The following is a 72,089-nucleotide window of genomic DNA, read 5'->3' as shown; positions in this document are numbered from 1 at the left end:
GAAAAAACCTGAAAAGGTTGCTTGGAAACTAAAGCCAGCTTCCCTCCACATCCATATCCCTGAGTCAGTTGCTCTGAATCATTAAGTGAAAACAAGCCATTTGCCATCTGGTAATTACCTTTGGGGCTGAGGTGTAAATCCCTGTTCCTTAATCTTGCCGCCTTAAAGAAAACACTTCCTCATAGGTGGTCCAGATGGTGGGAAAGCCTTTACACAATGAATAGAAGAGACCAGAGAGCTCTGCTTCCCCAGTAGCAAATGTACCAGAGAATGGCTTTCCAAGCTCCTTGTTCAACAACTGCTATGGAGGGCTGCAAAGCTGTGAAAGTGAGAGTAAAACCCAGAAAGCATCCAAAAGGAAGTGCACTAGGGTTGCCAGGTCTAAGAGCTTGGACCTTACTTGACTCCTCATTTTCAGCTTGAGTGAAGGAGGAGGAAAAATCACAGGTCAAGAACACTGCATTGAAAAGGATTTTATATATACAGAATGGCCCCAAATCCAAGAGACTGGTATCCATAGTTTGATTTATCTAACTCCAACAAAATTTGTCCTCTAGACATTTGCTAGGTCTTCCAGCACTACTGTATGGTATTCTTGTGCTAGGCACCCTTCATTTCAATAAGGTTTGTTATTTTATTGCTAGCATCACCAGGGTCTGCTTCCTATGTCATCATGAAAGATCATCTCTAGGTATCAGGTTTTGGCCCTGAAATTTCAGGGCCTGCCATAATTTTAACCTGGAAACTTTAGGTAAAGGATAGGTCTTGTCAAGATTAAGCTACACAAAGGAATCTGGGCTAGATCTAAGTGTTAGTCTCAAGTTGAAATGACCTACTGATTCAACAAGAATTTGGACCAAGTTCTTAAAATTCCATTAGCATAATTATATTATGCTATAATGGAAATATATAGAAATATATGCTAATGGAATTAGAGTGAATCCAGTTCATGGAACCTAATGCATGACAGATGTGAACAGAACACACTAATGTGCTGCACAATGCTCAATTTTTGCCACATCCAACCAGTGAAATGTGAATTTCCCTTGTGTGGTTCTCCAGCATAGAATCATAAAGTTGGAAGAGACTACAAGAGCCATCTTGTCCAGCCATGCAATTAAAGCTTTCCCAACAGATGACCATCCAGCCTCCGTTTAAAAACCTCCAGAGGAGACCACCTTGCTCCAAGGCAGCATATGCTGCTGTTTAACAGCTCTGACCAACAAGAAATTCTTCCTAATGTTTAGGTAGAATCTCTTTCCCTTCAATTTCAATCAATTTCTTTGTGTCCTAGACTCCAGAGTAGCAGAAAGCAAGCTTGCCTTCCCCTCAAACAGCCATCCTTCAAATACAGTATTTAAACATTGCTATCATGTCCCCTCTCAAGTTGCTGGCTTCTTTAATAATATTTATTGTAAACTATGATTCTTGGTTTGTATATAATGGTAAGCCAGGAACTGGAATATTTTATTCCATCACTTAGATCAGAGAGAGTTCTCTGCATGTCTCCAATTTCACTATATTTTCTTACGCATTTTTTTTTCGTGTCAGGAGCAACTTGAGAAACTGCAAGTCGCTTCTGGTATGAGAGAATTGGCCGTCTGCAAAGACATTACCCAGGGGATGCCCGGATGGTTTGATGTTTTTATCATCCTTGTGAAAAGCTTCTCTCATTTCCCTGCATGGGGAGCTGGAGCTGACAAAGGGAGCTCATCCATGCTCTCCCCAGTTTGGATTCAAACCGGCAACCTTCAGGTCAGCAACCCAACCTTCAAGTCAGCAGTCCTGCCGGCACAAAGGTTTAACCCAATGAGCCACCGGAAGCTCCCTATCTTAAGCAATGACAGTACAGCAATAGTCCAACATATCTGAATTCTCATGTTGGTCACAACATTACTGAGCAATGGCGTATATTCAAAGAAAATAATATGTACAAGGAACGGAATTCACGAGTTCAAAACAACATAGAGCTCCCCTTGACATTTCAAAAGTTTTGATAAATCTGGAGGTTTTGTGTTTCTGGAGTTCACATCTTATAATAGTTATTTCCCCTTCCGCAATTAGTCATGACTTCACTATATCAGACTTGGGCCTTGGTTATTGCTGGTTCAAGTATACCACTGCCTCCAATTTGCACTTTTTTTAACTGATCTTTTCTCCCACTTGACATGTGGTTAAACTGTGGTGTGGATAGGGTTTCCATCCATCCTCCCATCACCCCCTTCGTGACCTCAGCCTTAATCCCCATGCTTTCTCCCAGTATCCCCTTTTTCTATTTCATACATTACTTTTTAAAAACTTTTTGTTTTAGTATTTATAGCTATTTTCTATGACTGTGAAAGAAAGGGGGGAAGAAACCTTCAGTTGGAAATATAACAAAGGGAAAAAAAGGTTAATAAAAAAGCTCAGTGGCATTTGCAGTCTGGTTATGTTGTATTATGGATATGGTTTCCTTTCTTTCTCTTTATGAACTCCATGAGTCCAAGTTTTGAGGAAATAGTTGGATGTAAATAAAGTGATTGATAGATATGTGAATTCAATACCTCCCCCATACTCTCCCCCATATCCACATTCCATAGCTTGTAATTTTTAAAAAAAGTTATATAGTGCTCTAGACTATGTCTCATTGTGCCAACTTAAGGAGAACCTTTCTGGAGCTGAGAGTGTGTGCCATCCAAGTTCACTTGGTGGGTTTCCATGGCTAAGCGGGGAACTGAACCCTGGTCCAGAGTCATAGTCCAACACTCAAACTACTACACCATGCTGGCTCTCATATGCCACTATAGCACCACAGTTCTAGAAATTAAGGCCAAGGTCCAATGTTATAACCTATGTTTTATAACTTTATGAATATATAGCTGTATTGCAAAAATGTGCTGAAACTCTGTTATTGAATTGTGAAGATCCACATCTGGGCAAGAGTGCTCTGATGCCCAAGAGGACACTTCCAATGAATTGGGGAGCAGGCACCCCAGTTTGGCTCCAGCAATTCTTAACCATGTGTATGAGAGAGCATTCCCAATAGGCATTGGTGTCTTTTGGTCATTGTGCTTCACTTACTTCTTTGGCTTCTAAAGTGTAATGGGCACCCATATATAGTGACATCATGATAACCCCTAGGTGAAAATACATATTATAAAGCTACTCAGTTCAAGTTCCTATATGTATAAGTCCCACTTACAAAGACCTACTTCCCCTTCAAGCCCAGTAGAAAGAGTTGTTGTTGTTGTTGTTGTTGTTCAGTCTGGTAACTAGAAATGTAATTAATGAATAAATGTAATGAATGGGTGTCCTCGAGGAGATAGGGTGGAATACAAATACAGCATTATTATTATTATTATTATTATTATTATTATTATTATTATTATTATTATTATTATTATTATTATTATAGAAGCCTCAGAGAAACCTCTGTAGCAAAGCTCACACATCTCTATTCAAAGTGCCATCATTACGATTCCCAAAAGAATAGAAGGAAGACCCAGGACAAAGCATAAAAACACATGGCATTTAGCCCATACAGCACTGGAAACAGCAAGAATAAACCTTACATCCTGCAACAAATTTAAAATTTCACTTCTAATACCAGAAAATTGCAAGAAAAATACCAAGACAGGAAGAACATTGTATGAATAACAGAAGAAACAACCATAATAACTACAACAAATCCTGAGGCTTTTGGCTAGTCTGGAGGAACCCATAGTTGGCAACACTTCAATTCCTTGTGTAGCTTATTTTACTGATTACAGATAACAAGAAAATGTGAGGTACTGGACAAACAGTTCTGATCCAAAGGACTTGAAAGCAAATCTTGCAAGACCTTAGATCTGAGATATTTAGCATGCTGGGAGGTGGGAACTCTTTCTTTAATATATTTAAAAGCAGCCACACTGCCTGCCCATGACAAAGCAGAGGTTATATGTGATCATATGGGTCAGTTATAAGAGCGATGAATGATAAGAAGATTGATTTCAACTACAGCTCCAGCATCAAAGCAATGTTCAGTGGAAGCCCATCAAACAGCTGATGAACAATAAACTCAACTGTTTCTGGCAAACTTGTTAACTAAGCAAACTTCAGATATTTTAGTGCCTCTTCTTCTTTAGGATTTGGTATGTGATGTTAACAAAAATATTTTAAAATGAACCCAAATCCTATATTGCTGTCCAGCAGATCATGAGTAGAACATTTATATTGAAAACTCAGCAATATAAACACCACTGCAACTTACTTTTTGGGCTCATTACAGAGATTGGAATCCTATAATTCCCATAAGTAACAACTGCTGTACTTGGAACAAAAAAGTAGCCTAAATCTTGTTGTAAGTTGTGACTAGAGAAGATCTTTTAAATCAATTTGTCCATGTGTTGAATCAGCTCTCAACAATGTATGGAATGAGCCTACTCAAATTGGGATTAATTTAAAGGCTGTTCACCCATTTTAGTAGAAATATATGTTACTCCCTCCCTTGTGAATGCGATAGTAGATTTAATTTGTCATTTAGTCTGAATCGTAATCCCAAAATACTTTCAGCACCTTGGATAACACCTTTGATGTTCTGAGTGAAATCCAAAGCAGATTCACCACCCTTCGGCCACGAATGCCATTAGCTACCATTAAAGTGGACACAATTCACTGTTGGGAATCCACAGCTGAATTTCTGTCACCTTCCTATATGCAACCACAAAGCTATAATGTTTGAATCATGCTTAGGTCAGAGTTTGGGAAAGTTACCTTTGGCACAATTGCTCCCAGAATGCTGGGTGGTGTAGTCCCAAAGATAACCTCCCCAAGCTTTGCCATAGGTTAAACCAGTCAATGCCACTGAGAGAAGGATTGTTTCAAAACCGTCCCAGGCCCATTAACGTGAACCATACGCAGCTGTGTAGCTCGATGTTTGATGAAAAACAGTACCCCTGTTGTCTGAGGAGCCCTGCTCCTGCCCCCTTCCTTTTTTAAAATGCAATCTTTTTTATCAAAGTCGCATGTGTTTTCAATAAAAAGTCAGATGTGGCTGCAGTTTAGCCCAGGAAACTGATTCACAAGTACTTTTGAGGCTTTCCTATCTTTCAAGCCCACCTCATGTTTCCTTCAAGTAAGAGGACGGAGGGAAATAATCAGTCGGGTTTGCTCGCCCCTAATGCTACTTCCACGATCTGAATCATAAATGTGGCATTGTTCAAAGGAGCAGCTGGTACCAAATTGAAAACTTTTAAGTATCCCTTCTGAATGGGAGGCAGGGAGGGGTGCACCGTACAATCTGTTAGTCATCACATCCCCCAGGTACTGCCTTGAGGCTACGGTTGGGTCTATTGCTACTCCGGCTTTTAAAAATATCTCTCTATATAAAGATTAGCTGTTTCGGTTTTTGGAAGGGAGCATTTCCATACACAAGGAAACTTTGGAAACTTACAAATGCTTCTTTCTTGTTTTCTGATCCTCATAGTTATTGGGAGGATTCATCTTTTTTAAAACACACATACACACACATGGGCAATCACACTTCAAACAGCAACAATGAAGCATTGAAGAACAACTTTTAGCAACCGTGGATTTCCTGAGCTGCCTTTTGACCTCAGGGGTCTTGATTTACATCAAGGGCTCCGAAGACCCCCTTACTGTAAAACTGCCCCCCTTTCACTCACCTTCCCTCGTCCCCCCTTCATCCCAATCTCTGCAACAAGAGACACATGTAGCAAGTGGACTCTATTTATAGGGGTATTCTGGGACAGCAGGAAGCGGAGACCAGATTTATAAAGCCAGCTCAATATGAATTTGGCTTTTTAATTTCCATTTTTCCCATTTTACTGCCCTTAAGACAACCTCTTAACGAGCGTCAGGAAATTGGTGGGAGTTGAGAACAGTGAGCCCCCTGTTCCCAAGATCAGCAACTTCTTAGAAGTCCATGAATCCACTTTTAAGGCCTAGTAACTATGTGTCACAGAGGACAGCATGTCTCCTCTGTGGATTTCCACAGCAATGTCTAGTAAAAGAAAATTCTTGTTGTTATTTGCCATTAAGTTGTCTTCAACTTGTGATGACCCAATGAATAAGAGACCTACAGGATCGCCAGTCATCAGCTGCCATGATCAGGTCTTGCAGACTCAGGTCTAAGGTTTCCTTAATTCAATCAATCCACCTGTAGAGGATGAATCTGCCTAGAGCAGTCTTAGTGTTTCTCTGGGACAGTTCAAGGAAGAGGAATATTGTTGACTGGAACCAGCAAACAGTCCCTATAGTGAACCACAAGTAAGATATAGTAAGATGGGTGGCATTGGTTTAGTAACAAAGAGGTAAACTGGAAGAGATTTCCATCACATTTATGGTTATACATTGAATAAGAGGAGAGCTAGTCAAACCGGTGGCGAAGTGTGTTAAAGCACTGAGCTGCTGAACTTGCAGACCAAAAGATCCCAGGTTCAAATCCCGGGAGCGGAGTGAGTGCCCACTGTTAGCTCCAGCTTCTGCCAACCTAGCAGTTTGAAAACATGCAAATGTGAGTAGATCAATAGGTACCGCTCTGGTGGGAAGGTAACGGTGCTCCATGCAGTCACACTGACCACATGACCTTGGAGGTGTCTACGGACAACGCCGGCTCTTCAGCTTAGAAATTGAGATGAGCACCAACCCCCAGAGTCAGACATGACTGGACTTAACGTCAGGGGAAACCTTTACATTTACCTTAGTCAGTTTCATCTGACAAAAGTTCTTAAATTTGGAAACATACTGAGGCACAAAAGAGGAGATCAGGCCTATTCAAGTTTAATGTCATTATGTCAACTTCCAAAACATTTTAGGGGGCAGTGTTGAGCTATAGCGTGATATCATAGGTAATCACTCGTGGCCAAGTATGATTGTCTTCTAAAAGTAGATTCTTGGCAATAGGTCTGTAAATGACTGTGAAGGTTTGTTCTGGATCCACATAGTCTTTCACATTGAAAACATAGATTTCCAGTTGGAGGGTGGTCACAAAAAGGGTTTACTTGGCACACCTTCCTTTTGGCAGGTTTCTTTCTTTTGCCCTGTATTCACGCCTCTTCAAAATCCATAACACTGTTGGTAACAATTGACTTCCAGTTACAATGCTTGAGTGCCAGGGCTTGCCAGGTCTTGGTGTTTATACAACATTTTTAGGTCAACTTTAAGCCTGTCTTTTGTTTTTCATCAACATTCCATTTTCCATTCTTGTATTGAGAGTAAAGTAACTGCTTTGGGAGATAGTGATCAGACATTCAGACAACATGGCCAGTCCAGAAAAGTTAGTGATGGAGAATCATTGCGCCAGAACATTGACATTTGTCCACCTGCCTTCTGATGAGATTTACAGGATTTTCAAAGGCAACGCTGATCAAATCTTTCCAGAAATCGAGAGTGGCGTTTGTAGATGGTCCATGTTTCGCAGCCATACAATAGAGTTGGCAGGACAATAGCTTTATTATAGCATAATATAGGCATTTGTTCATTTGGTTTCCAGTCCTGCCTCTGATTTTGTCCTCTCATTCTGTATCAAACAGAAATCAAATGCAACAAGAAATCTGCAAACACTTGGAAAAGTTAAGCTTTCCAAGCTTGGCGTTTGATGCGGTCATACACATATACACAAGAAAATTGACAGTGTTTGGAATATCTTTCACCTCCCATAGTTTGCCAAGTGTAGACAACAAATGAGCTCACAGCATTTAGAGTACAGATGGTAAGAACTCAGTTACTGCTAAAAAGCCTTCATCAGTCAGGGAAAGTTGGCATGGGCTCGGTGCCTGTTGCCTATGAAAGAACAGCCCATGTTGCAACGATCAAACATTACAACTAGCTACACCACATAGCAGCAGTGAATAGTTATTAAACCTTTGGTCTCTTACTTGCCTGCCAGATGTCCATATGGAAGTGTGTGAAGAAGCCTGGTTTTGCACCTGCTGTTGTTCTGCTTTGCAGGAAATTGAAATTCTGTATCCAGGAAAATAGACAGCGATGAAACAGGTTACCAGTGATAAAGGATAGACCCATTGCTCTCAATCTAAAAGGGATGGAGTGAGTAGTGGACTATTACGAGCATGCCTTAAGATTGCTGAATAGTATAATCCAAGAAATTGTGCTGTGCAACATAAGCAGATGGAGCAAATTATGGCACAAAGTTCTACCATACAGGTTTTTTTTAATGTCTGGAGTGACTTGAGAAATCGCACATTGCTTCTGGTGTGAGAGAATTGGCTGCCTGCAAGGACGTTGCCCAGGGGACGTGTCAATGTTTTACCATCCTGTGGGAGGCTTCTCTCATGTCTCTGCATAAGAAGCTGAAGCTGACAGATGGGAGCTCACCCTGCTCCCCAGATTTGAACCACCAACCTTTCAGACAGCAGTCCTGCCGGCACAAAAGTTTGATCCATTCTGTCATAGGGAACTCCAGGTGAGCAAAGTGGAGGCCTCCAGATGCTGAACATTTTTCACCATTGGTTATGCGGATTAGGGCAGAGGGAAGCTGCAGTTCACCAGAAACTGGAGGTCAACAGGGTTCCATGGTTGGACTTTCTGGATAACAGAGAATAAGCCATAAATCCATTGATGTAAGGGCTTTATTGCATGAGGCGGGCAAACCAGAATTGCAGCGGTGTGCATTCCACTGTTGGTCTATCTCCTCCCTGTGATTCTCCCATCCCTAGCTATTGATGGGTAAAACATGTCATGGTTTGCAAAAGCACTGTGCTGTGTGTGTTAACTGGAAAATGAAGTACATGAAGCCAATTGGCTAAGCCTGCAAAAGGCTTGGGGATTGATTTTGATACTGTTTCTGTTCTGCTGCTGCAGAACCAGTTTGGACAAGTTTTTCAGTGCTGACTGAGTACTGCTGGTAAAGAAAGCTGTGTACTCAGAGAGGTCTTGCTATTTTGAGGCCTGTTTGCTGATGAGAAAAGAGGGAGAAGAACCAGGACTTTATTCTTCTCCGAAACAGATTTGTGGACTGAAAAAGGATTGTTTATGACTGTGGACTTCTGTAAGTGATCAGAGGGACCATTGTAAATACTACTGTTTTTTTGATCTCTTGAAATCAGTAAAGTTCCTGTATTTTTGTTCTACAAACCTGAGTGGCACTTTATTGTTCTTCAGGTGACTCTGGATCGCGGGGGGAAAGGAAGAGCTTCCATTTATCATCATCAATCCATAATAAAACACAGTGAGTTATAGATGGTAAAACCCATCCACAGCTCCCAATCCTGCAACATTCTTGTCCTCTGCTTTGATGAGATAGATCCTTTCCACTTCTTTGTCAACATGCAGGCAATAAAGTGATGGCAGGAACCCAGGATTCTCTTCCTCATTCCCCTTGCTATTTACAAGCTGCTCATTTTCCTTTTATTTTATGCTTTATAGTTAAGTTTCCCTTTTTGTTTTTAAAAACTGGAATTGCTCTATTGCAGTAAAAATAAAAATATTAATAAAAAATTAAGGAAGAGCAGCAATGCAGGAAGGTGGGGTTACAAAGGTGTGCAGCAGAAGTATGATTGTGGGACTATGAATTTGTGCAATTGCTCAACTGAAGAGAGGTGCAATGTTGAAGATGACAAAGCAGTATGTATCTGCTACCAATGATAACACAACTGTAGTGAAATAGCAGCTTTGTGTGATAAAGTCCTAAGTCACATAGAAAGCATCATTTACAAGGTTGAAGGTGGGTTTTCCTTCCAGGTATTGTTCCATTCCCGTTGGCTTTAGACAACAATGGCGAGATGTAAATATGTATCTGCCTCTGAAGAACCAAGAATTCCCCACCCCACTAAATCAGTTTACCAAACTGTAAAAGTAAAGGTAAAGGTTTTCCCTGATGTTAAGTCCAGTCATGTCTGACTGTGGGGGTTGGTGCTCATCTCCATTTCTAAGCCGAAGAGCCGTCGTTGTCCATAGACACCTCCAAGGTCATGTGGCCAGCATGGCTGCATGGAACGCCGTTACCTTCCCACCAGAGCGGTACCTATTGATCTACTCACATTTGCATGTTTTCGAACTGCTAGGTTGGCAGAAGCTGGAGCTAACAGCGGGCACTCACTCTGCTCCCCGGGTTTGAACCTGGAACCTTTCGGTCTGCAAGTTCAGCAGCTCAGCGCTTTAACACACTGAGCCACCGGAGGCAGTAATTAATTGGGAAAGGGGCAAATGCAAATCCCAAAATCTCTCTACTTTCTGGTATTAAATGGATGAATTCTCAGGATGGAAATGCATCTTGACTTTAATTCTCTGTAATTCTGACTTTACTCTCTTCTTACTAGGTTGTAACAGTCTATTGTGGTATGTTTTCTGACTATGAGGCCTCTCCAAGATTTACCCTCTCCTTTGAATATATATATATGAGTTACTGGCTCAGGCTATAGAGTTTTGATGGCACCTGGGGTGTAGAGGGGAGTTGTGAATTGGCCCCGCATCTGGCAGTGAGTGTTTATATGTTGGAAGAACACATGCTACATTTCTGTAAAACAGAAAGCTTTCAATAGCAGCGGTATAAGCGGAAACCGTCCATATGACTGAAAAGACCTGCACTATTCTCCCTGGGAGCCTAGCTAGTGAACTCCCAGCTTGAGCAGCTTTTAAAATGTACACAAACGTGTTTCTGATTTGGTTGGTCTTATTTGCAGCGGGGATGCCTTCTGAAGTCGGGGAAGGTAAAAGGATCAGCATGAAACCTGAGAACTGTGTGCTTTGCTTCTTGGGACCAACGTCAACAGACTGTTTCTAGGGAGCTAATTACATACTTTTTCCTCTTGTGTTCCCCCACTACCCTCTCTGCGTTTTGGAAAACGAAAGATTCACCTCCCCACCTTTCTGCCTGAAATAAATTTGCAATTTTAATTGCGCATTAGCTTTATAAATTGCCTTGATTATATCATCAAAACATCACTTTGGAGTAGTTGTGACAAGTTCATCAAGATCAGCAGTAGGATTACTGGAGAAAAAATGTTGGAAAAAGACACAATGTACAACAGTTATCTTTGTTTTCCTTTTAAGATCCTTCAGCAATGCAACTCCAACCACACCATCCCATAAACCGGAATCTCTTATATCTGTTATGCGGACAGGCAAAGGAACCAGGATGGGGTCAATCGTCATCCCACACACATCCAGCAGGCCATAATGTGCATTTTCAGCAATCAAAAGTGATATCATATGACTTCTCATTTCAGTTTGGATTGAAATCTAGCCCTTTTTTCTCCAGGAACTCAGAAGATCATGAATGTGGAAGAAGAACAATAATCATGGTTCCTGGAGGTTTGAGGTCATTCAAGAATGTTTCTGAAGAAATATCACCTTGAAAATAATTTTTGAAGTTGTGGGGATCGAGGAGATTGGGATGCTTGGCAAGTTACAAAAATGTTGTTGGGAACATCCACATCACAGACTGGACTTCTTCTATCACTATGGTAGGAGATCATGCCAGTTACCAAAACTGTATGCAGTGTGCCTTCAGTATCTACTGAGGTTTGGCTGCAGACTCCCACCCACCCCCCATGGAGATCCAAGCCCATAGAAGCTCAAGTCCCATTATATATAATGGCATTGTATAATTGTTATGTGATTTCAGCTCCACCAAAATTGCAGGTTGGGGGCCCAGAGTGCCAAGCTTCCAAAGGACCAGATAAGATACAGATGAACTGAAGGCAAAATCAGATGCTTTATTTTCAATTGCCAGAGAGGATATCAGCAGAAACAACACTCCAAAGAACTAACATACCACAACTGTGAATACATAGGCATATTTATTGCTAACGAATATCACACCAGCTCCAGATTGATTTAGAATACTGGTTCCCAAACTTTGGTCCTCTGGTTGTTTTCAGATTCAACTCCCAGAAATGCCAGTCAGCTTGCCAGCTGTTAGGAATTGTGAGAGCTAAAGTCCAAAATACCTGGAGGACCAAAGAATGGGAAACACTGGTTTAGAAAGGGTTTGGCTACGATCCGCTCCCTGATTGGTTCAGAGTTTCATCTGACATCATCTTTGTTTGGGAAACTTTAATAAACTGTCATTGAATTACAGTAGAGTCTCATTTATCCAACACTCGCTTATCCAACATTCTGGATTATCCAACGCATTTTTGTAGTCAATGTTTTCAATATATCGTGATATTTTGGTGCTAAATTTGTAAATACAGTAATTACAACATAACATTACTGCGTATTGAACTACTTTTTCTGTTAAATTTGTTGTATAACATGATGTTTTGGTGCTTAATTTGTAAAATCATAACTTAATTTTATGTTTAATAGGCTTTTCCTTAATCCCTCCTTATTATCCAACATATTCGCCTATCCAACATTCTGCCGGCCCGTTTATGTTGGATAAGTGAGACTCTACTGTATTTTGAAGACTATGTCTGTTTATTGATCCTCCTATGGGAGGGGTGTGATCAGAAAGTAATGCTGTGGAGCAGTTGAGAATAAGCTGAAATGAGTCTTGATATTCCAGCTCAGGTTAATACAATGGGTGCCAGCTGAGTTAAACAAAAGAGTGCTTAAAGTGATGGCCATTTCAATAGGTGTCCCCAGGGTGTGTCTGGTTTGGGATCATAGAAGAAGATGCATACCCAGAGATAATCCAAATCAGGTCAGGTTAAACAGAAAAAAGAACCCAGGGGTTCTTGCGCAAACCCCATTGTGTGTCTCCCAGAGTCTCCCAGTGTATTGTGAAGAGATTATTATTATGATAATATGGGAATCATTTCCTGAAATCTAAGGCATGGTGAGGCAACATTCCAAGGAAATTCATGAAAGATTTTTACAGGACAAAATGGAAACGGCAAAGCAGGTATGCTGCTTGACCCAGTGGAGCCACCTCTCATAATTCCTAATTTGGGGGTCTAATTTTCAGTAACATAATGGCATTCCCTTTTATAAAAAAGCAAACAACTCAAACAAGTGCCAGAGACTGCTGAGCATCTGAGAAGTGGCAGAAGGCTACAACGAATTATGTCTATACAACAATGTACTACTCAGCATGTGGCAAAATCAAGGTTTCCTTTTGGAAAGTTTTATGAAATACTTTTCAAATTGTTGGTTGAATCCATGGATGCAGAACCCATGGATACAGAGGACTGACTGTACCTTCTAACCCCTCATTTGGTCTAGTCAGATTCATCCAAAGCTTTCAGAACTTGGTTTGATAGCGAATATCAAAACCATCAGGCTCATTAGAATTGTCAAAAGAAATTAGTCACATAAGCCAGCCACATAAGAGCTTGAGCCCAATACAAGGCATATTGAAAAGAGAGAAAAGGCTGCATTTATAAGACAGAAAAGGAGGAAGGTATAAAGGGATAAGTAAACATTTTGGAATCCTTTAGGTTTCTAAAGTTTCTAGAAGCCCAAAAATCACATGGTAACAGGTGTGAATTTGGATCACCATGTCATTTTATGTGGCCCTCCAGATGCTGGACTACAACTCCTGTATTTCTCATCATTAGACATCATCACGACTAGAGCTGATGGGAGTTGTGAAACAGTAATCTCTGGAAGGCTGCTGTTTCTTTTGTTTAGTCAGGATCGTGGGGTTTGAATGTAGATACAAGGCTTATGGGTATGATGGCTGACTTTAGAACATTATTTGACCTTTACCCAACCGCTGAGCCACGGGTGCTATTGGATTGCAATTCCCATTATACTGCATGGTGGATAATCAAAAGTGATGGGAGGTGTCATTCAATAACATCTGGAGACCCCAATTAGATAAAAACTAAAGAACACAGATCACTATGTAAAAAAATTGTAATTATTCTCCATCTATGGATTCAGTTGCTCTTTGAAGGCAACTATAAAGCTGATTTGGCCCTTAATGAAAATCAGTTTGACACCCCTGATCTACATTGAAGAATGAATACAGTTTGATACCAGCTCAACTGCCATGGCTCAATGCTATGGGATTCTAGGAGTTATAGTTCAGTGAGGCACCAGCACTCCTTGGCAGACAATTACAATGATTCCATGGCATTGAGCCATGTCTAATAAAGTAGTGTCAAACTGTACTAATTCATTGGGGTAGATGCTGCAAACTTTGTTTGTGTTTTTCATTTTGTTTTGGTGTTTGTGTAAAAAAATGAAAACAGAAAAAAAGGTTACAATATCTCATGACTCTCTGAAAGTGATTCATGGGAAAAGGTAATTTTGACAGTAATACCCTAAAAGAAAACCCCAGGAACCAAATACCAACACAAAGATACGGAATAGGATTTTTATCCCAGATAATGTATCTACATGGTAGAATTAATGCAGTTTGGCACCACTTTAACTGCCATGGTTCAATGTTATGAAATCCTGGGAATTATAGTTCGGTGAGGTGCTAACACTTTTGGCAGAAAAGGCTAAAGCCCTTACAAAACTACAGCTCCCATGATGCCATAGCATTGAAATCGTAAACCACATTAATTCTACAATATAGATGAACCCAGAGTATAGAAATAACTCTGCTGAACCAAAAAGACTGTGACCCTGCCAACACGGATTCAATGGCAATTTTTATGGAACTTAATGGAACTTTCACTGCAGTTATTTATTCAGTCATTCATTTATTTTATACTCCACCTTTCACCAGGCATTGGAAGGAATTCAAGCACATTTAGTATCAGGGTATAAAAACAGTATGCAAATTGTAAGAATAAAATGCCACGGGGGATCATTTTTCACAAGGTTGTGCATCATAATTAGGGATATGCTTTATAGAAAGATTACGATGTGTTTGGACATGATTGCATGGCAACTAAATCTTTCTCCAGATCCATGAAGGAGCCAGGAAAACTACTTTAAAAAGGAGTAAAAAAATCTGAAGTGAGAATCAATGTGTTTAGGAATACTCGGGTAAAATAATTTATTTGGTCTTTTCTTCAAAAGATAATAAAGGCATTGCTGAATACAAGGAGCAATCATTCAGCTAAAATCTTGTATATATATCATTTACACATACATACAGATAGATGGTAGGTAGGTAGAAGATAGATAGATAGATAGATAGATAGATAGATGATAGATAGATAGATAGATAGATGATAGATAGATAGATAGATAGATAGATAGATAGATAGATAGATAGATAGATAGATAGATAGATAGATAGATAGATAGATGATAGGGATATGGAAGAATTAGAAGACTGTTCTTGCAAAGGAGGGATTTTAGCAGCGAAGTTCTTCGAGATTCTGAGGCATAAGTTTGTAGTCAGTCTATGTGGTTTTCTTACAGCAGCTGAGGATATGATCAATGGTTTCGTGAGCTTCCTTGTACAGTCTGCATTTTGGGTCATCAGCTGATTTTTCGATCTTGGCCTTAATTGCATTTGTTCTGATGGCTTGCTCCTGGGCTGCAAGGATCAGGCCTTCTGTCTCCTTCTTCAGGGTCCCATTCGTGAGCCAGAGCCAGGTCTTCTCCTTATCAGCTTTTCCTTCAGTTTTGTCAAGGAACTTTCCATGCAGTGTTTTGTTGTGCCAGCTGTCAGCTCTAGTTTGTAGTGCGGTTTCTTGTACTGATTCTTTGTCTGCTGTGCTTTGAGGAGTTTCTGATTTTTGACTTCAATCAAAGCAGGTTCTTCACTTTGCTTTACATATTCTGCCAGGGCATGTTCTTCTTTGTCTGTTTGTTTTACTTGTAAGAGTCCTCTGCCACCTGATCTTCTAGGCAGGTATTATTATTATTATTATTATTATTATTATTATTATTATTATTATCATCATCATCATCATCATCATCATCACCATCACCATCATTTGCCTACATTCGGTTGCTGATACATTTTCCTTTCTTATCATCCCCTCTTTTGGCAACAACAAATCTCTCAAGTTTTCCAGCAATTCTAAAAGCAACCTTCCAAGCTCTGAAAGAGGAAGAGGAGAAGGAGTAAAAGTAATGGCAGTCAGGTTCTTCAGGTTCATAGTAAAATAAGCAATGGGTGTTGAAAAGCAAGAGATTTCCAGAAATAATTGATGTTCCGCTGAAGACACTTGTATCATCAGGAGCTTCAAATACAAACTGCACTAGTGTTTCTGCAGAAATTTAAAATAAAAAATAGCCCTGTAGTCAGATATCATTTTTAAGGCCAGATTGCCCCTGGTGGCACAGTGTGTTAAAGCGCTGAGCTGCTGAACTTGCGAACCGAAAGGTGCCAGGTTCAAATCCCGGGAGCGGAATGAGCGCCCGCTGTTAGCCCCAGCTCCTGCCAACCTAGCAGTTCGAAAACATGAAAATGTGAGTAGATCAATAGGTATCGCTCTGGCGGGAAGGTAACGGCGCTCCATGCAGTCATGCTGGCCACATGACCTTGGAGGTGTCTATGGACAACTCTGGCTTTTTGGCTTAGAAATGGAGATGAGCACCAACCCCCAGAGTTTTAGCCCCAAAACCTGCCACTTATACATGTGATCGATTTATACATCAGTGTACACGTATAAATGAGCTGTATTAACAGATCTGCAAGGCTAGAATTCTATGCTACTGGCTACTTTTTGACCTTGTAATGTGGGAGGAAGGCTGAGCAAAGGAAGATAGATGCTTTCAAACTGTGATGCTGGAGGAAAATTCTGAGAGTGCCTTTGACCACAAGAAGATCCAACCAGTCCATACTCCAGGAAATAAAGACCGGCTGCCCACTGGAGGGAAGGATATTAGAGGCAAAGATGGCCGCATAATGAGAAGACAGGAAAGCTTGGAGAAGAGAATGATGCTGGGGGAAATGGAAAGAAAAAGGAAGAGGGGTTGACCATGGGAGAGATGGATGGATGTTATCCTTGAAGTGACTGGCTTGACCTTGAAGGAGCTGGGGTGGCGACATCCAATAAGGATGGACCATGAGGTCACGAAGAGTCAGAAGCGACTGAACAAATAAACAACAACAATGTGTAAGTGCTCCAGACAGAACTGTCACAATTATCCACAAATCACCTAGTTTCATCTGGGAGCATGAAATTCTTTGGCATTTTAGCTTCAATATTGAAGTATGATCAGGGATGAGAGGAAGTGCATTCAAGGGACACCATGACACTGAATGACACCAATCTTATATCCTTATCTCAAAATGGACGTTTCCATGCTGTTTCCCAGCCTCCATGCCGAAACGGCAGGAATAAGCCCGTGTTGGGGTGAGAACCCGACAATTAAAAATAAAATATAGCCCCTGCTCGTTGCTGATCTAAGCAACCCGAAAGATAGTTGCATCTATCAAGTAGGAAATTTAGATACCACTTATATGTGGGGAGGCTAATTTACGACACCATAAAAATCATCCAGCCGTCATTGAAATGAGGAAGTTTCCATCACAGTGGATGATGAAGCAGCTGCTCCCCCTGTGGCTGGAATCAAGCATACCCTCAGGAAGCTGGAAGCTGAAGAAGGTTTAAATTGCCTCTGTCTGTCTCTGTCTCTGTTCTATGTTATATGGCATTGAATGTTTGCCTCCACCCTATGCCTGGAGGCTCTGTCAAACTGGCTACGTGCTAGTAGACTGAAGGTGAACCCGGCGAAGACTGAGATTCTCTGACATGGCCGCTCGATTGGTTTGACCCATTTGCTACCCACCTTCGATGGTGCTGCCCTATCTCCTTCGCCTACCGTTAAGAGCCTGGGTGTCGTTTTGGATTCGCAGCTGACAATGGAAGCTCAGGTCGCTGCTGCCAGCAAACAGGCCTTTTTCCATCTATGTCAAGCGAGGCAACTGGCACCCTATCTATCTGATGAGGCTCTGGCAACAGTCATCCACGCCACGGTCACGTCTAGGCTGGACTATTGCAACGCCCTGTATGTTGGCCTTCCGATGTCCACGACCCGAAAGCTCCGTATTGTTCAGAATGCGGCAGCCAGGCTACTCACAAGAACACCCATGAAATGCCACATAACACCAGAGTTGCAGCATCTGCATTGGCTTCCAACTGATTACCATGGTTTATATAAGATGCTAGTTCTGACCTTTAAAATTCTTTACGGCCAGGGCCCATCGTACCTTAGGGACTGTCTCTCCTTCTCCCATCATTGGAGGTCACAACGACCATCCCAACGCGACTTACTTTATGTACCGGGTCCTAGAGAAGTGCACTTGGAAAGGACCAGACGCAGAGCTTTTTCTATTTCTGCCCCTGCCTTATGGAATGCCTTGCCACCCTATATGAGAGCCATGCTTGAGTTAGAGCCTTTTACCCTAGCACTTAAGACCTGGCTTTTTACTAGAGCTTTTGATCTATGTTAATTTTATCAATATTTGTATGTATGTATTTTTATCCTTTACAATTTAGCTTGTAAATCGCCTAGAGTATCTTGGATGGAGGGTGATTAATAAGTAATTAAATGATGATGATGATGATGATGATGATGATGATGATGATATGTGTACAATGTGATCCGCCCTTAGTCCACTTTGCAGTGAGAAGGGCGGAATATAAATGCTGTAAGTAAATAAATAAATAAATAAACCCCATGTGATGCCATTAGTGATGCCACTGCGTGAATAGATGCCTCCTTCTTCCCATCTTTTTTCTAAAGAAGTAGCACAAGATACCCCATAAACCTGTCTCCTTACCCATTTTTAACAATATGGAAGGCAGACTGAAAGGGCTTTTTCTTTGCTGAGTTTTGCCCTCTAAAATACGAGCAGGATTTCCAGAAGCGCCCTCCAACAAGCGCCTCTCCTAATAAACACCAAACGCAGAAGGCTGAGACAACCCCCTACTGGCAAAACCAGCCCTTCTTCTCCCTGTTTCCTGCGATCCAGATTTATAATGAAGAGAAGTAAAGAAAACGTTTCTTTTCAGGCTGGTCTAGTGTTTTGGATTATAGTTAATATTTTCTGGCAAGCTGCTCAGCTGTGTTCAAGCGTTCCAAAACAGGAACAGATGTTCCCAAAGCTTTATCACAATCCCGCCAGTGAGTATCCACAGCCATCTTCCCTGTGGAGGCAACTTAGAAGAACACATGACTTTTTAAGGAGCCGAGGGAGTTTTCTTTAAATTAGGAGGGAAAGGGAGACGGTTACATTAGTGTTCTTTGTTTCAAATTACTATGAATCATTGGGAGAGGTGAAAAAAGTTGCTTCACTTCAAACTCCTGGTCTGTGTTCATGGTAGATCAATGGGCTCACTATGTTTGAAAGAACCTGCAAGGGTTTCTGCTTCTTATTTCTTATGTAAGGGAGTACCTCCATGCTTCCATGAATTATGACACCTCTGCACTTGCTGAGAACCCCAGGAACTTGGAAGGGTTATTCTGAACAGCCATTCATTCCTATTTGATGTACCAGTTTGTTCAAAAATATATTATCATAGTGTGCCAAAAGTAGCTCATTCATGGTGTTGTGAGTTACTCTACAAGTAATGCACACATATCTATGTGAGTTACTCTAACAATATGCCACTAGAAATTCCTAATAATGCCCTCAAAAAGCAGTTTTTTGAAATAACTAGAAGCCATTACTTGTTATACCAATAAAGAAAATGTGTTACATCTTGTTGTGTCATGCAGATTGAGTATCCCTTATTTGAAATGCTCGAGATTTTTGAATATCTATGGCCAGTTCCAGACAGGCCTTTAACCCGCACCCAATTGGATTTACCAAACCGGATTGTGTGTGGGTTAAAGTCCACACACCTTCCCCAAAATCTGTGCTTTCCAGGGCACCCAGACACCAAAAAAAAAAAACCCAGAAAAGCCTTAAAAATTGCCCCCCTTCTCCTGGAGCATCATTTCTATGTGTCAGGAGAGCTCCGCCAACAGGGCAATGGCAGCCGGGTAAGTTATTTAAAATTTTTGCAGGATTTTAAAAGTTTTTTGGGGGGGAGTGGTTACAGCCCTCTGGATTTTCAGGGCTGATTGTGCCCGGAAAATGCAAAAGAGTTGTGAGCACTGCCTCCTCAAGAGTCCCAGGAATTCCAAGGGAGCAGTCCCCACAGAGCCCATACTGGATTAGACCCAGGTCTTTCGAAAAGACCCGGGTTTAATACAGTGCTCAATTAATTCGGGACACCTGAATTAATTCACTTTAACATGAGGCATCATTAGGACGCCTCGGGAAAAAGTCCAAGAGAGCCCACGTTTTGTGCCCTGTGTTCGCATACACATACACATCATGAGCTTTCTGGGAGATGGGACCCAAGTTTAAACACAACATTCATTTAGATTGCATATAAACTTGATCCACATACCTGATGGTAATTTTATAATACTTTGGTGCATGAAACAAATTGGTGTACACTGAACCATCAGAAAGCAAAGGTGTCACTATTTCGACCATCCATATGGACAATTTTGGATTTGGTGTATTTTGAGTTTTGGAATTCCAGATAAGGGATGATAAGCCTTTATGGTCTGGACTTCAACTCCCGGATGCCACAGATAGCATGGCCAATGGAAATTGATAATGGGAATTCCTGCCCCAATTCTTTTGGGGCGGGGTTAAATCTTTTGCTTTTTCTGTGGACTCTCACCAATTTTCAATGAGTCTTTAAAATGAGACAAACATCATGTGAACATCCAAAATATTATTTACTTTGTTCAAGAGCAAAACATGGGACTTTCATATATTTTTCTGTCTGAAGAGTACAATAGGAACTGCTGGTCCCAGGCCTGTAGCCAGGGGGGGGGGGGGGGGGGTTAGGGGTTCACCCCCCCCCCCGAAAATTTTCAGGTTAAAAAAAAAACCTGGTTTACTCATGAATTTTAACTGGTTAACCAAATGCCCATACTAAGTCTATGAGACTCAAAAAATTAAGAGTCCCTCCAGGCACTATCTCAAGCAGATATTGACAGGTCTAAACTCGGGGAGTGGTTGGGTCAGGGGTTCACCCCCCCCCCCCTGAAATTTTCAAAACCCCTCCTGAAATTTTTTTCTGGCTACGGCCCTGGCTGGTCCACAGATGCAATATACACAGTTTCACTTATTTATACTACAAAAAATACTCTTCCCCAACCACCAGCAGCACCAAAGTCTTTATGGACCTCTCTAGGTCCTCCAGTATAGTTGAAGTATAAAGTATGCTGTTATCCATGCTTTTAGATTTCTATGGGGGTCTTCAAACCTTTCTGTCATGTAGGTCTTACCATCAAGATGTTCTTTCCAATATTTAGATAGAATCTCGTTTCCTGTAGTTTGAATCCATTGTTCTGTGTCTTAGTCCCTGAGGCAACAGAAAACAAGCTTCCTCCCTTGTCAATATGATAGCCTTTCAAATCTTTAAAGAGGTTTTCCCCATGCAACGTACACAGAGAAAAGGCTTTGAGATCAGACCGAATGCCAAGATTTGAGCTGGTAACTTTGGCCAGAAATCTGTCAGTGTCTTACACATGCATAAAGCCCTCTCTGGCAGTAATTGTGCATTTATCTCCAATGTGAAACATCTGTGTTCAGTTCAAGCTAAGGGAAGTGGCACATGTGGTGCCTTTGTATATGTGGCCAAAGAGTACCTGTTCCTCCTTTGGCTTTGTATTCAAGTGCACAAAGCTGGTGTTCAAAGCAAGGTAACACAAGCAGCCTAAAACTCTGAACCATGAGGGTTTATGCTAGGCAGCCTTGACATGGGATCCTTGCCAAGCTCATATTTCTACAAGGACAGCCCAATGCTATGTCCATTTTGTCAGAAGTTTCATTGTCAAGACACTGAATATAACTTTCTAACTTTAATATAAGCTACTTCAGTCTACAGATTTTGAGCCTTGTTGGTGAAAATGTTCTCATCTGCATTGTAACAACTATATCAGTGCTTTCTGGGTTTATGAGTTGAGAGCTCCCTCTACTGCTCCTATTTATTTTTCTCTTAGTCTCAAGAAAGGAAGGAGGGAAGAGTCTCCAGACAAGCCCCAAATGATGTTCTTCAAAACACAAGTGTTACTTCTCTTCTGCCATGTGGATGGTTTCCCATTGGCACAGTATTATTTTGCAGCTACCGCCAAAGAAAGGAGTAGGGAAAGGCCTTCACTTGGACAAAAGAAGCAGGAAAGAGCCAGCATAGTGTAGGTCTGGGTGAATTAAGAAGGATATACAGTCAGTCCTCCATTCCTGGGGTTAGTGGCATAGGTCTTCGGTGGAAGTGGAAACTGATAAATAAAGATATTGCTCTTTTTTTACCAGTTAATTTCTAGGGGTGCTTCCAGACAGCATGAAAATAAGAGTTTTGCAGAGAGGACAAAGAAACCTGGGACCTGAGAACATGCTCCCACACAAACCTGTAGCTCCCGGGATTTCTTCCTCCACCATCTTCACAGGCCTCCTCTGTCTCAGAATAAGATTTTGGGGTGGACGGGGGACATCTGGTGCTCTTCTCCATTTCCAAGCCAAGGAGCTTGCATTGTCACCTTCTGGTCATGTGGCCGACATGGTTGCTTGGATCATCTTTTTGCCTTTACCCACCGAAGCAAAACCTATTTATCTGCTCACATTGGCATGTTTTTGGACTAAGTTAACAGGAACTAGGGCTAACAGAAGGAGCCCACCCAGTCCCACAGATTCGAACTGCCAATCTTCAGGTCAGCAATTCAACAGCACAAGGGTTTAATCCATTGTGCCCCTGATGATGATGGTAGATATGCATCCTCCAACTATGGTCTACCAGCAACCCTTGGATGCTGGTAGTAGCCAAGAATGTACAAATCAATCTATAGCACATGTTTTACATGTGTTTCACGTGCATCAATGTCTTCTGTCCAATTTCTACCCTCTTTCACATTTGTTGTACATCTCTTTCTGAATGCAGAGATTTTTGTACACTACTTTGCCTAATGCACATATTTTTATATGCACATTTTGGGCCAAGAAGCCAACTCTTTCTCAGGCCCCTTCTACACTACCCTATATCCCAAGATCTGATTCCAGATTATCTTCTTATCCCAGATTATCTGGCAGTGAAGGTTCATATAATCCATCTTTAATCAGACAATCTGGGATGAGATCCTGGGATATAGGGCAGTGTAGAAGGGGCCTCAATTGCACCATCTGTTAACAATGCTTTGATCGTATGTTCTTCCATGGCAGGGAGTTGGAGTGAATGGACTTTGTGGTTTCTTCCAATTCTATGATTCTATGATGACAATTGTTCACTTTTCAGTATTCTTCTCCCATCTCTAAGGTCTTCAATGTGCAACTTATGGAGCAGGAGTCCCCAAAACTAAGGCCCATGGGCCAGATGCGGCCCTCCAAGATCATTTACTTGGCCCTCACCCTCAGTTTTAGACTTAGGCTCACCAAAAATCTGAAGTGACTTGAAGACACACAACAACAACCACAACAATCCTAATTATCTTGACTATCTCATTAGCCAGAAGCAGGCCCACACTTCCCATTGAAATACTGATATGTTTATGTTGGTTAAAATTGTTTTTATTTTTAAATATTGTATTGTTCTTTCGGAGCCTCCGGTGGCTCAGTGTGTTAAAGCGCTGAGCTGCTGAACTTGCAGACCGAAAGGTCCCAACTCAAACCGAGGAGCGGAGTGAGCGCCCGCTGTTAGCTCCAGCTTCTGCCAAACTAGCAGCTCAAAAACATGCAAATGTGAGTAGATCAATAGGTACTGCTCCGGCAGGAAGATAATGGCATTCCATGCAGTCATGCTGAACACATGACCTTGGAAGTATCTACAGACAACGCCGGCTCTTCAGCTTAGAAATGGAGATGAGCACCAACCCCCAGAGTCAGACATGACTGGACTTAACATCAGGGGAAACCTTTACCTTTACCTATTGTTCTTTCATTGTTGTTATCGTTGTTGTTTTTTGCACTACAAATAAGACATGTGCAGTGTGCATAGGAATTTATTCGTATTTTTTTCCAAATGATAATTCAGCCCTTCAACGGTCTGAAGGATTATGGACAGGTCCTCTGCTTTAAAAGTTTAGTTTGAGAACCCCTGCTATGGAGGGTTTTAAAACAGGTACCCAGTTCATGTCTTTTACTGGCCAGTCCCATTAAGGCCCACTAAGCATCATAGTCATAATTCTGAGGAAGATTCATAGAAGATATGTAGAGGATTCCAGGAGTTGCAATTTTTAAAAAGTAGCTTTTCCAAACACTGAACACAGTAGACAACCTACCTTCCTTTGTGGCAGCAGTTTGCAAGAGAAAGCAATCTATCTTTCAGAGAAGCTTAGCTGTGTTGACTGATCTTCCCATTGAGGACTCCAAGGGTTCCCCAGAACACAGTTGGAAAACCACCGCTGTAGCACATGCACTTAACTTGGCTGTCATTTAAAGGAGAACCAAATATAATATTTCATTTAAACTCTTCCCCCTCCCACTGAGCAGCAGAATTATGCCCCCAAACTAGCATTCTAGTGGAAAAAAAGAAAACACACTGAGAAAGCTGAGAAAATCCCAAATAGTATTTTGCTTGGCATTCGGCCCAACGTTTGTAGTCAAAGCGAGTGTTCCATGGATGTGTTTCCCATTAACATTTTTTTCCTGGTTAAGCTTCATTCATCCAAGAGACACACAAAAAAAGCAGACAGTTCAATGGCTTTATCGATTTGAAATGAACATCATTCAGTTTCTTGGCTCAATTTGCCTTTAGATTATAGTTTCATGGCAAGTAGTCATAACAACTTGACTTCAGGGTTAGCCAGAGATTCCCCACCCTTGTCTGTGTTCTCACAGAATCACATTGGATGACATACTTAGTTTCCAGAGTTAATTCACAGACAGATAAGGAAGCAATTCTAAAGATGAAGTGTAGTAGAGTATTGGCCTGAGATTTGGACAATTCAGGTTCAAGTCTCCACTAACCTATGGATTTCATAGTGAGAGGCAAGGATGTAGATAAAGGGCGAATAAAATGAGAGCATTGACCCCTTTCCATGAAAATTATGCCCCTTTCAATACATTTTCTTCAGGCCCCAAATGTCTGGCATTGCAAAGAATGAGAAAGTAAAAATCACTCACACCAAGAACTCTTGTATTTCTGTGTTCACATTCCCTTGGTGCCTTTGCCTGACCTTTTCTTTGGATGCCTAAACTCTATTTCTAAATAGTCAACCAAAGTTTTAAATTAATGCTATGCTAGAAATTTGAAGACTGAAAGAAAAATTCATAGATAAGGAGTCCGAATTCTTATTTAGGAGACAGTGACTTCCTTTGACTCACGCCCTTCTAGCTTCAGCCCTTTTATGAGCCTGCCTTGGTCATTCTCTCTCCTGGGCCTCGTCTACATAAGCCAAAAATCCCAGGCTCACTGCAAATGAAAGGCTGGTCGTCTTTATAATGCACAGTGATATCTGGGAGGGGGGAGAGCTCAGTATAATCAGGAGATATTCTGGAATTTGCTCGAAATTCTGGAGTACTGTGTTCCCTCACTTATCGCTGGGGTTAGGTTCCAAGACCACCCACAATGAGTGAAAATCCATGAAGTAGGGATGCTATATTTATTTTAATATTTCTATATTATTTTAGTAGTTATACACTATTACAGGGGTCCCCAAACTTTTTAAACAGGAGGCCGGTTCACAATCCTTCGGACCGTTGGAGGGCCGGACTATAGTTGGCCACCGAGCAATAATAATTAACAACAACAACAACAACAACAACAACAACAATAAAGAGAGTTAGAAGAGACCCCTTGGGCCATTGAGTCCAATCCCCTTCTGCCTTTGTGCACCGAAAGCACAAGCAAAGCACCCCTGACAGATGGCCACCCAGCCTCAATGTTTAATAATAATAATAATAATAATAATAATAATGAAATCCAGCATGTCTATCTTGTTTGCTGTGTCATAATAAAATAATAATAATAATAATAATAATAATAATAATAATAATAATAATAATAATAATAATAATGGCTGTAAGAGAAGAAGAGACCCCTTGGGTCATTTAGCCCAACCCCCTTCTGCCCTTGTGCCGTGGGGGCCGGATAAATGGCTTCGATGGGCCGCATCTGGCCCCCGGGCCTTAGTTTGGGGACCCCTGCACTGTTATATGTCTTTATCAACGAATCCTGTGTTGATAAATCACCTCCTTCTCCTCCCGTTGCCGCTTGGGCTTCTTTTCTCTCCCTTTGGCTTCTCCTTCCTTCCTCCCTTCCTTCCTTAGACTGTAAATGGTAATTTTTTATGATTTATAATAGTCTTTTAGAGTTTATTGAAACACTGCGAAACAGCGAATCCGCGAAAAGTGAACCGTGAAGTAGTGAGGGAACACTGTATCCTGAAGCTTAGGAGCAGTCTGGACAGCTATATTGGGTCCAATTCAGCCTGATTCGTGATCCATATGGGACATAAGCACCATCACACTTTTTCACTAATGAAGAAAAGGGGGATCATGGTCATGGGCACATCTATACTGACCAAGTAATGCAGGACAAAAGTGGCAGAGGAGGAAACAAATCAAATGTGCATCTGATCACACATCAAGGCCTGGCTAGTGTTTATATGCAATGGAGAACTTGGTTCTGACTCACTTCTGAGACCTACAGTATCCACAGCTTCATGGCTATGGTGGGTTCCTTTTTTTTCTAATGACCCCCGCCCCAACATGTATGCGTAGATTGCTGGAACACCCATTCCTTAATCACTTTCATGATGTGGTGTGGTTTTGACACCTACATGCACTGATGCGCATTATCATCCGTATTTCGAAGTACAGTGTTCCCTCACTACTTTGTGGTTTGCTTTTTGCAGATTCGCTGTTTTGCGGTTTTTCAATCAACTATAAAATAATATTATAAATCATAAAAAATCACAATTTACAGCCTAAGGAAGGGAGGAAGGAGAAGCCGAAGGGAGAGAAAAGGAGCCCAAACAGAAACGGGAGGAGAAGGAGGCGATTTATCAACACACGATTGGTTGATAAAGACTTAAAATAGTGTATAACTAGTAAAATAATGTATAAATATATAGCGTCCCTACTTCGTGGATTTTCACTTATTGCGGGCAGTCCTGGAACCTAACCCCAGCGATAAGTGAGGAAACACTGTATCCCACAATTTTGCTTATCCTGACTTAAAACCCCAATGGGTGTTCCTGCATGCAGTTGTGCCATGTGTCATTAAAACATTGCATTTTTGGATGCCTTCAATCCGCATTAAGGAATAAAAGTAGATGTACACCATGTCACTGCTGTTGCCATTCTTGGCTAACCAAGAAGCTCCATGAAAGCTCCTAAGTATCCTGAACACCTCTGTTGACATCAGAATGTGGGCATCTGTGAAACTGAAACTGTAAAAGTATGTATGGTGAAATGGGCCAGAAACATCGGTAGACAAATTAAATTTGAGGAATGGGAACAAGTATGGACCAAAAAATTAAATTACACTTATGCTATTGCTCTGAAGGAGAATTGGTTAAAAATTTTCCATAGGTGGTATATCACTCCAAAAAAATTAGGGATAATGTATCCAAATGTACAAAACAAGTGTTGGAAATGCAGGAAACAAGTGGGATCCTTCTTCCATGTTTGGTGGTCTTGCAAGGAAACACATAGATTTTGGAAAGTGATCCACATAGAAACTCAGAAAATACTAAAAAAGACTTTCCCATTAAAACCAGAATACTATCTGCTGGGAATAACTGATAAAGACACAAAGTTTGATAGAAATGATGATATTTTATTTACTTATATAAGTACGGCGGCAAGAATTGTATTTGCTAAATATTGGAAATTGCATAATATTCCTAATATTGAGGTCTGGCTTGACAAATTAGATGAAATATATGATATGGACTTATTAACATTTCTGGTCAGAACACACAGAGAAAAACCAATTAAGCGCACAGTCTGGACATCTTATGAAGAATATAAGAAATCAACTTGAAGATTTAATGTAAAGATGAATTTACAGGATTTGGAACTGATAGACTAAGATACAAATCCAACCAGAGAGAATTGGGAGAAGAGACTAACAGTGAAAAATTAAACCGAGGTGCTGAGAATGGAAGATCGACAATTACCCCCTAATTTTCCAATCCCCCCCTTCCACCCTATTTTATTCCTTTATCCCCCTCATTGCCTCTTCCCCCCCCCTTTTTTTGTTTTTGTTTTTGTTTATTTTTTTTCTTTTTCCTCCTTTACCTTCCCCCTAGCTATGTCTCTTTTATGATACTGTATATAAAACCCCTCAATAAAATATATATATATAAAAAAAAACACTCTAGATGCCTTCTGCCCTGAAAGGGCTGCTACGGCCATTTATTGAATGCAAGCGGAGGGCAGGAGGTACCTGACAAATATCAAACTACAGATTGTGACCTGGGAGAAGCAAGCTCATAGTGCCCTCCCATACAGCTTGGGTATTCCTTATCTGAAATGGGACCCTGACATATTTTGGATTTTTTAAAAGATTTTGAAATACCTATGTTTGCATATACATACATCATGAGATATCTTGGTGATTGCACCCAACTCTAAACACAAAAATCATTTATGTTTCATAGACCTGTGACACTGAAGGTAATTTTATGATAATTTGGTACATGAAACAACAAGGATCAGAAAGCAAAGATGTCACTATCTCAGCCTCCAGCATAGAGAATTTTGGGTTTTCGATTATTACTGAACTCCATATAAGGGATGCTCAACCTGTGCATTTTGGACTTCAACTCCCAGAAGTCTAAGACAATATGGCCAATGGTGAGGAATTTTGGGAGATCCTGCTCCAAATATTTGAAGGCCCTAAATCCTCTGGTTTTTGCTTTTGGATCCATCTTCAAGATGTCTATTTTGTACTAGTTCCAGTTGCAAGGCCACAACACTGGCATATCATGTTTGGGAGTACAGTAGAGACTCACAAATCCAACATAAACGGGCCGGCAGAACGTTGGATAAGTGAAAATGTTGGATAATAAGGAGGGATTGAGGAAAAGCCTATTAAACATTAAATTATGTTATGATTTTACAAATTAAGCACCAAAACATCATGTTTTACAACAAATCGACAGAAAAAACAGTTCAATACACGGTAACGTAATGTAGTAATTACTGTATTTAAAATTTAGCACCAAAATATCACAATGTATTGAAAACATTGACTACAAAAACATTGACTACTAAAAGGCTGACTGCATTGGATAATACAGAGGTTGGATAAATGAGACCCTACTGTATTTGATTCCACATATTGTGAAACTACACATGGAACTTTTGAGTTGTGGGAAGCAGTACCTGCATGCTCACCTGCATTTTCCTAGACTTCAGTGTGAGCTTGTGTTTTTAAAATCTTTCACCTTAACAGCTGGGGATAAGGATGCTGGATAATACGAATCATTGGAGCAATTGAGTAAATCTCTTAAAATATTGTATCATCTAAGTGTTTCTTTTTTCTGACGCTTATTCTACACAACTGTCATGAAATCCCCTGAGTCAGCCAGTTCCCTCTCACACCAAAACAATGTTCTGATTAATTTCAAATATTTTGTCGAGAGTCATCCCTCATTTTTCTCAAGGCCTCCATAACCTTAATACACATGTAAATGGTTTTAGTGGAATTCTTCACGGCAGCATCAGACTGAAAAAAACTAAGCCTCTTTTGGAAAGCTGCCTTTTCTGGCAGCGGGTTACAAAGAGCTAACATTTCACACCACTAGGGAAATGGCACAATTAAGAGATATGATATGCAAAATCAGATGATGGTTACGGTCTTTATAGAGTACAACTCATCTATAGCCATGGGGGATACATTCCCGGACCATGCAAAACTGTGGTTATGAAGTGTTGTCGAAGGCTTTCATGGCCAGGATCACAGGGTTGTTGTATGTCTTTCGGGCTGTGTGGCCATGTTCCAGAAGCATTCTCTCCTGACGTTTCGCCCACATCTATGGCAGGCATCCTCAGAGGTTGTGAGGTATGGATAAACTTAGGCAAGGAAAGGAATCTGTGGAGAGTCCAGGGTGTGGCAAGAGTCCTTTGTCACTGGGAAGCCAGCATTAATGCAAGAGACAAAACCTTTCCAATGCTAATTAGGGTGATTAACTGAAACATTAATGCTGGCTTCCCAGTGATGTGGGCAAAACGTCCGGAGAGAATGCTTCTGGAACATGGCCACACAGCCCGAAAGACATACAACAACCCTGTGGTTATGAAGAATTTCTGACCCCCCGAGAATACGATAGAGTCATAGTTTTCTTGGGACATAATTTGTCAGACATGAGTAAATAAATCTGTGGACACTGGTCCCGTGGATAAAGGAAATTGTATCATAATCCCATTCTCTTCCCAAAATTGGACCCAAAGAATTATAACACAATTAAAACATGCTTGCAAATGTGTCAGGTCTGGGACTGCACTGAACTGGATTATATGAGTCCACATTGTCATATAATGCAGTTCAGTGCTGATAAACTGCATTATATGGCAATGTCGATGAAGTCTGAGAGAAGTGCCTCTCCTGATGATTTCAGAGCCCAGGCCACTTCATACAGGGAGATATAGTATGCAAAGTTGTTTGGACCTGATCCACTTAACTCTTTATGGGTTGTGCCCAGAAACAACTGTTAGGCAGTGGAGCCATTGCAACAAGGGATGTGTGATCCCTAGTGTTTCATCCTTTTACAGATGCTGGAATACATCAAAAGCTTCACATTCCAGTTGGCAGCCGTTGTACTTAGGTTTGGAAACATAATACAAAGCATGCAAGTAATATGTAGCTAGTGTGTAGCACATCTGTCCCTAGAGACCTAATGCTCTTGGAGGCTGTATTCAAGGATTACAGAGTTCCAGACAAAGGAGAAACACGTATGACTGGCCTGTATTTAGAAGAGGTGCTCCTTCAAGTGGTGAAAGACATGATACAAGACATATGTTCGTCATAACCATTGTACTTAACACACTGTGATTTATGGTCGGTCATTGGAAGATAAACACAGACTTAATTTGCAAGTCTGATTGCTAAAGGATATACCTCTGAGGGAATTATTTTGTTCATTATTTGTTTATTTGAGTTGGGATACAAAGCAGATTACAACATCACTAAAAGCTTTCCAAGACAAACCACAATAAATTACACATAGGAGAGCACACCCATCAAATAATAAATAAGCAAGGAAATTGTAAAGAGTTTAATGCCTCCTTTGTAAAACATCAGATCATATGCATCTGGCAAGCAGTTGCTGAAGCTTAACTGGAGGTAATACGGATTCCTCTTAAGATCTAGTTTGATTCTATGCAAAGCAAGCTGCCTTCATTTTAAACTGGCATTATTAACAAATAGAAGCAAGGTTGTGCAAATACAGATCCCTAATCTGGAATTCCAAACTCCAAAATGCTCCAAAATTGCCCACATCAGTGACTGAGATTGTGAAACCTTTGTTGTGCATTTTCCGGGCTGTATGGCCATGTTCCAGAAGCATTCTCTCCTGATGTTTCGCCCACATCTATGGCAGGCATCCTCAGAGGTTGTGAGGTATACTGGAAAACTAAGCAAATGAGGTTTATATATCTGTGGCAGGTCCAGGGTGGGAGGCTGTTGGAAGCCAGTGTGAATGTTGTAATTAATCACCTTGATTAACATTAATGGCCTTGCAAGCTTCATGACCTGGCTTCTTCCTGCCTGGAGGAATCTTTTGTTCAGAGGTGTTAGCTACCTCTGATTGATTCATGTCTGTAATTCCTCAGTTTTCTGAGTGTTGCTCTTTATTTACTGTTCTGATTTTAGAATTTTTAACTACTGGTACCAGATTTTGTTCATTTTCATGGTTTCCTCCTTTCTGTTGAAATTGTCAACATGCTTGTGGATTTCAATGGCTTCTCTGTGTAGTCTGACATGATAGTTGTTGGAATGGTCAAGCATTTCTGTGTTCTCAGATAATATACTGTGTCCAGTTTGGTTCATCAAGTGCTCTGCTATGGCCAACTTCTCTGGCTGAGTTAATCTTTGCTTAGTTTTCCAATATATCTCACAACTTCTGAAGATGCCTGCCATAGATGTGGGTGAAATGTCAGGAGAGAATGCTTCTGGAACATGGTCATACAGCCCGGAAAATGCACAACAACCCAGTGATTCTGGCCATGAAAGCCTTCAACAACACTGTGAAACCTTTGCTTTCTGATGCTTCAGTATACACAACCTTTGTTTTGTACACCAAAGTATTAAAAGTATTATTTATCCATTTGCCTTCAGGCTACATGTACGAAGTCTCAATGAAATATGTATCAACTTCATGTTTAGATTTGGGTCTCATTTCCAAAATATTGTATTTTGTATATGCAAATATTTCAAAATCCAAAAAAAGTCCAAAATCCAAAACACTTCTGACCCAAGTATTTCAGATAAGGCATACTCAACCTGTAGTCACAGAAGGAAATCAGGTGTGCAGAATCCATATTACGCCTCGTGTGTGCTTCTTTTCTCTTGCCTCATGATTGTAACTCTAAAACTCTTACTAAAATAGTCAAAGTTGTGCCACAAATTCAGTGACTTTTTCATTAAGTTAAAGTAGTAATGTAACTTTAGTTACACCTTTGTTAGAGGAAGAAAGCCTTAAAGATATGCAAATCGTTACTTATAACATCCAAACTCTTGTTATTCTTGTTATCCGTTTTGGTTGGTTTTAATTTAATATACATATTTGGGGAAAATTCACATTCTCTGTCTCATTAATTTTGCAATCTTGTAAAATAAATGTTTTTTTAAATTTTTCAACTAGTAAATTGCAAAGGATGGCACGGATACAGGGCCGGCCCCACTATAGAGGCACCAGACGCCGCCGCCTCGGGCGCAGGTCCGGGGGGGGCGCCGTCAGGCTGGGCGGGAGGCGGGGCACCGCCCTGACGGTGCCCCGCCTCCCGCCCAGTGCGCCCTGGCCCGTCTGGCCTTTTCTAGCTGGCCAGACTGCAGCGGAGGTCCCTCCAGGCCGCAATCGCGGCCTGCAGGCACCTCCGCTGCAGTCTGGCCAACTAGAAAAGGCCAGACGGGCGAGCGGGAGTAGCGCGGGAGGCGGGGCCAACTCTGGCCCCGCCCCCCGCCCAGCGTGCCCTGGCCCCGCCTCCCACGCTGCGTGGGAGGCGGGGCCAGGGCACGCTGGGCGGGGGGGCCAGAGCTGGCCCCGCCTCCCACGCTACTCCCGCTCGCCCGTCTGGCCTTTTCTAGCTGGCCAGACTGCAGCGGAGGTCCCTCCAGGCCGCGATTGTGGCCTGGAGGGACCTCCGCTGCAGTCTGGCCAGCTAGAAAAGGCCAGACGGGCGAGCGGGAGTAGCGTGGGAGGCGGGGCCAGCTCTGGCCCCGCCCCCCCCGCCCAGCGTGCCCTGGCCCTGCCTCCCACGCAGTGTGGGAGGCGGGGCCAAGGCACGCTGGGCGGGGGGGCAAAGTTGGCCCCGCCTCCCACGCTACTCCCGCTCGCCCGTCTGGCCTTTTCTAGCTGGCCAGACTGCAGCGGAGGTCCCTTCAGGCCGCAATCGCGGCCTGCAGGGACCTCCGCTGCAGTCTGGCCAGCTAGAAAAGGCCAGACGGGCGAGCGGGAGTAGCGTGGGAGGCGGGGCCAACTCTGGCTCTGCCCCCCGCCCAGCGTGCCCTGGCCCCGCCTCCCACGCTGCGTGGGAGGCGGGGCCAGGGCATGCTGGGCAGGGGGCGGGGCCAACTCTGGCCCCGCCTCCCTCACTATTCGCCCTGGCCCTGCCTCCCACACAGCGTGGGAGGCGGGGCCAGGGCACACTGGGTGGGGGGGCAAAGTTGGCCCCGCCTCCCACGCTACTCCCGCTCGCCCGTCTGGCCTTTTCTAGCTGGCCAGACTGCAGCGGAGGTCCCTGCAGGCCACGATTGCCTGCAGGGACCTCCGCTGCAGTCTGGCCAGCTAGAAAAGGCCAGACGGGCGAGCAGGAGTAGCGTGGGAGGCGGGGCCAACTCTGGCTCTGCCCCCCGCCCAGCGTGCCCTGGCCCCGCCTCCCACGCTGCGTGGGAGGCGGGGCCAGGGCATGCTGGGCAGGGGGCGGGGCCAACTCTGGCCCCGCCTCCCTCACTATTCGCCCTGGCCCTGCCTCCCACACAGCGTGGGAGGCGGGGCCAGGGCACACTGGGTGGGGCCAGGGCGCGGGAGGCGGGGCCGGTGGCAGGGGCGCTTTTCAGCACCCCCGCTTCACATTCAAAAATATCTCCGGCCGGCCCTGCACGGATATGTCACATGAGCAGCCAATGGACCTAAAGCTGAATGGAGAGAAAAGCACACTTTTCCTGAGACAACTTCATGAATGATTGCAGAGACTGACTAACTTCCTAAAGGGCAACGTCTAGTAAGGAACTTAATATTGCAACTAGCAATTTCGTCTTGGCTTCTTTTCGTGCCGTGCGAAGTTCTTTTCGCACGGTACAAATAGTGGTCTTTACTGTCTTTTTCTCTGTTATCACCTGATAATAAGTGATAATTCCTAGGGTCAGGCAGGAAGGACTCCTTAACCTACCCACTTCAAAACATCCATTATCAGTTCCTACCACGGAAGAGACAACTGGTTGTCCAAAATAGTCCTGATATATGACGTCTAGGAGAGCATATCAGCACATTCTCAAAATTCAATTGCACCTTCTTTAAATTCTCTCTGCACTCAGCCTAATCATGTATTTTTCCATGCATTTAAGGAAGATTCAAGAAACCAGTTTCCTTTCCTAAGAACATTTCATTTTCTAAGAACTTGTCCAGCTGGCAAACAATTGAAATCTAGAAAAGCAAGGATGCTCAAAGGAGGTGACAATAGTTTTAGGCCAGAATTTGATATAAAAATAGAGAAAACCCTGTGATAGGGTTTGCTTAGTGTTGCTATAAGTCAGAAATCATTAGAAGGCACTCAACCAGAGGAAGTTGCAACCAAATACAGCTCTTTATCCTTGAGGAAAAAATACTATTTTCTGGACTACAAGTCACAGATTCTCCCAGCCAATCTGGCCATTGGAGCTGTAATCAAAGGAGTAGCTTATTATTATTATTATTATTATTATTATTATTATTATTATTATTATTATTGGTTATCCACCTCATAATGACATATGCCACTCTTGAGTCCCCTACGAGGTGAGAAAAGTGGGATAGAAATGAAGTAAACAAATAAATAATGAATCCATGGTTTCAAATATCCACACAACTTATCTCTTGCAGATAGAGTTGTGCTGTAGTTAACATAGATACACAATTATTATTATTATTATTATTATTATTATTATTATTATTATTGTTATTATTATTATTATTAGGCATAAAACCGTTTCCCAGATGATCCATTGGAACTTGTGCCACAAATACCATCAGCCAGTGACAAAGAACTGGTGGGATCACAAGCCAGAAAAAGTTACAGAAAATAAACATGTAAAACTACTCTGGGACTTCCAAATTCAGACTAACAGAGTTTTGGAGCACAATACTCCTGACCTCACAATTGCGTTAAAAACCAAAGTATGGATCGTTGATGTTGCAATCCCAGGTGACTGCAGAATCGATGAAATGCAACTGGAAAAGCTGACGCAATACGAGAATTTAAAGATCAAACTGCAAAGACTCTGGCACAAGCCAGTAAAGGTGGCCCCAGTGGTGCATTGCCTAAAGACCTTGGCCTACACTTGAAAACAATTGGTGCTGACAAAATTACCATCTATCAGCAGCAAAAGGCTACCCTACTCAGATCTGCACGCATTATCCGCCGATACATCACATAGTCCTAGACATTTGGGAAGTGTCCAACATGTGATCCAATGCAACTGCCAGCATAGTGATCTTGTTTGCTGTGAACTAATCTTGTTGTGTATATAATAATAATAATAATAATAATAATAATAATAATAATAATAATAATAATAATAATAATATCTTTATTTATATCCTGCTTTTCTCCCTCACAGGACCCAAAGCTGCTTACATCATAGTAAAATCACATAAACAACCATCAAAATACATCAATAATAAATATAAACATCATGAAATAAGCAAATTTAAGAAACAGTTACAATGTACATTCACATTCATATGGCATTATGTTGAGATATATTGCACTTTGCTCCAGTCCATAACGTATAATGCTTCCTGTCATTCCAGATTAATTTCCTTCACTAAAAGCCTATCAAAACAAGAAAGTATTTAGTTGGTTCTTAAAAGAAGCAAGGTAGGGAGCTGCTTTAATTTCTTTTGCGAGGGTGTTCCACAGGGTTGGGCAGACACCGAGAATGTCCTCTCCATCGTCAATGCCAGCTGTGTTTGCAACGGTGGTGGAAGTGAGAGCAGGGCTTTTAAAGAGCTGGCTGGTTGGTATGAGGAGATGGGGTTAGATAAGTAAGTTGGACCTGAACCGTTTAGGGCAGGGGTCCCCAAACTTTTTAAACAAGGGGCCAGTTCACGATCCTTCGGACCGTTGGAGGGCCGGACTATAGCTGGCCACCAAGCAATAATAATTAACAACAACAACAATAAAAAAGTGGGTTGAAAGAGACCCTTTGGGCCATTTAGTCCAACTCCTTCTGCCTTTGTGCACCGAAAGCACAGGCAAAGCACCCCTGAGAAGATGGCCACCCACCCTCAATGTTAATAATAATAATAATAATAATAATAATAATAATAATAATAATGATGATGATGATGATGATGATGGTTGTAAGAGAAGAAGAGACCCCTTGGGTCATTTAGCCCAACCCCCTTCTGCCTTTGTGCTGTGGGGGCTGGATAAATAGCTTCGATGGGCCGCATCCAGCCCCCGGGCCTTAGTTTGGGGACCTCTTGTTTAGGGATTTAAAGGTCAAACCCACACCTTGAATTGGGCTCGGAAACAAATTGACAGCCAGTGCAGGTGCTGTAGCAGAGGAGTGTGCTCCCTGGGTCCAGCACCTATAAGTAGCCTGGCTGCAGCCAGAGGAGGTCCAACCACCGGGTGAGGGAAGCATTTGCCTGTGGCGCTATTGTCCCAGGGGCGCAGTCAAGCCCCCTGGAGGATGGCGCCACCCCCTGCCTCCTTCTCCTTCAGGCCTGGGCCTTCCCGCTGTGGCGGAAAGGCCCATCCAGGCCTGAAGGAGAAGGCCCATCCAGGCTGGCTACTAAGGCAAAATACCTATGGATCTTTGGACTAATTGAAGTTTCTAGGCACTTTTCAGGGGGAGCCCCACATAGAGTCCATTGCAGTAGTCTAGATGAGATGTAACCGAGGCGTGGAACACCATGACCAAGTTTGGCTTCTCAACTGACACACAAGTTTCAATTGTGCAAAGACTCTCCTGGCCACCTGTCACGCCCTGGCAGCGGAGCACTAAGAACCAACACACGGAGGCCAATAACAATCTAATATCTTTATTAAGGAAATTTTATAGTAGGATAAAAACAAGTAGAGAATATAGTCCAGCAATAGACCTTTCAGGGAAGGTCAAATATAGTCCAGAAATATATTGTCCAGTATATAATATTAGAGTTCAAAGTTGTAATCCCAAAACCGAAACACACTCTACTTTCAAGCAGTTAGAGTGGGGAAAGCGTCCAAAGTTTTTCTAGAGTTCAAAGTAAGTCCAAGGCAGGAACTGAAGACAAGACTGGATACTTGGCACAAGATGCAAGGCTGGGAACACGGTGACCGGTCAAGAACACGGCAAGGCAAGGCACGGAGAGACTAGAGATAGCGGACTCAAAACGCAGTCCACACTTAACTAGAACCGAAGTTAATCCTTCAACTGACACGTTGACTCCGCTCAGATTTGCCCGTGCGAAAAGCTTTTAAGAAACTTCGAATCTTCCTGCAAACAGGTGTCCAGAGCTTCTTTTCCCAAGGGAAAAAGAAGCGAAACACATCTTCATCCAGATGCGTTCCTCCCTGAAAGCTCCCAGGGGAAACTAGCTAATTAGCGCCCTGTCTGGCTGCTAATCTCGCGCTTCTCCTTGTTTGCGCTCTCTGGAAACGGCTCGCCTCAAAGAACTCCCATCTCGCGAAGGGGGGAGAAGCGCTAGGAAGAACTTGTTCAAGGTCTGTTTTAATGAGTTCTTGGCAAGAATTGTCCACAACAGGCATCTGGAATGGCACGGTCTCTTGTTGAGACAGCAAAAATCCCATGTTTTCATCATCATGATCCATGAAGGCGCTGGGGTCAGGACTCCGAGGCCCATGGGGCATCACACCACCACCAACACCTGGGCCTCCGGCTTAGCAACAAGTCCAGAAGGACCCCCAGACTGCGCACCTGCGCCTTCAGGGGGAGTGTAACCCCATCTAACACAGGTTGCCACCCTATACCCTGATCTGCCTCACGACTGACCAGGAGTACCTCTGTCTTGTCTGGATTCAATTTCAATTTGTTATATTGCTATGGGGCCTCTAACACATGACATAGGTTAGGCACTCATTATGTCTTAATCCAATTCTAGCAGTAGGTCAGGTCCCTGAAGAAAGCATAGTCAGCAGTGATGTGCTCAGTTTAAGACAGCTCTACCTAAAGGTTTCCCAATGGCCGTGTCTCTAACATGTACTCTTTCTTCCTTTGACTATGCCAGTAGCTTGCAAATTGTGTTCTGCAGGGACTCCTGTGTTTTTTCAGATTAGCAGATTAGAAGAGTAGATTAGTCAATGCAAAATAATCTTTCCCAAAGGATGGTGTTCCCTTCTTTACACATTTCCTGCGCAGAGCAGCGTGTTACTCTTGCACATCAATCAATGGCACAACGTTCTTCAACATGCCACAGAATCTCTGTAACAGCTTTGCCTACTAAATCCACAAAGATATAGACAGTTGGGTGGCAGATATTATCAAGGGGCTGCATTGTTGGTCTGGGACCAATAGCTGAACTATCAGTTAATGCAAATCAAAGAGTGTAGAAGACAAGAGATGGCATTTTCACTTTAGACATGAATTTGGCACCATCTAGTGGAGAATTTAACCGTTCTTGTGAATACCCATCAATAATACAATTCTGAGCAAGAACAGAAACATTTGTTGCAAAATGTAGGCTTGTGGCCCCAACTCTATCACTTTTCTTTGCAACTCCTATATGGTTTTTAAAGCATTTTTTGCCTGATGAATAAGCACAGAAGAGCTGCAAGACCAAGAACAAGCCATGAGAGTAAAGACAAAGATCCACCCAGAGGAAAGGTGTTCTTACCATACATCAAGGGAACCACTGACCTCATAGGCAAACTGATAAAGAAACACAACCGACAAACTATCTACAGACCCACAAAGAAAATCCAACAAATGCTACGGTCAGCGAAGGACAAGAGGGATCCTCTCACCTCTGCAGGAGTCTACCGTATACCATGCAACTGTGGACAAGTCTACAGAGGGACCACCAAATGCTCTAAAACGAATCAAGGACCATGAAAGGCACTGCAGACTGATTCAACCGGAGAAATCTGCCATAGCAGAACACTTGATAAACCAACCTGGACACAGTATATTATTTGAGAACACAGAAATGCTCAACCACTCCAACAACTATCATGTCAGACTACACAGAGAAGCCATTGAAATCCACAAGCATGTGGACAACTTCAACAGAAAGGAGAAAACCATGAAAATGAACAAAATCTGGCTACCAGTATTTAAAAACTTAAAAATCAGAACAGTAAATTAGAAGCAGCACTCTGAAACAGGAGTTCCAGACATGAATCAACCAGGGGCAGCTAACGACTCTGAACAAAGGATTCCCCCCAGGCAGGAAGAAGCCAGGAGATGAAGCTATTCAATGCTAATTAAGGTGATTAACAACAACATTCACACTGGCCTCCAATTGACAAGAATTCTTCTCTCACCCTGGACTTTCCACAGATATATATAAACCTTCCTTGCTTAGTTTTTCCATACCTCACAACCTCTGAGGATGCCTGCCATAGATGTGGGCGAAACGTCAGGAGAGAATACTTCTAGAACATAGCCATACAGCCCGGAAAACATACAACAACCCTGTGATCCCGGCCATGAAAGCCTTCGACAAAACATTAGACATATAGATTTTACAACTGCTTGAATGGCTTAACGTCTGCTCTGTTTTGTAATAGGAAATTACCTGTTTAAAAAATAAACACTAAATTGGCATCTTTTAAAAAGAAACACTAAATTGGCATGTTTTAAAAAATAAACACTAAAATGGAAACAATTTCCCATTTTATTGGTTAGTCCCAACTAGAGCAGAGCTAATAAATTGATCAAATGGTGAACAAAGGAACTAAAATATATCCTTAAATCTGCTGTAAGCTTACCAATTTCATGGACAAGACATCTCTGAGAGTGAAAGATAAACCATATTCCTTTTTACTCCATTGGAAACTGTAGGGATAAAAAGGGACTTTAAAAATCTAATTAGTGGAACTATTCTTTAAGAATTTTCTAAATCTGCCGGATTAAACTATCTGGCGAGACCATCTACAAAGGGTGAATGTGAATTAATTCGTTAAAGATTATGTTATAATAACCGTGGGAATTACAATTGTTTAACATACCTAAGAACTCAATAGCCATAACACTCTGGGGCCACATGGAGCCTCTGGACTGATTCCAAACAGGAAATAAGACAGGAAGTATCCATAGAGATGAACCATAGAAAAAATCATAGAGAAAACTATAGGGCTTGAGATACAATTTGAGACACAGCTCAAAATACAGAAAACGGGGAAACAACTGAAAGTGCTGTAAGCAACAGCATACCAAAAGTAAAAGTGGCCAAAGGAGGCACTACAACAAAGCTTCAAAAATTAGACATCTGTTTTGGGGGTTTTTATTTTTTTAAAAAACAGGACAGCTTGACTACAGAAATGACTCAATCAGAAAGACCAGAAAGAGGTTATCAGAATATTATCTTTTTCACAAGAAGATCCAATGAGGGAAATCGTCACCCAAATAAGAACCATTACAGATGGAATGAAAAATATTGGAAGTAAGGATTGACAAAAGGCTGATATTTAGTTAAAGGTCAATAAGAGATGAAGAAAGATGTGCAACAGATGGCAGACATAATGCATGGTATTTTGAAGCAGCAAAAAAGAAAAAGAGAGACAAATGGATTTCAAAGAGACTCAGCTCAACTCCAAAGATGAGAATATTCACAAAGAGAATACTATTTGAAGTTGAGAGGAATACCAGTATCTGTACAGAAACTTGCTATGGCAATAACAGTAGTTGTGGCTGGAATCCTTGGTAGACCAGAGTAAGTGGTCGAGACTCAAATTGACAGGACCTTTAGGGTCTAATCCCAGTATGCAATAAGGAATTAACTTCCAAGCAACGTGATTGTGTTGTTTACAAGAAAGAAAGTATGAGACCAAATTTTGCAAACTCACACCAAAGATCTGATTGACATAGGAAATACTATGATTGCAGCATTAAAATAACTCCCACCTTAGGCATTAAAGAAAGGAAGAGATTACTGTTTTCTGACAAATAAACTCAAGAAGAAAGACTACAGAGACTAATGAGAAAACCAGAAGGAGTGATGGTATCTTACAAAGGACAAGGATATTGGTCCTCAAAAAAGAGAATCCTAAAGATACTTTCCTTAAAAATAAATGAACTAAATTTGCCAAATAAGAGCAGACGAGCTTTTCATTATTAGGAATTACAAAAAACAAGAAAAAATTCCCTCTCAAAATTTATGAATTACAAAAATGACAGATCTGGCAGAAATTGACAAATTGATCAGGTTTATACCATCGCGGAACCCTCCCAAATTTGAAGAAGAAATCGAATACTGCAATAATCTGGTTTTGGTTAGAAATAGTAACATCATGTAGCTACTAACTGAAAAAGAGCGGCAGCATTTTATTGATTTTTTAAAAGAAGAGAAAATTTAATGGATTTTACATGATAATAAGAGATAAACACTATTACAGAGATCGAAGGTTAACAAGAAAAGGGGAGAAAAGAAAATTAGCAACAAAAAATAGCAGGATCCCCAATGATATGGAAGGGATCCTGAAAAGTGTTAATCTACCAGAAGTAAGAAGATGCAAGATAAAAAGATAGATAGTTTGATTATAAAGAATTTCTTAACTTTTCTATTTTCTATGTTTCTACAAACTCTATATTCTCTTTTCTATTCCTTTGTTTTAGGCTAGATAAGAAATGATTTATTCTTTTAAACATCATAGTAACCTTTTTTGAATTAGAAGACGATGGAAGATGCTGATAATACAGTATAAGATATTTTTAAAAGTCCCTACTCAATATTTATTCCCCCTCCCTATTTTTGTGTCTTATCATATAAAAATATATTTTAACCGAAAGAAAACTTATATTACCAATTTCTTTCTCTCAATCTCAAAGGTGCTACAAGATCGCTTTGCTCACTGATCCAGCCTAACATAGCTATGTTTTTGAAAAGTACTTCCAGCATGGAAAATAAATATACTGTGCTATACCCAAAATATGAAGTAGTATTACTTTTATTTGGATTAATTCCCATGTGAAATGCTATATGCAAACATTTGAGTAACACAGCACTCTGTATCAGCTGATCTTTTGGTCTGGTTAGTGCAAATTTTTTATGAGAAAGAATTGCCTGAAGATCTCCTAAATGTCTATTCTGCAGTTATTGTTTTCTTTTTAAAAATTACTTGCAATACCAGAAATGAAGTAAATAAATGATAAATATTATTGATAAACAAATAATACCAGCATAAAAAAAATGATAGATCAGGAACCTTCTCAACGGCCCTAAGTCCCTTAGGGAAGAAGGGTGGGATGAAAATAAAGGTTTTTATTATTATTATTATTATTATTATTATTATTATTATTATTATTATTATTATTATATACAATCAGTTTGCTAGCAGAATAAAAGGGATTTTCTTCTTCTTCAATGTATACTCCCTAATGTTTTTTTTAAAAGGAAAGTATCAGGCATCCCACAATGAAATTTCTGAAAAAAATCTAGGAGGTCTCAGGATATCAGTCACATTATTTCCAAAAACAATGTACGGCTGCTATCTCTCAACAAATGTGTCTGCACTAGTTTTCCTTGTAAGAATCTTTACACACAGTTGTTAACTTTTTATTGACTGTCATAGCTTCCTCCTCTATTAAAAAAAATCAGTTTCCTCAGCATGATTTTATCCTTAGGCTATATAGTTGTCCTTCCACATTTGTGTTTTTAACTTTTATGGGTTTGATTACTCGTGGATTTGATTTAAAAGGTTCTTTTTAGGGATCTCAAGTCTTCCAATGTGGTCAACTATCTTGTCATGCTAGAGGATGCAGAAATTTCCTCCAATGCAATTCTATGGCCAGCTTCCAGCAGATATTAACCAGAACAACAAATTCCTGGTGAGTTGTTCTTAGTTAAAAAAAAATAGCAATATTTTTACATCTCCTTTTTCACTTCTATCGGGGTCCTGTGCCCCTAACCCCAGAAAGACTTTTTCCAGCTGGCAAAAGAGAGTAGAGAGGACATCTGCGAGCCTTCCATGGAAGGGAATTCCAGAGTCTCAGGGTGCTTCCAGACAGCACTAAATCACAGGTTTTAAACAAGGACAAAAAATCCCAGGACTTCAGAAGAGGTCCACATACAAACCTGTTAGTCCTGGGATTTCTGCCTCTGTTGTCCAGACTTGCTGCTTTGTTCCGAGATGCCCTCCAGATGTTTCATGTAGCATTGGCCACACAAATAAACCTCATGGGGTAGGACCACTATTACCCAAGTCAGCACTGCACAAAGAACAAGAACACACACTTTCAAGCCAGGAACAGAATTTTGACATTATTGACACTTTTTAGAGCCTGGCTGCCTGGCCATCTGTCCAGAAAGATTTGGTTGTGTACTTGTGGCATGGGACAATAGGGTGCTGTTCCTGGGTTATACATGGCTGTTTTTATTAGCCATCTGCATGACCTTGGCTCTCAGTATTTACATTTCTCTCCAGCACATGCATGTCCCAACAGCCAGTAGTAAATTTTTGCCATTTATTAAACTGTACCCATATTGTCAGCATACACCCAATGAGGAATCAATATGTATAACCCGGCAACATCATCCTGTTGTTCCCTGGCACAAGTACACCACTAAACCTGTCTGCACAGATGGCCATACAACAAGGTCTGACTAACTACAGTAACGCTGACATTCTGTTCCTGGTTTGAAAGTGTCTGTTCCTGTTTCATTGTGTACTACTTAATGTGAAAGTACTTGTTGCACCCCAGAAACTTCATTTTTCTGCCACAAAATTCATTAAACAGGTCAAGGATGAAGGTCTTCTTCCCAGGACAAAGGTTTTGCTTTCTACTCAAGTGTCACCTTCTTTTTAGGAACTGGCCAATCAGGAAGAAACATCTAAAATCTGGGAACAAACCTAGATAAAAAAATTTCGTGATTTCCAATTGCAGAGACATACAGACATGCAAAGATCCGGATATTCGGCTAAAAACCACAATATTCCCGTACCTAGAAATCTCATGTTTTTTTGTCTTTTGTAGCGATTGCTTCTGGGTTTACAGGGAACAGCGTCTGGACACCCTTCAGATTTCTGCAGGAGCTCCTGAGATAAAGGTACTGTCTGGATGGGCCCTCAGAGAAGGCACCAAAAAGGCTCTCTCTTCCCTTACCAGATAAGCCTGTGGTGATACTAGGACTGAAAGCCCTTCAACAAAGGTCTTAAGGCTTTTGTAAATTCATATGGTGCTGCAATCCCTGCCATTAGTTACGCTGACTGAGGATGTTGAGCAGGGGTCCCCAAACTAAGGCCCGGGGTCCGGATGCGGCCCTCCAAAGTCATTTACCTGGGCCTTGCCCTCAGTTTTATAATATAATATGTTTATATCAGTTTTAATAATATATATTGTATATACATATAATATTAATAATAATATTATGTTATACAATATAATACTAATAGTAATACCATATAATAATATTAATTATATGTTATATATTACATATAATATTACAGTATAGTGGTATAGTTCAATATAGTATTATATAATGCTAATATTGTGTTATGCTAATAATATAATATATTGTATGTACATACAGCTGCTCTGAGTCCCCTTCGGGGTATAAATGTAGGAAATGTAGGGTGGGATATAAATGCAGTAAATAAATAATTAATTTTAGACTTAGGCTCGGCCAAAGTCTGAAATGACTTGAAGGCACACAACAACAACAATCCTAATTAACTTGACTATCTCATTGGCCAGTAGCAGGCCCACACTTTCCATTGAAATCCTGATAGGTTTATGTTGGTTAAAATTGTTTCCATTTTTAAATATTGTATTGTTTGTTGTTGTTGTTGTTGTTGTTGTTGTTGTTGTTGTTGTTGTACTACAAATAAGATGTGTGCAGTATGTATAGGAATTTGTTTTGGTTTTTTTTCGAATGATAATTCGGCCCCTCAACAGTCTGAAGGATTGTGGACCGGCCCTCTGCTTCAAAAGTTTGGGGACCCCTGATGTTGAGAGTTGCAGTCCAACCACATTTGAAAGGTCACATGTTGCTCATCCATGTTGACAGAAGATCCAAATGAGGGTATTTACTATTCCACTTGGGTGGGAAAGCTTCAGATCTTCTGGGCTGCAACTCTCACAATCCCTTGACATTGTCCATGTAGGGAGTGGATGCTATTAGTTCTTCTGGCTGAGATTATTGAAAGTTGTAGTCCAGCAACATTTGGAAGGTCATGGCTTATCAATCTTTGCTGTAGTTGTTGACAGCTGATACGAATGAGGGATCTATCTAGTGTTCCTTCAGGGTGGGGAATCTCTGGTTGCCCAGATGTTCTGGTCTATAATTCCCACAATCCCTTGGCACTAGCCATGTTGGTAGCTGCAAGACAAAATATCAGAAGGGTCAGAACCTCCTCTACGTTCACTTTAAACTTTCTATCATATAGCCTCATATTGCAGCCTGTCGTCACAGGTGTTTGCATTGCGTTGATCCTTATACAATTTGGCAACAAACCAAAAGAAAAGAGAGAAAACAAAAGCTAAACATTTCTTGTATCCTTCATGAAATGGTTTAGCTGTCCAGGCCTGGAGTGAGATCATTATTCTTTGTTTGTCACATCACAGCATGTTGTTATGGAAATGCTCCGTATATGACAGGCAGATTTCACAGCAGGATCAGTGGAACGGAAAGAGAAAAGGCTAGCCAAGAATGACGTTCAATAACTGAAAAAGATGTATAAAAGCAGTAGTAATCTCACTGACATTATTGCATCATCAAAGAAGTGTTCCACAAGCCTTTCCACAAAGAGCATTGATGGATGCATTGGTATTCACTCCACACACCAAAGTCAACGCACATCACAATTTCATGGCAACAGTCTGGCATTACTCATGTGTTCCAGGAATCAATTTCTTAAACTGCAAAACAGGTCCATCTTTAAAAATTCTCTGTCTACTGTTGTGGGCTCTTTGGGGCAGAGACACAATTGTTTGCATGATATCAGAATTTGTTAAAAAAAAACTGGGATGACAAATTCCTTTCTGGACAGCCTGCTTTGTAAGATGGAGAGTGCAGATTCAATGGTGAAGGAAATTATTATGGGATCACTTTAGAACGCCTCTCCCGTTGCTTGCAGAAAGGCCTAGAAATACTGGACTCAAATACATACAATGCTGGATGAAATTGTTATGGTTAAATTCACAATGAAACCAGAGTTTTATTTGCTGAGAATGCTGGATGATCATCTAGCAAGAAAATCTGAAAGATAATTACAATATATGATATCTACAGGAAAAATCTTTTTGCTCAGAGACAGAAGGAACTAGGACCTTATAACATGGGGATATAATATGTTTATATCAGTATGCATTCCAGTGGTGCAGTGGGTTAAACTCCTGTCACTCCTGCTGACTTGAAGGTTGGGTTGCTGACCTTAAAGTTGCCGGTTTGAATCCAACCCAGGGGAGGACAGATGAGCTCCCTCTGTCAGCTCCAGCTCCATGTGGGGACATGAGAGAAGCCTCCCACAAGGATGGTAAAAACATCAAAACATCCGGGCGTCCACTGGGCAACGTCCTTGCAGATGGCCAATTCTCTCACATCAGAAGCGATTTGCAGTTTCTCAAGTCATTTCTGACACAAAAAAGTATGCATCCCATATTTTTTTAGGACTGGTTGCATACTATATTGAGACAAAATGCGTACTCTCCTCATCACACCTGATTATTAAGATTCTTATTATTTGAAAATACTGTGCTTTAACACATCACACCATGGAAGGCTGCCTCCCCTCAATTCATTCAAAACACTCCCTACATCACTCTGTGACCTTTAAAAAGTATCACTGCTGATGGGAAACATACAGATTTCCCTATCACACACAAAAATTGTGCTTCAACAACGGAAGAATCCGTAGTATTTCAAAAAAACACGATTAGAATTCCATCTGCAAATAATCTATTTCTGTGATGCTTTGCAGATGGATTCCGATGGAATATTGACAGGATGGGGCATACGTCATGCGATGGGATCTGTTCAAAATCGTTCTCAGTCTTAGAAATGAAGTATTTCCTAATGTCATAAGGTCCCTAGTTATTCCAACACAAGAAGAATGGCTGGTGAAGATTTGTGAATTAATTCGGATGGACAAAATGACTATGCAGATCAAGGATAAATATTTGATTAACTTCAAGAAGGGTGAAGACCAGTGTCAATTGTAAAATTTGTGAATTTGAAGAATGTTGCCAAAAGTAGAAGCGTGATTATATATTATCATTTAAAGGAAATTGAATAACAAGGAATAAAATCCATCAGAAAGTGAATGTGAGGTTCACAGAATAGTTTCGTGGTTTGTTTCTTAGTGTAGTTTGTGTACATATGTAGTTTGTTGTAGTAGTTAAAATGTAGCCTCATAGTTTTCGCATTATATAACATTTTGCTTCTTTGTATTATTACTCCTTTTTTATTATGTCTTCTTCTCTTCTGAATCAAACATTAAGTAAAGGTTTTCCCCTGACATTAAGTCTAGTTGTGTCCAACTCTGGGGATTGGTACGCATCTCCATTTCTAAGCCGAAGAGCAGGCATTGTCTGTAGACATCTCAAAGGTCATGTGGCCACTGGCTTGATTTCATGGAACGCTGTTACCTTCCCATCCGAGCAGTACCTATTGATCTACTCACATTTGCATGTTTTCAAACTGTTGTGTTGGCAGAAGCTGGGTCTAACAGTGGGAGCTCACCCCACTCCCTGGATTCAAACTGCTGACCTTTCGATCAGCAAGTTCGGGAGCTCAGTAGTTTAACCCGTTACACCATTGGGGGCTCGAATAAAACATTACATATATAAAAAAGAAAGTTGATCACAGAATTGAACTAATGAACACAGAGATTCTTGAAGAGGGCATATGAATCAAATCTGTGAATAATTAAGCCTGCAAAAGTTAGACCTGCAAATGTAGAAGCCCGGCTGTATATTCCATAAGAAGAAAAGTATATCGAAGAGCAAAATCTTCAGGTGCTCTAGACATGAATACTGTGGATGTATTATGGGAATCATGATTGCTTTTAAAATAACTCACTAATTGAATTTAGCAAAGCTTTATGTGCTATGAATTCTGTCTAGACAAGTAAAATCCTTCCAATCATCAAGAGGGATAGGAAGAAGAGACTATGACAGAACAGAAGCATTTTGCAAACTGATTTAAAACATATGAACATATTACATTTTAATTTTACATACCAGGCTTTGCATGGATTAGTAGATTGTAACCTATGTTTAAATTTGCTTCTACCAATGGGTCCATATAATACTTTTTACCTGATATTTAAAATTTGTGGCATTTTGCATAGGCCACTAAAAATATGTAGTCTTGTATTGAGATTAATCAAATCCAAAAAAAGTAGACTTACTTTAAACCTCAGTTAACAGAACTATATATGAACAAACTTCCACAGATCTATACTCTTACAAGTTAAAATCAAAAGGGCATTTGCTTAGGGCAGTCTTTTAAAAAGGTGAAAGCACTGCTTCAGAGCAATTGAAATAATATTACTGTCAATCCTCCACATTTTCAGTTTAACACTTGAGGATGTGATTATTTTCAGATTTGATAAATATGGATTCTCTATGAATTTGGGTCCTGCGAGCCAAAACTTTGGTGAACTTCCGCTTACAGTTTTTGTATTTATTTATTATTTATGTATGTACATAAAGAAATATCTTGGAGATGGTACCCAAGTCTAAACACTAAATTCATTAGATTACATATACATATATATAATCTGAAGGTCATTTCAAACAGTATTTTTCATAGATTTGTGTACATTGAACCATCTGAAAGTAACAATATCCCCATCTCAGCCTCCCAGGTGGACAATTTTGGAGTATTTGGTTTGGGAATTCCAGACAAGTGATGCTCAGACTAAATAGCTATTCATTGGTGACCCTACTGAGCTTCTACGATCAGATGGCATCTCGTGCCTTTTAGGTATTTAAGTGACCTATAACTACGCAAACTGTTATTTGAAAATGGGAAAGGGAATCTGATAATCTGTATACATAAATCCCACTTCTCATTGTGTGTGTGTGTGCATGTGTGTGTGTGCATGCACCTTCAAGTCACCAGCCGTTAGGAATCGTGGGAGTTGGAAGTCCAAAACACCTGGAGGGCCAAAGTTTGCCAATGCCTGATCTACATACATTGTAAGATATCTATGCAGTTTGTCCTCTTTTTTATCTGCCCTGGCTCAATACTGGGAGCTGTAGTTTTACTAGGTCTTTGGCCTTTACTAATGGGAGTTGTAGTCCAACGCCTCTGGAGAGCAGATCTCAAAATAAAAAGTAACACAAAGATTTTCCCCTGACATTAAATCGAGTAGTGTTCGACTCTGGGGTTTGACACTTATCTCCATTTCTAAGCCGAAGAGCCAGCGTTGTCCATAGACATCTCCAAGGTCATGTGGCCGGCATGACAGCATGGAGCACTGTTATCTTCCTGCCTGCCGGAGCGGTACCTATTAATCTACTCACATTTTCATGTTTTCAAACTGCTAGGCTGGCAGACACTGGGACTAACAGCAGGAGCTCACCCCACTCCCTGGATTCAAACCACTGACCTTTTAGTCAGCAAGTTCAGCAGCTCAGTGGTTTAACCCACTGTGCCACTGTGGTCTCCAAACAAAACAGAGCTATAAATATAGACACCTGTCGCTCGTTCACAATAGAACCGAAATTCGATCTCAATGCCTTGAGTGAGGATAGGATTGGGGTTTTTTTTCCCTTCTGCATCCAAGCAGAATTATTTGGGGCATCTACACTATGTAAGTCATGAAGCATGACGTCACTTGAACAACCATAGCTCAATGAAATCATGGGAATGGTAGGTTGATAAGGTTGTCTCTACCGGGGAATGTGGAGCCCCCGGCAGAGCAGCGGATTAAACCGCTGAGCTGCCGGTCTGCAGTTTGAATCTGAGGAGTAGGGTGAGCTCCTGCTGTTAGCCCCAGCTTCTGCCAACCTAGCAATTCAAAAACATGTAAAGTAGATCAATAGGTACCACTCCGGGGGGAAGGTAACAGTGTTCTATGCAATCATGCTGGCCACATGACCTTGGAGGTGTCTATGGACAACGCCGGCTCTTCGGCTTAAAAAATGGAGATGAGCACCAACCCTCTGAGTTCGACACGACTGGACTTAATGTCAGGGGAAAACGTTTACCTTTACCAACCAGGGTGATAGGAAGCAAGCTTATTTCCTGCTGCCCTGGAGACTAGGAGGTGGAACAATGGCTTCAAACGACAGGAAAGGAGATTCCACCTGAACATCAGGAAGAACTTCCTCACTGTGCGAAAGAGATGTTCAGCAGTGGAACTCTCCGCTCTGGAGTGTGGTAGAGTCTCCTCCTTTGGAAGCTTTTAAGCAGAGGCTGGATGGCCATCTGTCTGGGGTGCTTTGAATGCGATTTTCCTGCTTCTTGGCCGGGGGTTGGACTGGATGCCAGGCTGCATTAGCTGCACCTTAGTGTGGATGCATCCGAAGTTGAACGCCTTGCGTCTCCTGCGCGCATCAAACTTCCAAGCAAAGTTTTGCACCAAAAGTCAGGCAAAGAATGAAATCACGCGTGGGGAAGAGGGAAAGAAGTCACCCCCTTCCAAAAAAAAAGGGGGGGTGCTTTCGAAGGGGATGAGTTGCAGATGTGGGGCTTCCGAGCGGAAGAAAGAACTTAAGGAAAGGATCCCAACTTTCCCCCAAATCCCGGGATCCTGGTGGGGAAGAGCTGCGGGTTGTATCGTATGCAAATACGCCAGCTGACGTCAGGGATCACGTGGGCTTTGGCGTCGATCGCCACCACCGATCACCCAGAGATTTTATTTTTCCCCCCTTTTATAATATATATATATATATTGAAAATACAATAAAATAAAATCGCCCCCGCTGCGGTGCGTGGATTTTAAGAGGAGTGGGGAAAGCTTCTGGTGTCACGATGGTGGAGGAGGAGGAGGCGAAGAGTCCCAAAGAGGCTGCCCGGGTCCAACTTCCAGGCGTGTGAGTGAGTGTCCGTGGGAAAGAAGGCAGGCAGGAAGGGGCTGCCACGCGTGTCCCTGTCCCGTCCCACCCAGGCGGGGAATCGCCAGGTAAGAGAAACTTCTGCCTCTCCCTCTTGGGCTCCCTCCTTCCTCTTGAGCACATACACACTCATTTCCACGCAAACATCCACGCGCAATCGCGGCGTGGGTCCTCCAAAGCAGCCTTTCCCTGCTTTCCCTGCACTTCCACCCAACTTTTCCCCCCAAAAAATGTTTGCTTTTGGAAGAGAAGTAAACACAGACAGGGAGGGGCAAAGGGAAGGGACCCCAGCAAATTGGGATATTTTTGGAGAGCAAAAAGGTCTTGGCTGCGGGAATAACAAGCCTTGGTTTAGTTCGTATGGCATGGACTCCAAGGGGTCGGAAACGGAAGGCTACTTCCTTTGGGGGGTGTTGTTTTGTCTCTCCTTTCCCCCTTCCCCAAAAAAAGGCAACGTCGACGCTTCTCTTCTGTCGACACGAAAATATGGCGTCCTTGGTGGGAAGAGGAGGCGTTTGTTAGTTACGTAGAGAAAAAGGGAGGCTTGACTCCAGCAGGCTTGGCTCTCCCTCCTTGCAAAAATCGTGGGTGGAAATAGAGGGCGAGGGGGAGAGAGAAACACAAGGGTCTCCACGTTGGCACGCTTGAAGGCACCTTGGATTTCAGCCTCTCCAGGCAAACACAACACACACCCAGGCAACTGGGTCTCGGTTCAATCCAATGCGCTATTTTATTTCTCTTCCTCCCCTTTTCCATGCTCTTCCCAACCCACCCTAGATTTTGGAAATAGCTTGCCAAGTTCTTGAGTTGGAAAAAACACACACACTCAACCCCGACTTTCATAGGAAACCGGTGACACAATGTTCCAAAAGGTATCCAATCCCTCCTTGAAACAGTCCAGTCGGAAATTAAACAATTCACTCCTAACCGTAGTCGCTTGGGCTCCTCTTCCATGAGATCAGGGCAGGATCTAATGCCATCCATCCATCCAATTCCATTCCTGTTTGGAAAGACTTCCAGGTTAAAAGGTCCCCACCTTCTTCCCCTCCCTCCCCTTTCATATTTCCCCCCCTTTACTATCAGCTTTATTGCAATATTGTATGCCTTCCTCTGGGGAAAGGGAGGGGGAAATAATATAGGTTTCAACAGGAAGGAAGTGAGGTGTTGATTTGCTGAAAAGTTCCACCTGACTGCTTGACATCAAAGCCATGTGAGGTGTGGGAGCCCAGGACTGTTTCCTGTGTGCCTTTTGTCCGCCTGGGAAGCCTTGCCTTGGGGATGGAAACCTTTTTTCCTCCAGACAGTGTGTTGTTCCTTAAAGGCACACGGTGCTTTTTATTTTCTGTGGCTTGAGATAGGAACACATTCTGGGTTGCTTTGATGTTTGGTCTGCTTCTGGTAGTATCTGCACTGATCACTTAGGCCCCTTCCACACAGCTGAATAAATCCCACAATATCTGCTTTGAACTGGGATATATGGCAGTGTGGACCCAGATAACCCATTTCAAAGCAGATATTGTGGGATATTCTGCCTTGATATTTGGGTTATATGGCTGTGTAGAAGGGCCCATATAAGTCCGAAACCAGGATAGAAGAAAGTGGTTTTGCTGTGCAAATGATTACAAAGGAAATCAGGTAACCCAGGCAAGAGTAAACTTGAGATCCCTTTTATTATCAATGGCACAGCATAGAGATGTGCAGTCACTTTGCAGTATAGTTGTCCCTCCACATGTGCGCTTTTATGGATTTTGTTATTTATGGATTTGATGAAAATGATTACCTCTAGGAATGTCTCAATTCTCCAGTGTGACTCTAGGTACAACTTCTTCTTGTTATGTTGGACGACTTAGAGATTTCTAGGGAAAACACCAATGTGATTCTGTGGCCAGCCTCCAGCAGAAGTTAAATATAGAGACATCCTAGAAGACCCTAGAAATTCCTAGAGAAGTCTTCTCTCAGATGAAAAAAATAACAGTTTCTTTATTTGAGTTTTTTTGTGGTGTTGTGCTCTAACCCCAGCAAATGTGGAGGGCTGACTATATAGTGGGCCTTTGTTATCCACTGCAATTTGTTTCATCTCCTCTCCCTCACAGAATGCCCAAATCTGTGAATGCCCAAATCCCACTGTATACAAATATACAATGGGAAATCGCAAAATTCAGAACTTGGAGAGACCAGGGTTTGAATCCTCACTTGGCCATGTGAACACATTGAGTGACTTTGGGCAAGTCATATATTCTCAGCATCAGAAGAAGGCAACAGCAAAGCCCTTCTGAACAAAGCAGAGTCTCTTATGGTTTCTATAATTCCGAAATTACTTGAAGACACTCAAAAGTGGCACAATTAAAAAATCCTTTGGTTTTGTTTTAATGTTTTTTTTAAAAAAAATGGATGTAGTGAAGAGTTTTTAAATAGAACTTCTTAGAATAGCTTCACAAGAATGCTAGAATGGCTGCCTCCTTATCACTTTAATATTGACAAGTGAAAACAAGTTCCAAGCAGCCTTTAGAAACTGATTTTTTAATCTCTTGGTTTTTAATAGATTTGGTTTAAATTGTTTTGCTTCTATGGATTAGTTAATTACATGTTAATATTAACTTTAAAAATATTGATGAATTTGTAAGTGTTTTAGATTCAGTGTAGTGTAGTATAATGGCTTGAGGGTTGGACTTAGGGAGACTCAGGGTCAAATCATCACTTGACCATATAAGTCCATTGGCCTCTCAGGCTCAAAGGAATGCAGTGGCAACTTCCTCAGGATAAATCTTGTCAAGAAAACTCCATAATGAGTTTGCCTTTGGGTCGCCGTAAATCAGAAATGACTGGAAACTCAATGACAACATAAGTTGAAATGCAGGTTTATGATGCTTGCTGAACTAATGCACTTTGGCCCCACTTTAGCTTCCATGGCTCAATGCTATGGAATCCTGGGAATTGCAGTTCAAAAAGGCTTTCTCAACCCAACTGTTTTGGTGCGTTGCCAAACTACAAATTCCAGGATCCCACAGTTAGTGGGTATCCCTGAGCACATGAAATGCCAACTTCCAGTGTGGAAATGATTGCAGCAAAACCAGGGCAGGGAGTTTAGACAGCTTAAAAATGACTATATTTATTACATCTGCTTTCTCAGTCTAGAGTCCACTCTGTGAAATGTCTCTGCTCTGCAATGGTATTATAAATCTGCAAGCAAGGATCATTCTTTGTAAGAATGTGGAGTATTTTCACAGCCAAGGTATCTGTTACGGCTTGATACCTGAAGACCTGGTAAACAGAGCGCTGGCCTAGTTAAATTGCTGTTTTGTCCTTAATTCCTGCCTGGTCTGCAATGTGTTGCCTCTCTCTTCTGTTGCATGTGATGTTAGCCAGTCCTCCAAGAGCCTTTTCTCCCCTCCCAGATAGGAAAGCTCAAGAAAATGTATTAATAACACAGAGCCACAGACAGTGACAAAATGCAATTTAGGTCAGGCACAGGCTTTTGGGAGAAGAGAGCATCAGAGACACCTGGAAATTGCCTTTTGATCAGAGCTTGGAAAAGTTACTTTTTAGACCACAGGCCTGGAAATCCATATCTTTGGAAGAATATGAAGAGCTTTGCCTAAATGAATAGATGCTAATGCACAAGGAGATCTGTGTGGCTTCTTCCGTATTAGCATTCAAATGAGGCAAATCTGGTATTGGAAAAATGCATAATTTGCTAATGTAAGAAACAACAAGGGGATGTAACTTGTGTGGAAGACAGATCTACAAGTATCCTCTTGGTGCTTTTTATCCATAGATATACATAAAGGTTTTCCCCTGACATTAAGTCTAGTCATATCTGACTCTGGGGGTTGGTTCTCATCTCCATTTCTAAGCCGAAGAGCCGGCGTTGTCCGTGGACACCTCCAAGGTTGCATGGCCAGCATGACTGCATGGAGCGCTGCTATCCTTAGAAATGTACAAAATTATAACATTATGGTTCCACTATAACTGCCATGGTTCTATCCTGGGAGATGCTGGGATTGTCGTAGAGGAAGAGGAAATTCAAATTCTCAGCTAAAGATAGTTGATCAGACTCTATGGCCCCATCCAGACTGCTTATAATGAAGATGAAACAGTCCTATGTGGTCAGTGTAGTCCAGTGGTTCTCGGTCTGTGGGTCCCCAGATGTTTTGGCCTTCAACTCCCAGAAATCCTAACAGCAGGTAAACTGGCTGCAATTTCTGGGAGTTGTTGACCAAAATACCTGGGGACCCACAGGTTGAGAACCACTGGTGTAGTCCCATATAATGCCGTTTAACAGCACTGATGTGCATTATATGCATCTACACTGAGCATATAATACAGTTTCGAACTGACAGTCTGGATAGGACCATGGCCTTTAGCCTTCTCTGCCAAATAGTGAGGGTGCCTCACCAAACTACAGTTCCCAGGATTGCATTGCATTGAGCCATGGCAGTTCTAGTGCTGTCAAACTGTATTAATACTCCAGTATAGATAAACCTAAAATGGAATGATGTCAAAAGGGATAAGTGTATGAACAATATATGGATCTGGTTTTGGTAATGTATGTAGGCTCCCTGAGTTAAAACACATTTGGCATGTCTGGTGTTAAGCCATTTGTACATTCCTGTTGTAGAAGACAATCACTTCTAATGTGATCTGAGAGGTTTTAAAAGAGCTAAGATATCAGTTGGGGAAAGAGACAGTGTTGCCTTCCCATAGGGACTGATCTAGGAAATAGCCTCTTTCAAACTATGTGGATGTGGAGCGGCATTGCCTAGTGGAATGATTTAAGATGCCAAAAGGCCCAGATGGACAGTTGCTCCTCCATATTTGCAGGTTTAACTTTCACAGATTTGTATCCTGTTGCTATTGCATGTTGCAATGTTGCCAAAATACCTTATTGTGTTAGTTTTGTTGCATTTTTTGCTGGTGGATTTATAAAATTGAATAAAGAATGGCATAAATGTGAAAAAATATGTCTGCCATTAAAATTGTCAATGAAAGCAACTAGAAATAATCATTTGTTGTGCCAAATGAGTTACAGGTTTAGTATCCCTTATTTGAAATGGTTAGGACCAGAAATGTTTTAGATTACGGATTGTTACAGATTTTGAAATAGCTATATTTACATGCATATAAACATACACACACACTGAGATATTTTAGGAATGGGGCCCCAGTCTAAATGCAAAATTGATGCATGTTTCATGCATACCTTACCTTATACACATAGCCACAAGGTAGTTTTATCCAGATCATTTTAAATATAATTTTGTGCATGAAATAAGATGTGTGTACCTTGAACCATCAGAAAGTAAAGCTGTCCCTATCTCAGCCATCCAAGTGGAAATTTTTGTTTTGGAGTATTTCGAATTTTAGAGCACTGAATAAAGGATGCTTAACCTGGAATATCATACTTACTCATTATGTCAGTCTTCAAGTACTCCTTCACTGATGCTTTACTGCCCTCACACATAATGTAGCTAGCTACAGATAACAGTATCTCTTCGGATGTACTGCAACCAAGCACTAGTGCCAGGTAGATGGGGAAAAGAGGTTATATCTGAACTTTATGAGACAGTATTCACATTTCATTCAATCTGTGTATTTATATGTGATCCTATCCCATTTTGACTTTGCACACCAAGGAAGGGGTTGGTTCACCCAACTCTTCATGACCAAAACCTAAGATGTATTCCAACTTTGTTGTTGTTGAAGACCTTCAAGTCATTTCTGCAACTGTAAGCCGAACCTATAACAGAGTTTTCTGGACAAGATTTGTTCAAAGTGAGTTTGCTATTGCCTTCCTCTGAGGATGAGAGGATGAGTTTTCCAAGAGAATTCAGTTGGTTTCCATCCCTGAATGGGGAATTGTACCCTGGTCTCCAAAGCACAAACCACTCCATCACACTGACTGCCCTATTCATACTTATAATGCTGCAATTTCCCTTTGATTGCCATGTTTCAATCTTGTAAAATCCTGGCATTTACAATTTAGAGGAGAAAATATATAGGAAGGAACCCTGATTATTCCTTGTCTAAGAACACCTTATGAAATGTATGAGGTCTACAAAAAGTCCACAGATAACTTGAAGGCACATGCACATAGAGTGGACCCTTGGTATCCACTGGGGTTTGTTTCCAGGATGCTCATCCCATTATATAAATATTGTAGTAAAATTATGCCCCTTATATAAAAAGGGGAAAATTAAGATTTGCTTCTTATACAGTAAAGTCTCGCTTATCCAAGACTCGCTTATCCAAGGTTCTGGATTATCCAACGCATTTTTGTAGTCAATGTTTTCAATACATTGTGAAATTTTGGTGCTAAATTCGTAAATACAGTAATTACAGCATAACATTACTGCGTATTGAACTACGTTTTCTGTCAAATTTGTTGTATAACATGACGTTTTGGTGCTTAATTTGTAAATTCATATCATAATTTGATGTTTAATAGGCTTTTCCCTAATCCCTCCTTATTATCCAAGATATTCACTTATCCAAGGTTCTGCTGGCCCATTTAGCTTGGATAAGTGAGATTCTACTGTATTTGCAAAGTATGGATGGTTGAATCTGTGGATGCAAAATCTGTGGATACAGAGAAAACAACTGTACATTTAAAATGCTCAGACCAGGAACTCTAGGGCCTCACCAAACCACAAGTCCCAGGATTCCATAGGATGCAGCCTTGGCCATTAAAGTGGAATTATATCACTATAATTATGTAATACTAGCTGTGCCCGGCCACGCGTTGCTGTGGCGAAGTCTGGTGGTCTGGGAAATAAAGTATTGAGGAATTGGTGGTAGTTAAGGGCAAGGGTAAAGGTTTCCCCTGACATTAAGTCCAGTCATGTCTGACTCTGGAGGTTGGTGCTCATCTCCATTTCTAAGCCGAAGAGCCGGCGTTGTCCGTAGACTCCTCCAAGGTCATGTGGGATGACTACATGGAGCGGTGTTACCTTCCCGCCAGAGCAGTACCTATTGATGCACTCACATTTGCATGTTTTCGAACTTCTGGGTTGGCAGAAGCTGGAGCTAACAGTGGGGGCTCTCTCCGCTCCCCCAATTCAAACCTGTGGCCTTTGAGTCCAGAAGTTTAGCAGCTCAGCGCTTTAACACGCTGCACCATCAGGGGATATTATTTCCTAAAGGTTGTGAATATACAAAATTTTTGATTGTTTTTGTCTGTTGGAGGCAAGTATGAATGCTGGAATGAGGAAAAATGATTAGCATGTAATGGCCTTGTAGCTTTAAAGCCTGGCTGTTTCCTCCCTGAGTGAATTTTTTGTTGGGAGGTGTTAGCTGGCCCTGATTGTTTCCCGTGTGGAATTCCCTTGTTTTCAGAGAGGTGTTGTTTGCGATATTTTATGTGCTTCTACTGTCTGTGGTCCTGAGAAAACAGAGGAATTGCCAGACTTTGATGATGGGAATACTTTGTTGGGAGGTGTTAGCTGGCCCTGATTGTTTCTTGTCTGGAATTCCCTTGTTTTCAGAGTGGTGTTGTTTGTGATATTTTATGTGCTTCTAGTGTCTGTGGGCGTCAGAAAAGAGGATTTGCCAGACTTTGATGATGGGAATACTTTGTTGGGAGGTGTTAGCTGGCCCTGATTGTTTCTTGTCTGGAATTCCCTTGTTTTCAGAGTGGTGTTGTTTGTGATATTTTATGTGCTTCTAGTGTCTGTGGGCGTCAGAAAAGAGGATTTGCCAGACTTTGATGATGGGAATACTTTGTTGGGAGGTGTTAGCTGGCCCTGATTGTTTCCTGTCTGGAATTCCCTTGTTTTCAGAGTGGTGTTGTTTGTGATATTTTATGTGCTTCTAGTGTCTGTGGGCGTCAGAGAACAGAGGATTTGGCAGACTTTGGTGATGGGTATACTTTGTTGGGAGGTGTTAGCTGGCCCTGATTGTTTCCTGTATCGAATTTCCCTGTTTTCAGAGTGTTGTTCTTTATTGAGTGTTCTGATTTTAGAGATTATATTGTTGTGCATTATTGTACCACAGTAATTATTTCATCTTACAATAGAATCTCAGTTATCCAACATTTGGTAATGCAATGTTCTGGATTATCCAACGTAGTGTGCGTTTTAGTAGTCAATTTTTTTGTAGTCAGTGTTTTAAATTGTGATACTTTTTCTGTCAAATTTGTTGTATAACATGATGTTTTGGTGGCTAATTTGTATAACGATTACCTAATTTGATGTTTAATTGGGTTTTCCTGAATCTGTTCTTATTATCCAAGAGATTCAGTTATGCAATGTTGTGCAGGGATGTTTATGTTGGATAAGTGAGATTCTACTGTATATTTATAATTTTGTAAGGAAGGCGTTTGCGTCATCCCCGGGCACTGGAAAAGGGTAAATAAATAAGAGAAGAGGAGAAGAAGGCGCTCTGTACCTGCTCAGGGGCCAGGCGGGAGGCGTGGTGGGGTAAGGTCTGCCCTTCTCCTTTGCCCCTCCATCCCGGCCCTCCCTCTCCTACCGAAGGCGGCGCCGGTGTGGTGGTGGGTTGGCAGGCCTGGTAGGCCAGGGAAGAGCGGGCTCCGGTGGAGGCGCAGGCCCGGGGCGTAGCGGCTTCCTCCCCGCCTCGCGCTTCCCGGTGCCGGCCTCCATGTTCTTCCCGCGGAGGAGGATAGGAGGAGGCCTGAGCAGCGGCGAGGAGGAGGAGGGGGAGAACGGGGCCGGGAAGGCGGGCGATGGGGCGCTCATCCGCCGCTGCAGGGCCGAGAGGAAGGAAAAGGGGTGGGAAAGGAACCTCCACACACACAGAGAGAGGCAGGACTCGCTTTCCCAAGCGCCTCAAGCGGAGGTAACATTGTTGGCGCGAAACACCGGGAAGGTACTGAGGGAGGGGGAAAGTAGCCTTTTTTGTTTCCCAGGCGAGATGTGAGGCCAGGGGCGGGCCAGCATAGGCCCTCCGGGTGTTTTGGAGTGGAACTCCCAATTCGAGGATGGGGAGCTCAGCCTCGTGAGGCGGAGATGTGCCTTCTCCTGGCGAGTCTCTGGCTTCGGCGGTGGAGGCGGCGATAGAGGGGGAGGGAGGGGGGACGGTTTTGTGTGTGCACGCGCACGCGGGGGAAGAGTTGGGAGGATTGTGTTTGTGCGCATGCGCACATCGCCTGTTGTGTTTTTTTGGTGTTGTGATTGTGTTTTTTGTTTGTTTGTGTTGTATCTTACTGGAGGCGGGGATGATGGATTGCGTTGCCAATTTTCGAGTTTGGGGGGGCTGTAGATTTGTTGTTTTGTCCATCGCCGTGATGCCATCACTCTTTTATATATATAGATGAATGCGCTCTGCTGGGTTTCACCAACTGCTAGCACATTTCTCATCCTTTTAGAAATGGAAAGACTTTGCCATGAATCAACAGTGGGATGCGCCAGCTAAAAAAAGCAAAGGGAATTCTAGTCTGCATCAATAGGAGTACACTGTCTAGATTAAGTGAAATAATAATCCCACTCTATTCTACTTTGGTCAGATCTCACGTGGAGTAACCCTGTGTCCAGTTCTGGGCACCTCAATTCAAGGAGGATATTGAGAAGCTGGAATGTGTCTGAAAAGGGGCAACCAAGATGGCTAAAGATCTGAAAACCAAGACTTATCACCCTACTATCAAAAGCGCATTAGGAAGCTGGGTAGATTTAGCCTAGAGAAGAGAAGGACATATTTTAATATTTGAAAGGATGTCACATTGAGGAGAGGGCAGGCTTGTTTTCACCTGATCTGGTGTCTAGGAGCAAAGGATTCAAATTACAGGAAAATAGATTCCACTTAAACACTAAGAACAACTTTGACAGTGGAAAATGCTACCTGGGAGTGTGGTGGAGTCTCCTTCTCTAGAGGTTTTTAAACAAAGGCTAGATGGCCATATGTTTTTTTTAACTGTGTCAGAAGCGACTTGCGAACATACTGCAAGTCGTTTCTGGCGTGGGAAAATTGACCATCTACAGAGACATTGCCCAGGAGATGCCTGGATGTGCTAGATCTCTCTCATAGCCCCACAAGCTAGAGCTGACAGACAGGAGCTCACCCCCTCTTGCAGATTCAGACCAGCAACCTTCATGTCAGCAACCCAACCTTTAGGTCAGCAGTTCAGACGGAACAAGGGTTTTTTAACCCATTGTGCCCCTGCGGCTCATCCTGGCCATCTGTTGAGAATGCTTCAATTGTGTCATTCTACATGGTGATCTCTTCCAACTCTGTGAGTCTGTGATTAATCTGGGCATAAACAGCACTTTGAATTTGGTAATAACCCAAATCATGTCACCAGCCACAATCTTGCAAGCTGCTCTCTCAGCCCTACCTCACCTGACTTTGTAGGCGTGAAATATCATAATTGCAAATGTGATCGCTATGTGAATACATAACATTAGCCGTAAAAGAATCACAAGTTTAATTATGTGAGGCAACAAAAGTGAAGCAATTTTAGATTCAATGTTCTGGGTTGCTAGTGTTTGTCTTTTTCCTGTTACACTAACTCCTGCTGTTTGTTTAGTGATAAAACTGCAATTCTCTTTATGTCTATACTTTATACAAAGCCCAGGAAGAATTGAGCAGCTCAGTAAACAAACATTTGGGATGCCGTGGTTCTTTGTTTATCTTTGTAGTCCCTTTCTTTCAGCTCATTCTATGTTAAATCCAATGCTAGTCCCAATTAGAGTAGAGCCTTTAAAATCAATAGGATTTCCGTAAATGGTAACTAGCAGGTCTTATGAACATTGGGTTCAGCAGAGTCACCAGAATGGAGAGAAAATAAAATAGACTAAAAGAAATAGCAGACAGTCCAGGCACTTTCCTTTTTATTCCTTTGCATATTTTACATAGTCTGCGGAAATGTATTTTTATTATATTTGACATACAAAAGTTAAAATAAATACTGGTATAAATGGACATAAATCAGGTATTAAGTTTATAGAATATACCAAAACCAATTGCAGAGAATTTCAGTCTTCCTGGCCCTTCCACCTCTGATCCAGGACAGCTGTTCCTGAACAACCAAATATATATATACAAAGGAAGACTGAAAAGAGAAACAGCTGGGTTGCAATGCAGTCGACACTCTACATTTGCAGATTTAAGTTTTGAAGAATATGGTGCCCTTAATCCATGCATCCTAAAAGTTTCTCATTGCCACAACTGAGTTTCCATCAATCCTGTAAGTGTTACAGAAATGGATCATTTTCAATGGAAACTGCGAAGTTCCTAGGTTTGCATTTGTAGTTTTAAGAAATGCTGGCAGTGGTGTATCTGATAATAATACCAATAATAATAATAAGATGAAGGTTTAATTTTCTTAGCATAGGAATTTTTTTTCTTTCGTGTCAGGAGCGATTTGAGAAACTGCAATAATCAGCAAAGGACTGATTATTGCTTTAACTATAACTGACAGGCGAATTTGGTGGACTTTGGAAAATGGAAGGGGATTTTCTCTCTACTTTGCTATTCCTAAAAATTACCAAATGTGAACATTCACTCTTTAACTGGTTAGCTATTTCGCCAATGTCGTGTCTTTGATTTTCCAAAAGGATTACACTATGTAACAAAATTTTGTGCAGTACTTACTTTGAAAATAGTTGTTATACTCCAGAAAAGCGAACCTTGTTGAAATGACCTACTTGTGCCATAGTATCACCCTGAATGACCTGGAAAGTTCCTAGAGAGATAACATCTCTAGGAATTAGTTAGATCCTCCAATGCACAGCAGAAAAATTGTCTGTGGGGCGTAGATAATTCCCATTTTGTTGGAAATGGCTAAGTAAAACCATGGGTACCAGTCCCATGAGTGCCGGGATCATGTTGTATTTTTGGATAGCTTTGCACTAAATTAACACCCCACTGCTCTTAAATCATTCAAATTATTCAGTACAGTGTTAGGCTTAATTAAGGTTTGCACAGTCAGTTTAATTTCTTACTAATGTGTATTACATTTGCCAAATAAGTATCTATACCCCAGAATATTTATAATGAAGGAATAATTACCAATATTAAGTGAGTCTATGGATGAATGAAATAGCCAGGAGAAGCAGTTACAAAACGTTGTGGGGAAGAATGTAGGGCTCAGCATCGCACAAATCTGCACGCAGATATTACACTGCACTGAGTGAATGTTGGATTGAGGCCTCTGAATTGTTTAAAAATACTTTACTGGCATATGTTCCCGGCATGGCCTAAGTTTGCATTTTGCTTGTGGTTTTCTTTTCTTCCTCCCTTTCTCTCATGCACCTTGTCTTTCTCTCTTGCCTTCCTTCCATCCATTCTTTCTTTCCTTCTTCCCTTGTTTTTGCTATACACCTTCCCTTCCTTCCTTCCTTCCTTCCTTCCTTCCTTCCTTCCTTCCTTCCTTCCTTCCTTCCTTCCTTCCTTCCTTCCTTTCTCTTTTTTTCCTTCCAGTCTCTTCGTACTTTTTCTTTTCTTTTTTCTTTCCAGTCCCCCTCTTCCTTTCCCTTTCCTTTCTCATTCCTTTCCCTTTCCCTCCCTTTCCCATTCCCTTTCCCATTATCTTCTCTCTCTCTCTCTCCCTCCCTCCCTCCCTCTCTCTCTCTCTCTCTCTCTCTCTCTCTCTCTCTCTCTCCTGTGAGAATCCTGTGGCCTTGCAAATGGTATTCAATTGCAGCTCCCATTTGTCCTAGACAGAAGAGACAATAACACTATGTGACACAATTTTTGTTCCTGGGTTATAAATGTCATTTCCTAATTGGTTCTATCATTAAAACATGGGGAAGGTTTATTAAACTGCAAAAACTTTGTTTTTGTAGGACATCTTACAGCACGTTTTGCTATAGATTTTTCAATGAATATCTCAGAGTCTCAACCAATTCAACATAATTTGTGGCAACCGCAAAAACAAAGTTTTTGGAGTAGAACAATGACTTCCAAAGTACGTACTGCCCAAATAAACAGGAAATAACACTTTCAAACCAGGAACAGGGATTTTTTCAAATTTTGTTACATAGTGTAATAAAAGCAGGGAGATGCAGTCCAAGAACATCTGGAGCAGTATGTAATTCCCAGTCCAGAGTCTCGGCTAGTATTCATGGTTATTTGTCAAACAGATGCAGAACAAAAAGTCATAGAGTTGGAAGAGACCCCCAAGGGCTACCCAGCCCATCCCCATTCTGCCATGCAAGGACACTCAATCAAAGCATTCCTGATAGATGGCCATCCAGACTCTGCTAAAAACCTCCAAAGAAGAAGACTCCACCGTGTACCAAGGCACTGTCAAACATGAGAAACTTCTTCCTGATGTTTAGGTGGTATCCCTTATCCTGTAGTTGACTTTCTCAGCCTTTTGTTTTCAGGAGATCATGCATGATGTGTGTTGCAATGGAGGCTACTCAAAGTCAGCAGTGCAGCCCTCCTTTTGAAATGTGCAACATACGAAGGAAGTCCTGTCCCCCGGGCAAATCTGTCAACAGCTTTGTGGGGTGACACCTTGAAGCTTTGAAGCTGCTACTGCCATTTACAGATTTTGATGCCTTGCCGTTTGAAAATTGCAAATGAAATAGAGAGGGATAGACAGCACTGATCTTCACATGAAGCGAGTGCTGGGATTAGATGTGGCAGCCTCTCCCAAAGCAGAAGATGTGCCTCTTCTGAGATTCGACGTTAGGTCATGAAAAGTGATAGACAGCTCCGGGGCAGGTTGAACGGAGCACTTTCCTCCATATTGATGTGTCTCAGGTCCTGATGAAATGCAAGAGGAAGTCTCCCAGAGCATGACATTGTGAGCATCAAAGTGTCCATCCGGCGACTGAGATTGACATTTGCCGCAAAGAGGTCAAGCACAAAGGGGTCGAAAGCACAAGGATAGCTTTACTACCAATGACAGCAACAGCAGATGACTGGCAGACAGATGGAGGGCAGAGAGCATCTCCAGGAGCCATAAAGGACCTCTGTGCATTTTATCCACTCTTACTAGCTGGAGGTCATCTGGGATAAAAGTCAGGATGCAAAAATGGGGGAAATTGCATGCTTTGTTTTTAAAGCCACATCAAATAATTACTCTATAAAAACGTAGATTTTCACCCGAAGGTGCAATATGCGAGAGGTTCTGTCTCCACTCCATTGTTAGAAACCAAGGGGACATTAATAATATAGAACAGAGCTTTCCCAGTATTTCATGTTGGTGACACACTTTGTAGGCATGCATTATTTTGTGACACAGTAATTCAGTTTTACTATCTGCTGTGGTTCATCCAACCCCTTACGAGAGATACAGATGCACACATAAATAGCAATAAGGAAATATATGGAGACATGATATATCTCATGAAAATTTTATTTTTTAAAAAATATATATGATTTATTTCTTTTCTTACATAGACCCAGAGGTTTTCTTTTATGTCCGCATGACATACCTACACACTACGGCCAACATACACATGTGTCGTGACACACCATTTGGAAAGCTATAGAATATATGCAGTTAAAACACCATTTGTATTGTCAAGGCTCAATGCTATGGGATCCTGGGATTTGTAGTTTGGTGAAGCACCACTCTGGCAGGCGAGGACCTTGTAAAACCACATCTCCTAATTGAGTCATGGCAGTTAAAGTGGTGTCAAATTACATGAATTCTATAGTATAGATAGTTTCATTTTGGTAGGCCCTAGGGTTCACATTACCTAAACATCTACATTCTCTAAAATGTTCCTCTCATTGATAAATGTCAAGTGCAGCACTGCCCTAAATGTAAGGCAACGGAAACCCATAGAAGGTTTTCCAAAACTTTTAGGAAAAGGGCTGAAAGTAACGGAAAATAAGAAGAGCATTGGTGTGGGAAGGACTGCTCTAACCATCGGTCATTCCTTTCATTTGGGCTCAATTCACTCTCTAGCCTACCGTACCAGCTAAAAGTATTCTCTAGCATCAATGATGTGAGAGCTTTTTGTTCTTTCTCTGGATTTCTACTGTATGCTGCCTGCTGCCTGATTTGCTACCATCTTTGTATTTCCAGAAATGGAGATTTATGTGAGATCCCAATGAAGATATAATATTAGATTTAAAAGATTGGTGTGGGGCTTGTCATAAAATACAGATGTTGAAATAGTTATTGAGATGTCAAAAGTTTATATCCAATAAAGAAAACCAGTGCAAGAGAAATGCTGCATTTTTCTGACTGTCCCATTAAGAAGCTAAGAGATATCTTCAGTATAGTAGTAAAGAATAAGGTCTGGGATTTTGTGAAACTGGTCTTTCTAGAAGGAAAAGAAGAACAGAAAAATATACAAAAGTAGAAGGCTATTTAAATGTAATAGGAAAATAATATTTATTCAAACTCAGGCGAGTCCATATCCAATTACTGTATATACTCGAGTATAAGCCTTGTTTTACAGCCCTTTTTTAAAACTGAAAAAAACCCTCCTCGGCTTATACTCAGGTGAGGGTTCTGGTGGGCTTATATGCAGGTCGGCTTATACTCAAGTATATATGGTATATTTACTATTTTTCTCTATTATTATTGGTATTATTATATTTATTATTTTACTCTATTATTATTATTATTACATTTATTATTTTACTCTATTGTTCTTACTTTTACATTGGCTTATACTCAAGTATATATGGTATCTAGCTATAGTTGGTGTTGCTTCAGACAAACACAAAACTTGCAGGATTAGGACAATTCAGATAAAACCTGTAGTTCAAAATAACTACTTGGGTTCTCCAAGAACAGAGATAGCCTTTTCAAATACTTTTCCTTCCAAATTCGCTTATTCTGTACAGTACAAACTAGCTTTTTCTTAACACAGAGACGAAGCAACAAGTACAGCACAGTTCTCAGATAAAGGTTATCATGGAAAGAACTGGTGTTCAGTATCTATCAATAAAGCTAAAGGGATGTTTGGGAATGGTCATACTTTAGGAAGGTATGGACATACATTAATATTATATATCTTGTTTTTAGGTGTGATTCAGTCCAGTTTGTGTGGTGTCCGGCATTGAAGGCCATGGCTGACATCAGAATTCTATAGGATATATCCTTGGGCCTCATCCATACGGGAAGAGCTGAACATCTTTTTAGGGGTTTTTAAGAGAAGACATTGCTGCTGCTTAGAAAAGTTACTCCACTACCATGGCTAGCAAAAGGAAGTCAACCACTCCTTGTATGGTACGAGCACCTGAAGCCACAGGGCAGGGAGTTTCTAAGGACAGTGATGCAGCAAATGCAGCTCCAGAGAAAGACATGGGAGATGAGTTGGCTGCTGGCAAGGAGAACTCTGAAAATGACTGTGAGGTAATTGAAGGGAAATCTTCCCCAGCCAATCCTTCCAAGAAATCTCTTGGTGGTTATGAATGTAAGTACTGCCCCTACTCCACTCAGAACCTGGTCGACTTCACAGAGCACATAGATACGCAACACCCCAATGTGATCCTGAACCCCCTCTACGTATGCGCCGAATGTAACTTTACAACCAAAAAGTATGATTTATTATCTGATCACAACACAAAACTCCACCCAGGGGAAAACAACTTCAAGCTGAAATTGATCAAGCTCAACGATCAAACGATCCTAGAGCAGTCCATTGAGGTAATACACACCTCACTTGCAACTGAGCCTCCCGAATGTGAAGTAGGTCATCTTGGGACAAGTGGTATGAACAAAGCAATACCAATTATTAATGTTGGGAAGCCTAAAAGTGAGGCAAAGAAAATTTCTATAGACAGCCATCGGGATGGGATTCACCTTGCTGAGCCTATCACCTGTATTAAAGGAGCAGAGCTTCTCCAGGACATACTGGCTCACGTGATGCCCTCTGTACAGCTCCCACCAAATATCAACCTTGTTCCCAAGGTCCCCGTACCAATGAACATTACCAAATACAATTCTGCACTGGATACTAATGCAACTATGATCAATTCCTTCAACAAATTTCCCTACCCAACACAGGCCGAGTTGTCGTGGTTGACGGCAGCATCCAAACACCCAGAGGAACAAATCCGAATTTGGTTCGCGATTCAACGCTTGAAGCATGGCATCAGCTGGTCTCCAGAAGAGGTTGAAGAGGCAAGGAAGAAGATGTTCAACGGCACCATCCAGGCAGCACCTCAGACCATCACTGTTCTGCCAGCTCATGTCACTCCTGCCAAGATGTCACAGCCTCTCATCCAAACAGCTGTGCCTTGTCAGATCCTCAGTCAGACTGGCCTGGTTTTGACACAGTTGTCAAATGGATCAAATGTTTCCCCAGTTACTCTGGCTGTTGCTGCCAATCACAAGCAGAAACGGAGCACACAGAACCAGTCAGCTGTTCCAGAAGCCAAGCGTCCACATGTTGTCCCTTCAGAAGGCTTGTCAAAACAGAATACTGTTGCTGCTCCAACAAGCACAACCACAGCACCATTGTCTCCTGTATCATCTATACCAGCAAGTGACCGCAAGAAAACTAAGGAGCAGATAACGGCCCTGAAGACTAGTTTCCTCATTAGCCAGTTTCCTGACAATGCTGAAATTTACAGGCTGATAGAAATCACAGGTCTCTCAAGAAGTGAGATCAAGAAGTGGTTCAGTGATTACCGATATCGGAGTCAAAAAGGAATTGTCAACATCTCAAGTGAATCCATACCCATGGATCAGCTAGCTCTTGCTGCTGCAAGGCAGGGGCGTCCTTACAGTCTATATTCAGACTTCGCTTTCCATAAATTCAAAGGGAAAAGCCCAGAACAATTTAAGATCCTGGAAGAAAGTTTCCTTAAAAGCTCTTTTCCAACACAGAGTGAGTTGGAAAGACTCAGGAGTGAAGCCAAGATGAGTAGAAGAGAGGTTGAAACCTGGTTCAATGAGCGAAGAAAGCTAAGAGATAACATGGAGCAAGCTGTCTTGGACTCAATGGGATCAAACATAAAGAATAAAGATCAAGGTGATTCCAATGGAGCACTAACTCAAACAGAAAAGTCTAACATCTCCAAGGACTCAACATCTTCGTGTAAGTGTCCTGCATTTGCCACAAGTAGCCAGCAGCAGTCCCACTTACTGAAGAGCATGTTTGCAGTAACTCAGTGGCCATCTCCACAGGACTATGATGAGTTGGCAGCTCAAACAGGACTCACTAGGACTGAAATAGTTCGCTGGTTCAAGGAGAATAGGGGCTTTCTACGAACTGGGAAATTAAAATGGTTTGATCAATACCAACAACAATGTGTCATTGATGGCTATGACATACCAGAGGAGCCAATATCCACTGAGAGTGTGAAGAAAGAAAGTGATGCAGTTCAGCAGCCTGAGAAAGAGCACGAGAAGCTGGAAAAACAAAACACTGTTGGCATGGTGAAATCACAGTGCAATGACCAAAACAGTCAAAACAGTGATAAAAACCCAGATGCTGGCAATCTGGGTTTTATCGAAGTGACCACAGATGATGGCAATGACGACGATGATGCTTCAGACTGTATGGACAACTGGAGTCAACCTGTGCCTGAAAGCAAGGCAGATGTTGATTCAGAAAGTCTATCCGGTGATAACTCTCACACCTAAATAGGTAATAATACTAATGGTTTTGTTAGTTTTAATGTAATTTGGAATTTAGTCCTTCTTTTATTTTTATTGCCTGGCTCATCATTCAGTTAATAATTACCAGAACATTTGAAAAAAGAGACCTTCCCTAGAAGAAGCCCATAAAACAGTGGTTCTCAACCTGTGGGTCCCCAAGTGTTTTGGCCTACAACTCCCAGAAATCCCAGATTGCTTTAAAAGTTCTTATGCATTTTCAAAACAATACAAAAAGAGACTCATACATCATCAGGTGGAAAGAGACATTCGGGAATATATTTTATTGTCTACTTAACAGCTAGAATAAATAGTAGAAACAGATCTTACGACATGAACAGACGAGGCAGGTCTGTTATTGCTATTTGCAGTGAAACGGACTTCAACGTATAGCAATGCTATGTATATGAGACCTGCAAGAATCCCTTGCATCAACATCCCGTCCAGATTTAGTAAACTCAAGGACATGGCTTCCTCCATTGAGGCAATAATATTATCTTCTTTTTCCCTACAGCCTTCCAATAGATGCCACCATCATAAAAGCCCTGATCTTTGTGTGGTTTTATTTATTTAATAATCAATTTGTACCATCCATTGCTTGAAAGTAAATCTTGATTTTCCCTAAAAGGCAAACCTTGGTTTTGCCGTTTTATATAAGGGATACCATTTTAGTATGCCATTATAGGTCATGGGACTTGGGCATTTTCAGATTTTGGTATCCACAGGTCCTAGAATAAAACTTCAGCAGATACCAAGCTCCCACTATTCTTTCAACAATAACAAAAAACACTTTAAATCACAGTGTCCACTAGCAAAAGGATTGTTTTCACTTTTAAAGAATGTTCTGGGTAAAGGTACTGCTTTCCAGGTACGTACTGTTTTCTAAATAAACATCTTCCATGCTATTTTCTGTTTCACAGACCTATCTTTCAGCTTTCTGGACATCTATCAACTTTGTGATCTTGGAAGTGTGCTGGCGCTGACCCCGGGATCAAAGGTGGCTATTGGAAAAGGATGTCAAAGCATTTACTCCAGAAACTGAAGTCACAGTGGAGAAAGACTATCCTGTAGAGGGTCACAAGTTTCATGATGCCAAAATCCCATTTGGGGATGTTTTTAAAAAGGGCCCCTGTATATAGGTTTTCTCTGTAGTGCGCTGCTGACTTGCCTTCAGTTGTGCACTTACACTAACAATACAGAGATGTTAGTGTGGGAGAGACAGTACCGTTTCTGGTTGGTGCTTAGTTCCATTGCATCCTCAAGATCAGTTTGATTTATACATTGTTTAAAGGAACTAGTAACTATTACACTACAGTGAAATCGTTTGGAAACTTCTCGGCTTGCCTCATCCAAGCGTAATGGTACGCTTCTGTGCCCAGGAGTTTGTCCATCTCAACATGCTAAACAGAAGCAATCCTGGGTCAGATTGACTGGTTTTCTTAAGAGCCATTTCCTTTGGACCTGGGTTGGTTTTGTTCTTCTGCATGCATAAAAGCCTCTGAGGCAGTGGGAGAGCATATCGCTTAACAATTACCCATAACTCACCATATGCCAAAACATCTGGACTGTGGAGCGCTGAAGTTAATAGGACACTGCCATTTCTTGTTGCAAACAACTTTCTTTTTCTATTTCTAGTGTACCATCTAAAAACAAGAATTTTCAATGGAGGGCTTAAGCTTATTTGTAACTGAACTTGTTTGTATTTTTTCATTGGTGCAAAGACAGAGAGACAATTATTTTTGTCAGCTGTAGGTGCTGTATTGAGCAAAACAGTTTCTCAAACTCTCACTTATACATTTTTAGCTTTGTTTCTAGGTGTGTCCCCCTTCCAATTGCATTTTTGTTCTTCAGCCGCTAGAAGGAGAGTGATAAAAATTAAAGGGTAAAGAATTGTCTGGGAGACATCTTTTTTAAAGACTACTTTGCTACGGTTTGGAGAAAATGGTCCATTTTCATCCTATATGAGCTGCACAAACCTAATATTAGGGAGTTTGAATTAAAGAGAAAAGTTTTCTAACATTCTGTTTGTTTGTTGTAACTCAGTAAAATACAGAGTTAACATGGGAGGGGTTGGTTTTTTTTGGCAAGTTTTGCCTTTGTGTCTTTTTTAAGTTACATTTTGCACGACGTACTAGAAACACCTAACTGTTAAGACTAGAGACCTATTTCTCTCCAAAGAAATCAGCTTACAAAATAAAATGTTAAAGCAAGTCATTAAAGAAATGATAAAATGGAGCAAATCTAAAGCCCTTTTTGGATTTAGAATGCCTTAAAAATCAGCATAGGTAAAGGTCTTCCCCTGACATTATGTCTCGTATCCAATTCTG

The 72,089-nt window shown here is 41.5% G+C and overlaps 1 protein-coding gene across 2 annotated transcripts; it reads left to right on the top strand.

Annotated features, from left to right (window-relative positions):
- The first annotated feature begins 51,040 nt into the window (after positions 1-51,040).
- zhx2 (zinc fingers and homeoboxes 2) lies at positions 51,041-71,781 on the top strand. Of its 2 annotated transcripts, none has more exons than XM_008121676.3 (3): positions 51,041-51,361; positions 67,183-69,754; positions 70,683-71,781. In XM_008121676.3, the coding sequence occupies exon 2, from the start codon at positions 67,351-67,353 to the stop codon at positions 69,748-69,750; it is 2,400 nt and encodes a 799-aa protein (XP_008119883.1). In that variant the 5' UTR covers positions 51,041-51,361; positions 67,183-67,350; the 3' UTR covers positions 69,751-69,754; positions 70,683-71,781. The 2 variants fall into 2 exon arrangements, with proteins under 2 accessions (XP_008119883.1, XP_003228184.1); XM_003228136.4 differs by lacking the exon at positions 51,041-51,361 and adding an exon at positions 62,292-62,430.
- The last annotated feature ends 308 nt before the right edge of the window (positions 71,782-72,089 follow it).

Source organism: Anolis carolinensis, chromosome 4, assembly GCF_035594765.1.
Source record: "Anolis carolinensis isolate JA03-04 chromosome 4, rAnoCar3.1.pri, whole genome shotgun sequence".
Lineage (NCBI taxonomy): Eukaryota > Metazoa > Chordata > Lepidosauria > Squamata > Dactyloidae > Anolis > Anolis carolinensis.
Note: the sequence above shows the minus strand (reverse complement) of the source record. Positions and strands in the feature narration are given on the sequence as shown.

Bases quoted from the DNA above. Each gene is read 5' to 3' on its own strand.
- zhx2 (XM_008121676.3), top strand. From the start codon at position 67,351: ATGGCTAGCAAAAGGAAGTCAACCACTCCTTGTATGGTACGAGCACCT.